General features: G+C 37.0%; 1 protein-coding gene across 5 annotated transcripts; it reads right to left on the bottom strand.

Annotated features, from left to right (window-relative positions):
- Nucleotides 1-23,129: 23,129 nt before the first annotated feature.
- LOC104906788 (light-mediated development protein DET1) lies at nt 23,130-42,645 on the bottom strand. Of its 5 annotated transcripts, XR_007272650.2 has the most exons (13): nt 42,031-42,645; nt 41,016-41,443; nt 40,841-40,871; nt 40,643-40,750; nt 34,308-34,481; nt 33,912-33,980; nt 33,762-33,818; nt 33,435-33,515; nt 33,167-33,331; nt 32,946-33,050; nt 24,786-25,333; nt 23,742-23,841; nt 23,625-23,644 (listed from the first exon to the last, which is right to left on the bottom strand). XR_007272650.2 is itself a non-coding variant. In XM_010695599.4 (11 exons), exons 1-11 carry the CDS (start codon nt 42,100-42,102, stop codon nt 23,505-23,507), a joined length of 1,620 nt encoding a protein of 539 aa, XP_010693901.1. In that variant the 5' UTR covers nt 42,103-42,625; the 3' UTR covers nt 23,130-23,504. The 5 variants fall into 5 exon arrangements, 2 of the variants coding, with proteins under 2 accessions (XP_010693901.1, XP_010693903.1); XR_007272648.2 differs by having other exon boundaries at nt 40,643-40,871; nt 42,031-42,643; XR_007272649.2 differs by having other exon boundaries at nt 32,946-33,041; nt 40,643-40,871; nt 42,031-42,643.
- Nucleotides 42,646-72,089: the final 29,444 nt, after the last annotated feature.

The following is a 72,089-nucleotide window of genomic DNA, read 5'->3' as shown; positions in this document are numbered from 1 at the left end:
TTCCTTGATTGGGAAAGGAATCTAAGAATTGTTCTTAGGTCCGAAGGTCGAGAGGATGTTCTTGAAACCCCGATCCAGTTTTAACTACTACCTCTACTGATGCTGAGAAAGAGGCCCATAAGGCCGTTGCAGAAAGGTCAGTAATTGTTACTTGCCTTATGCTAGCGGCTATGGAACCAAGCCTTCAAAAGAGGTTTGCAAGCTTGGATGCCTATAGCATTATCCGACAGTTGAAAACCATGTTTCAACAACAAGCTCGGATAGAGAGGTATGAAACTCACAAGGCTATTCTTGAGTGTTCGTTAGTTGAAGGCAAGCCGGTCGCCACTCATGTCTTCGAAATGATTGGTTATTTCGAAGCCATGGAGAGGTTGGGCTTTCCTTATAGCCAAGAGTTGGCTACTGACATCATTCTGCACTCACTTCATAAGGGGTTCAATACGTTTCGATTGAATTTCAATATGAACGGGTGTCGAAAACCCTTGCTGAGTTGCATGGGATGCTCATGACTGCCGAGCAAAACATCACTATTGCACCTAAGAAGGAAGTTCTTATGGTTCAAAAGGAAAAGGGTTTTAAGAAGGAATGGGCTGGCAAGAAAAAGCAAGATAAGGGCAAGCAAGTTGCCACTAAGACTGCTATTAAGCCACAGGCAAAGGCAAAGCCAAAGGTGGCCGCAAATGCCAAGTGCTTCTATTGTGATCAAATAGGTCATTGGAAGCGTAACTGCCCAAAGTACTTGAAGGATAAGAAGTCTGGGGCTTCTTCTTCAGGTATCTATGTCATTGACATTAATTTAGCAACCTCTACTTCTTGGGTATTTGATACCGGTTGTGTTTCTCACATTACTTCGAATGTGCAGGGACTAAGAAGGAGTAGAACCTTGGCTAAAGGAGAGGTGGAACTGCGAGTTGGAAATGGTGCAAGAGTTGCCGCCGTTGCAGTTGGGACTTATAGTCTACCTTTGCCTTCTGGATTAATATTAGAGCTTAATAATTGTTATTACGTTCCTGCTATTACCAAAAAATTATTTCTATTCCTGTTTTGGATAATGAAGGGTTTTCATTTACAATTGAGAAAGGTTGTTTCTCTGTTTATTTGAATTCAATGTTTTATGCCACTGCTAAGAGGTCTAATGGTCTATATTACCTAGACTTAGACAAAGATGTCCTTAACATAGACAGCAAAAAACATAGATCAAGCGATACTAATCCTACTTACTTATGGCATTGTCGTTTAGGACACATAAACGCGAAACGCATTCAGAAGTTATAAAGATGGACTTCTAACATCTTTTGACTTTGAGCCATTTGATGTGTGTGAATCAGTTTAATGGGTAAAATGACAAAGTCACCTTTTACTGGAAAGGGTGAAAGGCCAGTGATCTATTGGGCCTAATACATACTGATGTATGTGGACCAATGAGCACAAAAGCTAGGGGAGGGTTTGGATACTTCATTACTTTTACGGACGATTTAAGTAGATATGGATATGTCTATTTAATGAAGCATAAGTCGGAATCATTTGAAAATTCAAAGAATTCCAAATATGAAGTCCAAAACCAGCTTGGCAAAACAATCAAAGCACTGCGATCCGATCGTGGTGGTGAATATTTGAGCCAAGAGTTTAATGATCACTTGAAGAGTTGTGGAATTCTTTCACAACTCACTCCGCCTGGAACACCTCAGTTGAATGGTGTTTCGGAAAGGAGGAATCGAACTCTACTTGATATGGTTCGGTCTATGATGAGTTTTGCTGATCTTCCAATATCCTTCTGGGGATATGCTCTCGAAACTGCTACTTTCACACTTAATAGAACTCCATCAAAGGCAGTAGATAAGACACCATATGAGATATGGAGTGGAAAAGTTCCAAACTTGTCTTTTCTACGTATTTGGGGATGTGAGGTTTATGTAAAGCGTTTACTTTCAGATAAACTCGCCCCTAAATCAGATAAGTGTTTCTTTGTGGGTTATCCCAAGGAAACCAAGGGCTATTACTTCTACAATCGCACTGAGGGCAAAGTGTTTGTTGCTCGTCGTGGTGTCTTTTTGGAAAAAGATTTTATTTCCAAAAAGGCAAGTGGGAGTAATGTATTTCTCGAAGAAGTTCGAGAAGAGCAACAAATGGACATAGTTCATCCTATGTTAGAGACAACGACACAAGAGCCAGATGTTGGGCTTGAAGTAGTTCCTCCTTTGGAGGAATCTTCTCCCATAACTGACCAAGTGTTGGAGGACGTGCATCCCGTACACGAACCTCCTATTGTCCCACTCGAATCTAATTCGTGCGAAAATTCTCAAATTGTTGAGAAGAAAATTTCTCCTGTTGCAGCCCCTCGTAAGTCTAGTAGAACAAGAATACCAACCAAGAGGTTTGTTGATTTCTTGTTAACGAAAATTCTGAGATAATGATTTTAGAATTTGAGGAACCTACTACTTACAAGCAAGCTTTGATGAGTGAAGACTCCGAAAAATGGCTCGAAGCCATGAGGTCCGAAATGGCATCCATGTCTGAAAATCAAGTATGGGACTTGGTAGATTTGCCCGATGGGATCACACCTATTGGTTGCAAATGGGTTTTCAAAGTGAAAACAGACAAGGATGGTAATATTCAGGTTTACAAAGAAGGTTGGTTGCAAAAGGGTTCAAGCAAGTTCATGGTATAGACTATGACGAAACCTTTTCACCGGTAGCCATGCTTAAATCCGTTCGGATACTCCTAGCGATCGCCGCCTTCTATGATTACGAGATTTGGCAAATGGATGTCAAAACCGCTTTCTTGAATGGGTTCTTGAAAGAGGATGTGTATATGACACAGAGGGTTTTGTGGATCCAGAAAATCCTAGGAGGGTATGTAAGCTTCAAAAATCCATTTATGGATTGAAGCAAGCATCACGGAGTTGGAATCTTCGTTTTGATGGCAATCAAAGAGTTTGGTTTTCTTAAAAATGGAGAAGAGTCTTGTGTTTACAAGAAGGAAAGTGGGAGTAACATAGTCTTCTTGGTCTTGTATGTAGATGACATACTTCTCATAGGAAACAACATTCCCATGCTTGAGTCAGTCAAGGAATGGTTAAAAAGTTGTTTTTCTATGAAAGACCTCGGAAACGCGAGTATATTTTGGGGATCAAGATCTATAGGGATAGGTCTAAGAGGATGATCGGACTTAGCCAACGAACTTATATAGATAAGATCGTCACTAAGTTCAACATGGAAAACTCTAAGAGAGGCTTCCTACCCATGCAACATGGAGTGTCGCTTAGCAAGACTCAGTGTCCTTCTGGGCCTGATGAGATTAAGCGAATGAGTAATGTTCCTTATGCGTCAGCTATAGGGTCCATTATGTACTCCATGATTTGTACTCGCCCAGATGTTTCATATGCCTTGAGCATGTGTAGCAGATTCCAATCAAATCCAGGTGACGCACACTGGAGTGCAGCTAAGAATATCCTAAAGTACTTGAGAAGGACTAAGGATAATTTCTTAGTGTATGGAGGTGAAAGTAAGTTAATTGTTGAGGGTTACACAGATGCAAGTTTCCAAACTGACAAAGATGATTTCCGATCCCAATCTGGTTTCATCTTTTGTCTAAATGGAGGGCAGTGAGCTGGAAAAGTTCAAAGCAAAGCACTGTCGCTGATTCTACGACAGAAGCTGAGTATATTGCTGCAGCAGATGCAGCAAAGGAAGCCGTTTGGATGAAGAAGTTCATTCTGGAGCTAGGAGTAGTGCCTAGTGTTGGAGATGGTATTGTTTTACATTGTGATAACAATGGTGCCATAGCTCAGTCTAAGGAACCAAGATCACATCAAAGATGTAAACATGTACTTAGAAAGTTTCATCTCATTCGAGAAATCGTTGAGAGAAAGGATGTAATAGTTTGCAAGGTTCATACGGATAGCAATGTCGCTGATCCTTTGACTAAACCTTTGCCACAGCCCAAGCATGAGAGTCATACTAGGGCTATAGGGCTTAAGCATATAGGAGAGTGGGTTTAATTGTGTACTATTTACTTTTAATTAGTTCACAGTTATAATTACTCGCTTTGATATGTTATGTTTATGTTTATCAATAAAAGTTTTGTTCTTATTTAATCTTGGTTTATATTAAATAAAACGTTCAAAGTATTTTATAACGTTTGATAGAATTGTCAAATACGTGATTTGACAAATGGAACTCTATCCAGTGAACAGGAGTTATAATATACCTTAGTCCCTAGTTCGAATCATTAAGTTGAACGTAAATGATTCAATTTCATGGACTAGATTGCAAGTTAATTGATAGCGCAGTTTCATGGGCTATAGGGACATGGAGATGTCTAGTCATTTGCATAGGCTTGTATAGTTGATACACGCTGGGCAGACCTAGTGGGAGTTCTCTAAAAGGTTTATGAGACTCTTATTAATATATTTAGTGGATTCCTTTGACATGAGTATGAAACTGTTCTTACTTAAGGATTAGTATGTTCTTGACGCTGCAAAACGCCGTGCCGTAAAAGGAGGTCATAAAAGCAGCGATCGAACTGCTATGAATTTAGTGGGAGCTTTGGTCATACAAGATTGGATAAGTCCTCCTAAGAGTTAGGATTGGTGTCTTGGCCTCTTGAAGAGTGAGAACTGAAAATGCATGGCCGTGCTCAAATGGATTAAGAAGTTAATCATTTGTTTTTGACAGTTCGAACTCAATTTCAAGGAACGACTTGAATATTGGTATGATGAACATATGATGTTATCATATCATCAAGTTAGACATTAAGCGACCTTAAGGAGTTTGAAGTTACACACTTGTTCTTAGACAAGTGGGAGATCTGAAGGATTTTGTCCTCGATCAAGTGTAATAAACTAAAATAATATTAGGATAAGTTATGGAGATAATATATTCAATAATATTAGATGATCACAACGTTTTGCTAGAAGCTAATTGTGTGATGTGGACTAATATGATTAGGGCACAACTACTATAGATTTGGGTCCTATGAGGTCACACAAGTAATAACACTTGGATAATATCCAAACCCATTTGTAAAAAGGGTTGGACGGTTTTATGGTGGATGGAAAAGATGTGCAACTTATGAGTTTATTAGGCTCATAATGTATCACATTATGAGGCCAATAAAACCTCATGAAGTTCACTTGTAACCACTCCTATATATTTGTATCAGGAGATACATAGTTGATCATCTTTTGTGTGTCATCTTCTTAAGAGAAAAATCTGATTTTTCTCTCTAGTTTTCCTCCCCATATTTCGGCCCTCATACACCACCAAAAGCAAGTGAATTTGTCTCTCTTCCGTACTAGCATACGTGGTGATTCAAGTGTTGTTCGTGGACCAACATTAGAGGAACGGCGCTTGACGTTCTAAGGTGATCTCCACTAGAAGTTTGGTGGACAAGAGGAACATACGCATCAAAGGTATAATTCTATACTATTGTTTGATTCATACTAATTTATGCAATGATCTTGGGATAGATGTACAAGTATTTGATACTTGATTTTCCGCATTATGCATCTAAGTTCCTACAAAATGACCAAACTAAGATATGAATATCATATGATGTTAACTTTGTAGTTAAATGACAGGTTTCTAAGATAGATCTGTAGATGCATAATCGTGTCTCCCCATTTAGTACCCTATGAATTTAGGGATGGCAATGGGTCCTGGACCCGACCCAGACCCCCAAGGACCCGACCCATTTATAAGGGTCTGGGTCCAGAAATTTTAGACCCAATGGGTCCGTGTCGGTTCTGGGTCCCGAAGACCATGGGTCGGGTCTGGGTCCGGGTCCACATATGCTAGACCTAGACCCGCCCCGCGGACCCATTTACATATTAGAATTTTTTTTTCTCTAAACTCTAAAATTTTATGAGTTATGATTTTGTGAACTCGTTAGTGTTGTAACTCTCCTAAGACATGTAACTTTATAAGTTGTAACATTTTAATATTTTATGAGTTAATTCTTTAAATTTTATTTAGAAAATGCTTTAACCATGGATACAAGAACCTATAGATATTAGGGCGAAATTTTTTAATTACATATATTCACAAATGTGATGAAAACTTAAAACTAAGAAGGACCCATTTAGGACCCAGTAAGGACCCACGGACCCGCTAGACCCAACGGATCTGGGTCTGGGTCTAAAAAATCTAGACCCAACGGATCTGGGATGGGTTTGGGTCTGTGAAAAATAAACGGTTCTGGGTCTGGGTCCAGGTGGACCCGACCCAAACCCGCCTCATTGCCATCCCTACCTATGATGATTTATACCCCGCTGTAATTGGTCCATCGGCAAGAATAAGAATGAGTCTAAATTAGAAAGTTTTAAGCCAAAAGATTTTCTAACTATTTTTATCAACCCATTTTCAAAAACTTTTTTTAATAAATAGTTTGTTTAGATGATGGCCGCAATTTAATTAAGATAATTAATTAATTATATTGATTAGTTTTATTAATAATAATGTGTTATAAAAATAATCTTTCTCCAAAGTGTATTTCAAATATCTCTTACTAATTATTTTCTAAAATCTTCAAAGACCTACTATCTTTCGAAAACATATGGCATCTTAACTACCTAAACCTATCTACATATATTACCTCTGGATCCAAACACCAGATTACCTCCCTAAATATAACAACACATATCCTCTTACCATAATCCTACGGCTCAGCCATCACTCACAACCTCATGGCACAATAACATCTCACAACAAATGAAATCCACGGCTAATCCTACAAATTCACACGGCTTTATGATCACTACCCTCCTAATAATCTCACGGCCTAAATCTACTCTTCCCTCACAACACCAAATTTACCACCGCCTAACACACTCATCACTTGCGAGTTGCGGCCATCATCTAAACAAACCTATACTTTCGATCTTCACGCCGTACTCCCTGGCACCATAACTCCATAAGCATTATACAAACAGAATAGAATTCATTGTCGATCATCATCTCAAATCTCCATCTATCCTGATCATCATTCAACGCCACAAAATCCACTAATCTCCTTATACCGCCTCGTAAAAAACCCCACATCATTGTCACCAAATACCCATAATCATCACCACTTTCCTTCTTAGTTATACTTATTTTTTTAACAAAACCAAACAAATAGAAAGACAAAAGCTATGAGATTTATTTCACAGGATACAACTTTTTTAAGACTTGTTCAATATTCAATTTTCGATAATTTGTACAAATCAACGATCCTATATGGTAGTATAATTTCTTAAGCTCAATTAAATTAACCAACTTTTTTTTTATATTATTTTTATTGAAGTTACTAACATTCTATTCATGATGTAGGTTGTTATTCAAAGCATGGAGGGTGGACTGATACCACCATCCTATCACATAAACTTTTTTTGAAAAACAAAAATATAAACTGCTATTATTTATTATTTTTGGTTTTTGAAAACATTGATATTTTTTATTTTAGTTTGACGTATTATTGACACTAAATTTAAGAGGTACTAGATTAACTCACTTTGCCAAAAAAAAAAAAAACACCAATAATGATTGATTGTGAATTTCGAGATGATTCAGATTGTCGTTTTATAGCTTCGGATGACATTAACAATGACGAAGATATATTGGATGGAATCGACATAAAAGGAGAAGGTATTTTAATATTATTTCATTGATCTCATTTTTCCTATTTTTTGTTCTTATTTGTTATAGAAAAATAAATGTGTTGACGTAGAAGATGTAGTTTTGTTTGGTGTTTGTGTATGTTCTTTGAATATTTTGATACATTCAATGTTATTTTCTATGTAAATCTCAATTTTTTTCTGATCTGAACTTGTGTAAATAAGAATATAGGATGTAAAAAATAACATATGACTCATGGAATTATAGCACGTTAGTAACTTGTAAATCATCCAATAATAATATGAAGATCATATATATTGCCAATTCAATTATAACATTGTATCGACTTGTAAAAAATCATTATATAGTTGTTTGGTAAAAGGTACATATGAAACAATTATGAGAAAAAGAACGGATGACTCACGGAATTATAACATCATAGTAACTTAAAAAGAACATTTAATAATAATATAAAGAACATATTGCCAGTTGAATAAGAATATGGCATTGACTTGGGAAAAAAATTGTATAATTGATTGATAAAATGAAATATGAAACTATTATGAAAAAAAAAAAGAAAATATGACCATAGAAATAGAGCATGATAGTAATTTATAAAGAACATATAATAATAATAATATGAAAATCATATTGCCAGTTCAATTATAATATGGTATCGGCTTGTAGAAAATTATTATATAGTTGTTTTGTAAAAGGTACATATGAAACCATTATGAGAAAAAGAACGTATGACTCACGGAATTATAAAATCATAGTAACTTAAAATTAACATATAATAATAATATAGAGAACATATTGCCAGTTTAATTATAATATGTTGTTGACTTGGGAAAAAAATTGTATAATTGATTGATAAAATAAAATATGAAACCATTATGAAAAAAAAGAACGTATGACTCATGAAATTATAACATTATAGTAACTTTTAATGAGCATATAATAAGATTATAAAGAACAGATTGCAAGTTCAATTAGAATATGGTATTGACTTGGAAAAAAAATTCTATAATTGATTGATAAAATAAAATATGAAACCATTATGAAAAAAAGTACATATGACCATGGAAATAGATCATGATAGTAATTTATAAAGAACATATTAAAGTTTTATATGTTTGACATAATATGGCGTTGATCTTGTAGTGTTTTTCTTCGAGTAAATTGTTCATTCAGATAAGCTATCCGACGTATATTTACACCAGTCATATGAAGATATAGGAGTGATGTCAAAGGTAATACTAAGGAATCGATAAATTGGTTGGGTGTTTGAGTTAGACTTGATGCATGTGTTAACTACTAAAACCAAAAAGCTCCTCCTCCAATTGTCATCAAGATTAATGTCATGACTAAGAAGTTTCTCGGCTATGGCTTTCAGACTAGGCACCCCACCACCATGATATTGTTTCCAAATTTCCAACAATTTCGTCTTTTCCCTCGACAATGACTTTCCCTCCAAAAGGAATACCATACACGAGATGGACATCAATTACATCGACCTTGATTTGTGTAATGAGAAAAAAAGAAAAAAACAAACATTATAACAAAATACTATACAAAACACACAAAACGAAATGAACATGAAGGTATATAAATCAAAAAACACAAAACTATTTATCAAAGAACATTCAAATCTACGTCATGATTAAAAAAATGATAAGTGTATTATTTAACATTCAAATCTACGTTTGTGCAATGGATGAATATTTAGCATGTGTTTTTTAATGGTGTCTTAGTTTAAATTGTGATTTTTTATTTTTTGGATACTTAAAATGTTTAATGTTTTTAGGAAGAGATCATTAATACACATGGATGTATCTCTAGTGTCTAATTATAAGAACAAACAAACTACACGCAAAAAAAGGCACAAAATAAAAGGAAAGAACATGGTAAACACCAAAGAACACCATACTATTTTAAAAGGCACATTTGCAGATGAGATTTGAGATACCAATAATTATAGAGAATCACAAAAATTAATGATCATGGAAAAGAGCATGAAAGTGTAAAAAAAAGAACACCATAATTATTTAAAAAGAACATATTCATATAAGACTTGATACTACATATTAGTGATACTAAAAAATCACAAAAACGAAATGAACATGAAAGTATATAAAAAAAAACACAACACATACAATAAAAGAACATTCACATTAAAAACTTATAACACCATACTGATTGTCAGAATATGTACATACAAGAATTGACATAACTAAACTACAAAAAATAAAACAAACAGGGAAACTTCATAAAGGTACAAATCAAATAACATCATACTACTAAAAAAAGAACATTTACGAATATACTAAACTAATAAGAATAAAATACCTTAATGTCTTTGTTCCTATTTAAAAGTATGCACATCCCATAGGGGTCAAAATCCCTCATAAGTTTTGCCGCGAATATTGTGTCATTTCTTGGAAAATTAAGATGTATGAGGCCTCCGAATCTCATATCCCTTATCGCTCTTAGCTTATCATCTTGTCCCTCTAGACCTTTAATTAGTTGCATAAACTGTTGAACAGTATGCTTAGGATTTAGAGTGATTTCAACTTTATTTTTTCCTAATGTGCTAGCATTCTTCGAGCCCAACCCCCCTTTCTAAAGCGGCTCCCTCATAACCAATTGTTTTCTTTTCCTTTTCCTTCTAGCATCTTGCTCACGACGTCCATTAGGTGCATCCCTCTTTTTTACCCATTAGGAAAAAATAAAGTTGAAATAAGAAAATAATTGGTTATGAGGGAGCCGCTTCAGAAAGGGGGGATGGGCACAAAGAATGCTAACACATTAGAAAAAAATAAAGTTTTAATCACTCTAAATCCTAGGCATACTGTTCAACAGTTTATGCAACTAATTAAAGGTCTAGAGGGACAATATGATAAGCTAAGAGCGATAAGGGATATGGGATTCGGAGGCCTCATGCATCTTAACTTTCCAAGAAATGACACAATATTTCCGGCAAAACTTATGAGGGATTTTGACCCCTATGGGATGTGCATACTTTTAGATAGGAATAGAGACATTAAGGTATTTCATTTTTATTAGTTTAGTATATTCGTAAATGTTCTTTTTTTAGTAGTATGATGTTATTTGATTTGTACCTTTATGAAGTTTCCCTGTTTGTTTTATTGTTTGTAGTTTAGTTATGTCAATTCTTGTATGTACATATTCTGACAATCAGTATGGTGGTATAAGTTTTTAATGTGAATGTTCTTTTATTGTATGTGTTGTGTTCTTTTTATATACTTTCATGTTCATTTCGTTTTTGTGATTTTTTAGTATCACTAATATGTAGTATCAAGTCTTATATGAATATGTTCTTTTTAAATAATTATGATGTTCCTTTTTTTACACTTTCATGTTCTTTTCCATGATAATTAATTTTTGTGATTCTCTATAATTTTTGGTATCTCAAATCTCATCTGCAAATGTGCCTTTTCAAATAGTATGGTGCTCTTTGGTGTTTACCTTCATGTTCTTTCCTTTTTATTTTGTGCCTTTTTTTTGCGTGTAGTTTGTTTGTGCTTATAATTAGACACTAGAGATACATCCATGTGTATTAATGATCTCTTCCTAAAAACATTAAACATTTAAAATATCTAAAAAATAGAAAATCACAATTTAATCCAAGTCACCTTTAAAAAAAACATGCTAAATATTCATCCATTGCTCAAGCGTAGATTAGAATGTTAAATAATACACTTATCATTTTTTTTATCATGACATAGATTTGAATGTTCTATTATAAATAGTTTTGTGTTCTTTGATTTATATACCTTCATGTTCATTTGTTTCGTGTGTTTTGTATAGTATTTTGTTGTAATGTTTTTTTTTTCTCATAACACAAATCAAGGTCAATGCAAATGATGTCCATCTCGTGTATGGTATTCCTTTTGGAGCGAGGGGAAGTCATTGTCCAGGGAAAAGACGAGGATGAGAAGTTTTATAAATTGTTGGAAATTTGGAAACAGTATCATGGTGGTGGAGTGCCTAGTTTGAAAGCCATAGTCGAGAAACTTCTTAGTCATGACATTAATCTTGATGACAATGGGAGGAGGAGCTTTTTGGTTTTAGTAGTTAACACATGCATCAAGTCTAACTCAAACACCCAACCACTATATCGATTCCTTAGTACTACCTTTGACACCACTCGTATATCTTCATATGACTGGTGTAAATATACGTTGGATAGCTTATCTGAATGGGCAATTTACTGGAAGAAGAACACTACAAGGTCAACGCCATATTATGTCAAACATATAAAACTTTAATATGTTCTTTATAAATTACTATCATGATCTATTTCCATGGTCATATGTACTTTTTTTCATAATGGTTTCATATTTTATTTTTTCAATCAGTTATAGAATTTTTTTTCCAAGTCAATACCATATTCTAATTGAATTTGCAATATGTCTTTATAATCTTATTATATGTTCTTTATACTCTTATTATATGTTCTTTTAAAGTTACTATAATCTTATAATTTCATGAGTCATACGTTCTTTTATTTCATAATGGTTTCATATTTTATTTTATCAATCAATTATATAATTTTTTTCCCAAGTCAACGTCATATTCTAATTCAACCGGCAATATGTTCTTTATATTAGATTATATGTTCTTTTTAAGTTACTATGATGTTGTAATTCCGTGAGTCATACGTTCTTTTTCTCATAATGGTTTCATATGTACCTTTTACCAAACAACTATATAATGATTTGTTACAAGTCGATACCATATTATGATTGAACTGGCAATATGATCTTCATATTATTATTATATGTTCTTTATAAATTACTATCATGCTCTATTTCCATGGACATATTTTCTTTTTTTTTTCATAATGGTTTCATATTTTATTTTACCAATCAATTATACAATTTTTTTCCCAAGTCGACGCCATATTCTAATTCAATGGCAATATGTTCTTTAAATTATTATTATATGTTCTTTATAAGTTACTATGATGTTATAATACATGAGTCATACGTTCTTTTTCTCATAATGGTTTCATATGTACCTTTTACCAAACAACTATATAATGATTTTTTACAAGTCGATACGAAATTATAATTGAATTGGCGATATGATCTTCATATTATTATTGGATGATTTACAAGTTACTAATGTGCTATAATTCCATGAGTCATATGTTCTTTTTTACATCCTATATTCTTATTTACACAAGTTCAAATCAGAAAAAAATTGAGATTTACATAGAAAATAACATTGAATGTATCAAAATCGTCAAAGAACATACACAAACACCAAACAAAACTACATCTTCTACGTCAACACATTTATTTTTCTATAACAAATAAGAACAAAAAATAGGAAAAATGAGATCAATGAAATAATATTAAAATACCTTCTCCTTTTATGTCGATTCCATCCAATATATCTTCGTCATTGTTCATGTCATCCGCAGCTATAAAACGACAATCCGAATCATCTCGAAATTCACAATCAACCATTATTGACGTTTTTATATTTTTCTTTTTCAAAAAAATTTATGTGATATCAAATGAGAGAGAATCTGCAACTCATGGGGAGATATCAATGTTTGCATATACCAGTAAAATAATAAATGATAGTAGTTATTTTTTTTTTCAAATTTTTCTTTCGCTACTTTTCTTCAAAATTCCAACAGATCACAATTCTCAAAGCCTGGATATGTCATAGATATTTTGTAGTAGTACCTAGAATATTGAGGCGGTGGAGCGGTATTCGCGCAATTCGGGAGTTATCAGAGGGATTTTTAGGAGTTTACCATTTTTTTTTAATTAATTATTCCTATACTTCAAAATTGCGTTTTAATTTTAAAGTTATGTGTTTTAGGAGTCTCTGGTTCACAATCCAGGCTTTGATGAAAAACTACCTTACAAAAATAATTGTTACGAGAAACTATTTTTAAAACAAAAATTATTGTAAGAAGCTACCTTTCGCATGATTTCGGCATTATTCTGACATTACCATTTCTTTTCCTTCTTTCCCTCTTTTTTTCATTCATTTTTACCTAAAAACAACCACATGTACTATTGATTCTTAGAGCATATATAATGAAAACTTTTATTATGGATCGAACGGGAAGATAAAAAGTCAACACAAGAAAATAAAGTCAATGACTAGAATCCGAGAAAAGGTAGCTTTTACGGTTTTGTCACCAAATACCCCTGAAAAAAAATTTATTCACCAAATACCCCAACTTTTTTCAAAATTCACCAGATACCCCTAACTTTTAAAAAAATTCACCAGATACCCCAAATTTTGAAAAAAATGACAAATAATACCCTTAATGACTAACGGCGGTTAACTCCGTTAGTCATTGGTGTTAATTAACCCTAAAAAAGTCTAATTAATCCTAAAAATTCAAAAAACCTAACTAACCCTAACCCCTCTCTCTCCCCTAACCCACCACCCCCTAACAAACATATCCCCACCAGCCCCCCTCCCCCTCCACCTCCCACGCAACTCTCCCCCATTCTCCGACGCGTCGTCGCACCCCCCTCCCCCAGCTCGAAGCCACACCTCCTTCTCTCGTCTTCGGTGCGTCGTCGCATCCCCCCCTTCCCCAACCCGCAGCCGCGCCTTTCCCTCTCTCATCATTCCTCGCTCAGTCTCCGATTCGGCGCGTCGTCCAAATGGAGGAAGCCACCACCATCATCTTCTCTCGCGATTTCAAACTCGCCGGAAAATTTCGCGTTGATTACGTTTCTCGCCGTCGAATTTGGACAGATAACATCGATAAACTCGAAGTTTCCAGCGGTTAGGGTTCCGCCAGCAGAAGCGTCCCATTTTGTCTTGCAAATTTCGGCGTTATAGCCGATTTGACGAAGGTCGCCATTAAATTCCGGTTGGTGGCTGCCGGGGAGGGGTACGGATAGGGGTGGGTCTGATGTTGGTGGCTGCGGGGGAGGGGTAGGGGCGGGGTGTTCGGTGGCTGCAGGGGAAGGGTAGAGGGTGGGTCTGCTATTAGTGGCTGCGGGGAGGGTAGGGGTGGGGTTGGTGTCGGTGGCTGCGGGGGAAGGGTAGAGGGTGGGTCTGCTATTAGTGGCTGCGGGGGAGGGTAGGGGGTGGGGTTGGTGTCGGTGTGCTGGCTGCGGGGAGGGGGTTGGTGGTGTTGGTGTCGGTGGCTGCGGGGGAGGGGGCTGGTAGGGCTGGTGGTACTGGGGTTGGTGGGGGTGGTGGGTTGGGGGCTAGTAGGACTGGGGTTGTTAGGGGGTGGGGGGGTGGTGGGTTAGGGGAGAGTGAGGGTTAGGGTTAGGATTAGTTAGGGTTAATTAGGTTAACTTAGGTTAATTAGGTTGACTTAGGGTTCATTAGGTTCACTTAGGGCTAATTAGGTTGACTTAGGCAATGTTGTAAATAAACACTAACGGAGACTAACGTCCGTCAACTTTTGGGGTATCTGGTGAATTTTTTTACAAAAGTTAGGGGTATCTGGTGAATTTTGAAAAAAGTTGGGGTATCTGGTGAATAAATTTTTTTGTTAGGGGTATTTGGTGAAAAAATCGTAGCTTTTATGATATTTTGTGTTTAAAAGGTAGTTCATTCCAACATTTTTATTATACGGTAGTTTTTCAGACAAATTTGTTTTTGCACGTTAAAATTAAAACTTCCTATTTATATTAGTTAATTCTATTAAGTGGATTGTATACACCATGTTAGACCCCTCAAAAAGTATACTTTCTTTGTTTTTAATTTATTTGTACTGATCTGAATTGTTCTTTCCGATTGAAGTGAACCGAACCTAATTTAATTCATCTAAACTGAATTGAATTGAATAAAAACCGTGAGAGGAAACTAACTAAGCTAAATTAAACTGAATTTGTCTCAGTTGAACTAAACTAAATTTTCATTAACTCAGTTCAAAAGAATAGAGCCTTTCAACGTTTCTCATTTTAAGAAGTTTTTTATTACTTGCAACGTTGACAATTTTTTGGGCAATATATTGTCTTTTTTCTCTCTACTAGCACAAGAAAATTCCTTTACTACCACTCTCTTCTCCTTGTTCCTTGTTCACATTTTAATGTTGCTAGTAGGCTTCTAATCGAGTAAGAGGATCGCAAGTAGAGGTCTGTCCAATCAGGTTGAAACATGTGTAAACGCGTTTTTGAAAAGATAGAAAAGTAACCTGTGTCTCACACAGGACCTTCGTTAGACGCAGGACTCTATGTGAGTCACAAGTCCACATGCCAGGCGCGCTGTTCTGGCCAATGTGAAACGCGTACTTTTAAGATGCTATTTTATCCCTAAAAATTCGGGGATTTAATTTACGGGATGCAAAATCTTATTTATGCTCAAAGTATTTATTAAAGATAATAAAAGTATTTATGGAAATATTTATTACAATAATAGATATTTGATTGGGATCTTAAAGTGGACTTAGAACATTTTATGGATGGATTAATTTACAATTAATCAGCTTGAATAAATAATTGGGTTTTAGAATATTATTTCGAAACACAACATGGCCTGGTAATTCGGGTTGCTCTTCAATTAGGTTGCGCCAACTAATACCGTGGTATGTTTCATCATTGGACCCTTAAATGGGGAGACACGATTATGTGTGTACAAAAGCCCCCACTTTGACCGAGGTTCAGGAAACCGAAATTCAAAGTGTACGGTCGAAGAACGATTCTAAACGCTCTGCAATTTAGAACTGATCTATATATATGTCGGTCTCTACAAAACAAAGTTCGTATGGTTTTAAGGATGACTAGCTTCGCTAGGTCAAAGGTGTCGTTATGGTCTTAAGGTGACTAGCTTCTCTAGGTCAAAAATGTCGTTAAGGTCTTAAGGGTGACTAGCTTCGCTAAGTCAACGGGTGTCGTTATGGTCTTCAAGGGATGCTAGCTTCGCTATACTCAATGGTTTGGACTTCGTCCTATATGGGTTTGGAAATGGATTTGATTAGACTTGGGAAATGAGTAATGCCTTATATGGACCTAATTTTGGACTTAGTCCTATATTGATTTGAATTTAGACTTGAAAATGCACATGAGCTTGACATTAGAAATGGACTAGGATTGGACTAGAATAGACTTGGACTGGGCTTGAGATAGACTAGGGTTCACATAAAGATGCAAATGGGCCTAGATTTTAACATGGTCTAGACATATATGGGCCTAAGAAGGATTTTAATGCTAGCTGGCCTAATATGAATGCATGGACTCAAATTAGATGGCCCTAATATGATTGTAAAATGGACTCTAATGCATATATATGGGCCTAAAATGAATTCAAGTGAATTAAATTGGCTGGATTGAATTGGATAGAGGTGTTGAGAATGGGCTTAGAATTTTCGAAATTCTTTTTTGAAAGGAACCCCTTGCTTGTGTTTATCTTTTGTTAGGAAAAGATGATGTATTAATTTTGAAAATATATATTTTTGAATATCATGTAGGATGGTGTTAAGTAAATGCTTTTCGAGAAAGAGAAGAATAGAATATGGTGTAGGATTGATTTTGAAAAAAATGGTAAGGTTTGTTCTTGAAATTGATTGAATATGGTAGGGTAGGATTGATAACGAAGATTAGTTGAACACCAGGGAGAAAAGGAAGAGGTAGACATGCATGACAACTCTAACTCTACAATGACCACTTTAGATGCACTTTTTAGGACAGATTTGCCCTTGCATGAAAAGACTGATTTTTGGAATTAGGTGAGACTCCTAAAATGATAATTTTTTTAATGCGAATGCAGACAAACCGAACATAGGATCGACCACCACGACGAATAAATCAAAGAAAAGCATGTGATGCACAGACTGTGTGTCGCGCAGCATTGTTGTGTGCGGCGCGCAATCGTGCTTCTGGCGCGGGAATGGTGCGTCAGGCGTAACTTAATGCGCTTGGCGCACTACTCCCCCGATATGTTTTTCGGGGATTTAGGCTAAGTTTTGGTCGATTGACGATTTTATTTAGATGCAATTTTTAGGAACGACGCATAATAATGACAATTTGACAAGATAATAACAGGAAAAAATTGCAATCACAGGCAAATGTCATATAATATAGATGCAAAAGTTCCAACTTAATGTCCGACTCTATGTTTGAAACTATTGGTAAGATTTAGGTTCAGTCTAAAAGGGTCCATGACTAAGAGATTGATCCCACGATTCGTACCCCTACTAAAAGAGGTTGCTACGTGTAAGACGCACTGTAGTTCTCAAGTAAGGAACAAGAGAACAATGCCATGGTTGAATAGGTTTGCTTATAACTAAGATCCAACACTATTGCTGATGAAGCTTTTTGGAAGGACAAAGCGCAAATTAAACCCCCTAAGGGCTGACCAGACACATAGAACATGTGCTAATGAGGCAAGGTAGATTGTTCTTATAGTGGCTAAACAAAAGTCATGCATATGCAAAACAGTATATTATTCTAAGGCATAAAAGAAGAATAAATCGTATTTTTTAATTTTCACCCACTCATTTAAAAACTTAATTTATTAAAATCCTCCCCAGTGGAGTCGCTAAATTGTAGCCGTGAATTTTTACTTTTATGCCTACCGCGGTAAGGTGCGAGCGCGTTTATTTCACTACCCCATTGTTAAAGTTTTATTAAAAATATGTTTTTTTAAAGTCGCCAACAAGTCTTTCAAGGAAGACTCATAACCTAATTGGATATTGGGAAACTATAGGGACATCTCAAGGACTTATGCAATGTAGATTTCCCTGTCTAGACTCCATAGATGGCCAGGAACCGAAAATTGAGTTCGGGATTGAGGGTACAATGCATTTAAGAACTATATTTCTCATTGTTGGCCTCTACTAAATATCGATTCATTACAGATTTTCTGCAAAAGAATAACCAAATAATATTTTTATAATAATTAGTCTAGGTTGGTTCATGAAACACACAAAAATATTATATTATTTTTAGTGACAAGTTATTAAGCAATCATATTACAAGTTTCCCAGCAGGTTGTCCAAATTGTCTATATTTATTAGAATATTTATTTAGGTCTTGTTTAGCAATAATAACATGTGGGTGATAAAATCATGCGACTAGTGGAGAAAAACGGAAGGGCTGCGTTTTTGGCCAGCAACCCTTTCTGTAGCATCCCTTCTTTGTACAAAGGGTTGCGGTTTTGACCATAACTGCAGCCCTTTTGACCCAAAACAAAAAAAAAATTGGCAATTTTTTACTCCTAAATATATCAAGAAATTTACAACATGAAAAATCAAAAAACGAATCAACAAACAAACAAAACAAAATTATTTATTAACAATCAACAAGAACATCAAATTACAATTTATAGTAAAAATAAAAAACAATTTAAGGCATTAACTATTAAAAAACGAACAACAATAATAGTTGAAATTATATATCAACAAGAACGAACGAATGAAAATAGAAAAACGAAATTACATAACAACAAGAACAGTCGAAATTTATAGATATGAAAAAAAAATCATTGTCGAAATTTATAGATCTGAAAAAAAAAAACGAAATTACATAACAACCAGAAAAATGAACGAAAATGAAAAAAACAAAAATGAAAAAAATGAATGAAAATATAAAAACAAACGAAAATGAAAAAAAACAAACGAAAACAAAAAAAACCGACTACAATCACCGCAGCAACGGTTGAGGGTCGCCGGAATTCGGCGCAAATGGCGGCGAGAGACGAAGGAAGACATGAGATCCGAAAGAGACGAAGTGTGGTGGTCTGGTGGTGTGCGCAAATGTCGGCTAGAGACGAAGGAGGATAGGAGATCTGAGAACCGAGGTTGAGCGTCGCCGGAATTCGGCGGCTATAGTCGGCTCAATGAAGAAGTGGTGGTGGATAGCTTATGTGATGGTTTATGTGGCTAAGATGGTGTCGTGGTAATTTTCGTCCATGGGGGTGGTGGTTTCAGTGGGTGGGTGGTGGTTTTGGTAGATAGGGTGGTGGTTAGGGTGGAGGGAGAGGTGGTATCGATGGCTAGGGTAGTGGGTCGATGGTTAGGTGATGATTTGTTAGAGTGAGGAGAGAGAGAGATGAGAGAAAGATGACTGAAAAGATGCGGGAGTTTGTGGTCGGCTCAATGAAAATAATGCATGAGAGAGCTTCATTGATTATAATGCGCGGGGTGCATTCTTTTAACCTAAATCCATTAATTGTAAAAGGATGTGAGTTGGCCCAAAACCGCAGCCCTTCACTATTAAGGGTTGCGTTTTTCGAAAACCGCAGCCCTTCATTTTTTTTCCCTAGTGTGCATGGGACAAATAAGACGATCAGGAATATTATATACAAGAATAATAAAAATGATTAGAATTTACAAATAATTACGACTATCAATTAGAGATCTACATCATGACAAAAACTGTTAGTAACTTCAATACAATAAATATAATTGATTATTCAAGGATCCTCGGGATTATACCTATGTGGTTTAGATCGAAGAGCATAATGATCTTCAGGCATAGGAACCAAGAACGTAGAATGATCAGGAACTGGAAATTGATTTGCTGTATTGAAAGTGTTTTAAGTATATGGAGGTTCGTAATAGGATTCGTAAGTAGTACTCGTAAGTATTTTTTGTTTGTGAAATAATAATGAAAAGCCATGTTTTATTCGGGAAATAAACTCGTATTTATAGGCAAAGGAAAGATGCGCTGCACGCGCCTACTACGCCGGGCATAGTCCGACGTGGCAGGCGCACAGCCACACATCAGGCGCATATTGGCGCGTCTGACGTAACCTGCCTAATCAGATTTGAACATGTATAAACGCGTTTTTGAAAAGATAGATAAGTAACTTGCATCTCACACAGGACCTGCGTCAGGCGCAGAACTTTGTGTGAGTCACAAGTACACGTGCCAGGCGCTGACGCTTTCTGGCCAATGCGATGGACGCATGTGGCACGCTGAGCGCGGCCGCCGCGTTCTGTGCATATTCCACCATATTCGAATCGAGTGCTTTGAAGATGCTATTTCATCCCTTAAAATCCAAGGATTGAATTTACGGGATGCAAAATCTGATTTATGCTCAAAATATTTGTTAAATATAATAAAAGCATTTTTGAAAATCTTTGTTAAAATAATAAATATTTAATTCGGCTCTTAAAGTGGACTTAAAACGTTTTATGGGCTTAATTTACAATTAATAATCATGAATAATTAATTGGGCTTTAGAATATCATTTCAAAATACAACATGGTCTTGTTTTTCAAATTGCTCTTCTACTAGGTCATGCCAACTAATACGGCGGTATGATTCATCATTGCACCCTTAAATGGGGATACATGATTATGTGACTACACACCAAAATGTGTCCAATGGATAATGCAATGTGTCACAATAGTGTCCTACTCCATCATCATCAAAGTTGAGCCATATGACAAATTCAGGCCACTTGTGGCCTAAGACAGGGAGATACGTTATCCCCTAACTTGCTTGTTTTGGTCATGGAGCTCCTTTCCATAATGATCTCTAAAACTAAAAGTGAAGGCAGAATTCCTGGATTTAGAATTGCACAGAGAAGCCATGTGAGTGTCCCATCTATTTTTTTGCTGATAACTCTCTCATATTTAATAAAGCAACACCCCGACCGTGAGGCACAATTAAGGAAATTCTTCATGAGTTCAATTGCATCATAGGTGAGGTCAAAAATTACACTAAGTCTATGATGATGTTCAGTCCTAACACACTATCATGATTCAAAAGATTTATGAGGAGCATCACTGGGCCCCCATCTAGGGACAACCTAAGGAAGTATTTGGGATGCAATGTTGAAGTATATGGTAGAAGCACCAGTAAGTTTGCATCATATCCAGAGAAGGAACGCCGATAAGTGGGGACTAGAAGCATATGGATCGATCACATGCAGGGCGTGTTATGCTAATAAATGGGGTGCTTGCTTCTCTATGCCAACACACCTTGCCGGTTTTCCACCTTGCAAAAATGGTAGCGGACCAAATGAATGCAATGTTCTCTAGATTTTTCTAGAGAAATTCTAAGGCAACAAAACCAATTTATTGGAGAAGTAAACAACTTATAGGGACGCTCAAGACCGCGGGAGGTACAAGCATTATGAATGTTCAGCTATTTAATAAAGCACTATTATTAAAACAAGCAACTCGTATGCATAATAACCCCGATCTTCTTGTCTCAAAGGTAATGAAAGCAAAATACAAGGGATCCTGGTCACTTTAGGATTGAGTGGTAGGAAACTTGGTTCATCAACATGGGGATTTAGAGGACTATATCGTGCGGTAAAAGAGTGCATAGAAAGCTTCATGCGAACAACAGGAAATGGCCGCATCACAAGGATTCTTCGAGATAGGTGGGTTAAAGGGGAACCCTTGCAAGTGAAACATCTTATCAACCTAGATGAAGAAGGACTATTTTTTGTTCATCAGTTAATGTTGCCGGGGTAAAAGGTCTAGAACTCCATCCTTATGCGGGACAAACTCACCCTGCAATCAACACACAAAATCCGAGAAGTTCACATCCCCCAAGCTGATGTGGAGGACGAATATGTTTGGGGATAGAATAACTTGGCGTCTCTCACTACAAAAGAGGCATATCCCTTCCTCATACAGAAAACAATAAGAGCGAGTCCTACGACAAGCATGAGGAAATTTAGGATGAAGCTCTGGCTTGTGAAGGTTTGCTCTAAGTGGAAGATGTTTGTATGGAGATTTATACATAAAGCGCTAGCAACTAACATCAAGCTTTGGAAAAAAGAAGATTCTTATAGCGGAGAATTGTCACTTGGAGGGGAAGCGAAACTGAAAATCATTTGTTTAGGAATCGCGAAATCATCAAACGAATTTAGAAATGTTCAGAGTTTGGGATAAATGTTAAATTTGATGCGAATGTCCAAATAGTGGCATGGGTAGAGAACTTCCTTCGATATATGTGGACACGAAAGGCCAAGTTTATTGTAGTAGGAAGTTATTATAGCCACACTTTGAGCCATATGGTTATATCTAAATAAGATAGTTTTTTTAAAAAAAGCGGTGTGTCCGTCGAAAATTATCAACCTTGTTGGGGCTTTGATGGGTGAAGAAGGAAGGAGGGCACATCATCTTTAGTCCTAGCAGCAACTTCGCCAACAACCGGGACACAGAAAGTCCGTATTAAATACCCAACAGTCTAAAATAACGAATAACCACTTAACCAGAAATACAGTTGGATACAAGTGGATGGATTGGTGCATGGAATCTGAAAAATAGAGGATTATGTGTAGCTAGTATCGGGTGGAAATCCACAAGGGAGGACAACATGCTGTTTCAAGGTAAACACGGTTGCGACATCATATGCGCTCCAAACCAAGGCACACACACTTCTCCAAGGCAGAGGTGATTTAACTAAATAATAATGCAGACTGACTCAACTCAACTAGTACAAGCAACAAATGAAACGAGTCATATAGACATAATCACCATAGTGTTATGTGTTAATATATTAACACATAAGTTCCTAGACTGTGACATTAGTAGACAGTTGAAGTCCGACATGCACATGACTTGGCTACTAAGGCAAGAAATGGCATGTCGGCTTACTTGTACCATAATGAAAAACAATCTCAACATATGATTCATATCAAAACTAGATCCTAAATAGATCCATTTGTATATGTAAATTATTGATATAGTTAAGTAGCTAATACATTTTGAATTTTATAAACTTGGGGCATGGCATGCAAAGTAGTCTAACCAAACATGTACAAGTAGATGGTCGTACGACCCCTCATTCAGCAATATATCAGGAAAACTATGACAAAAATGAATACATACTTGCATCAATTAACTACTCGTCACACATTCCTTCCCTTATTAACTACTCGTCCCACATTTCTTCCCTTAAAATTGTAAATCGCTAAAGCATCTATACTCCCAAGTTGATAATAAAAAGAACAATTAGAGATGCAGGCAACAAGAACTATTGATCATTTCCGAAAGTGTATATTCACAACTGAGGACTGTAAGAACATAGTTTGTTGTACGGAAATGACAAGAGGTAGAATCGGATGGAACAGGAACGACGATATCTTCTTCGCGCGAGCATCTGAATTCCCAGCTTCTGGGCCTAAAACAAAATGCATCATACTGAGTCAAAATCATTATAGTACACCAGAATAAAGGAGATTCTGCTCGACTATTCAAAAATTATGCAAGATGCTTACCTGGTTTAATCTTGAATTTAGGAATTTTCGGTTGCCTCCTTGAGATAAATTTAATGGGATGGTCAGTAGATTGCCTGTGTCGTTCAGTTGCCGAAATCAGCTGGATCAGTAATAAATAGGTTAGAAAAGATTATGAGAGTCTCTAAGCAAAATGATTCTACAAGTCAAAAAGTTTATAATATATAATATATAATATATAATATATAATATATAATATATAATATATAATATATAATATATAATATATAATATATAATATATGATATATAATATATAATATATAATATATAATATATAATATATATACATAATACTTCCTCCGTTTCAAAATAAGTGCAACATTTGCATAGTGTTTACTATTCACAGTTTAAACTTTAATTAGCTTTGGTGATTTACATTTTAGGAAAAACATAGTCATGTGAGATCTTGTTAGATTCGTCTGAATGTGAATTTTTTTAATATCAACTTTTTATAATTTTTACTTATTGATAATTGAAGATATTAACGATTAAAATAATGCATTGGCAAACGTGAAAACAAGAAGTGTTGCACTTATTTAGAAACAGAGGAAGTATATGCTATGATATGCTATGCTATGCTATGCTATGCATATATATAATATATAATATACGCTACGCTCTTATGGTGAGAAACATGAGAAACACTTAAAATGAGAAAGAAATGTAAAATTAGAAAAACGTAAAATGAGCATAAAAATGTTAAATGAGAAAAAACATAAAATAAGCAAAACATAAAATAAGCAAAAACGTTATTAAATGAGCCAAATCTTCGTGAATGAGGAAAAATGAGTGGTTCTTACGATTGTCACCGTAAGAGTGGTTCTCAAATAAACTTAAACCTATATATATATATATATATATATATATATATATATATATATATATATACATTTTTATATATTAGCATACATGTGAATGGATACTGAGTGTTATAGATGAAAACAAGACTCTCATGTTGCTTAATATCCATACGGGTGGTTACGTGTATGTTTGCATTATGGCATTTCTACAATACTTGACTTACGAGTAATGTGCTTCTGGTCTTTCTACGCTTGAGTGTGAGCTGCTTTGGGGGATGAAATTCCATCTTATTGTGATAAGTTGATCATGTTTTGCTGTATTTTATACCTTAAAATTGTATATGAGATTTCCAACTTTCATAACTTCTGTTGCAAACGGAATGTGAGGTTTCACGGGATTGTCGGCATTTCAACTTTAAGGCACTTCATGTTCATATATTGGCAACTTCAGATCTTACTGCATTTTCATACTTGGATGTTGATCCACATGGGGATCGTTTGGTGAATATATGATCACATATGTAGGACGTTTTGAGTTATTGACGATGCTAATATTTGGAATCTTCAAGGGCAGCACAGTATACGACACAATACATGCGCATAGGCACAGGAGCACCACGGCATCATTGCCAGGAGCACAGAATTGCAGCAATTTTTGAGTAGATATGGCCCTGTGGCAGGCTATGAAATTACCTACGGCGTCTTCTGACCAACGACCATGTGGTGGCACTAAGATGTGCAGACAGCATGCAGCAGTATTTCTTCTGCCAATCTGTCCAATAGAGTACACGGCTTTAGCAGTGTCACATCATATGTCCGTGTGTTCCAGTTCATGCTTAGGCAAAATCATAACCACCATCCTGATGGACATCAAAAGAGCACAGGGGACGCAAGGAACAATCTCATAACCTATGTGAGGAGGGGTAAGGAAGGGATATCACCACTCCAGGACAAAAGCTGAAGCGAATGTCAGGCTTGGCAGAATATTCCTTGGGATTTATAACTAGCAATGATTACACATGATGAGGTGTCCTCTAGGAAATCGCTGTAAGGATGAGGGAAGTTTCCAGCACTCTCATTCAGTAGTATAAGTAGCAGCCCTTGTAATAAGTTTAGGCATAGAAGAATTTGAATGTTAACTGTGTATTGGGAGAGTGCTCACATCTCGAAAATTGAGCTATTTTGTATTGAGACCTGGGTTTAGTCCCCTAATCAGTCCTACTATCGTTTATTTTCCCCTATAAATTGTGTTTCCAGTTTCCATCAACTTGGTATCAGAGCCCAACCTTTCTCGGAGGTGAGCTGAGTTATTATCGGAAAAAAAAAAGAGAGAGAAGGGAAAGTTCAACACCACCTTGACCAAAGTTATGACCAACCAGCAGACACTAGGGGAGAAACTAGCGAACGAGATGGAGCAGATGGCCCAAAGGCTTGAAGGGAGGATTGATCGGAATAGAGAAACACGGGATGGTGTCATAAATGTGTTGAGGAATGAACACAGACTCTTCATGGAGGAAATGAGGGCCACGCTGTAAGCCCTAAGAAACAGGGAGCATGACTCCTCAGCCACCTTTAATGTACGCTAGCCTCAACCCCACCCTCAACTACAACCACAACCACAACCACAACCACAACCACAACCACAACCACAACCACAACCACAACCACAACCACAACCACTCATCTTTGAAGAAAACCATTCCCACAACACAACGAACCCACACCCGCCGGCGTTCTCGGAACTGGCATTTTAAGAAACTGAACCGACCCTTATTTGATGTCGTGAACCCGGATGGTAGGATTATGCGCATTGAGTGCTACTTTAAGTTCCACCGGTTGGAGGAAACGGACAAAGTGGGGGCGGCAGTTGTCGCGTTAGAGGGAGATGCCCTCCTGTGGTTTCAGCGGGAAAATGGGAGGAGAGAGGTGTAGAGTTGGAATGAGCTTAAAGGGCTAGTTTTGCGTCAGTTCCGGCCTACTGCCGCCGGCACCCTACACGAGCAATGGCTGGCTCACAAACAAAAAACAAAACCTGGATGGGGTGGCTGAATACCGTCACAGGTTCATTGAGCTTTCGGCTCCACTAGGGGAATTCCGAAAGAGGTTGCAAAAGGCGAGAGTTTATCTTTGGGCTGAATGATGACATTCAAGTCGAGGTCCGCCTTTTGGGCCCAGGACATGGCCATGGACTTAGCCATTAAGGCTGAGGATATAATCAAATGCTCTCATTCCTATAGAGGCCGAAGTTCCTCTAAAACCCATTATACCACCCACTCAACCTAAACCCACAAATACCCTTTTTTCGACCCAGTCACAAATCGGATCCACGGGGTCCACCACCCACCCACCAAAATACCACCCAAACTTTTCCCAATCTAACCCATTCCCAAGCCGATCCACCCAATCCTACACCTCACCCAAGGCTAGTGGCGAGATACAAAGATTGTTTGACCAAGAAATGAAAGCTAGGAGAGAAAAAGGTCTCTGCTTTCACTGTGATGAGAAGTGGCATATTGGCCACCGTTGTCAGAGGAAAGAACTTAACGTTCTAATAGGGAGCGAAGATCTGGGGACGAAGAAGTTCATGTCATTGAAGATTGAGGAGGTCGTGAGTAGCAACCGGGTACTGGAACCAGAAATTTCGCTGAATTCCATTTGGGGTTTTTCCACCCAAAAACAATGAAATTCGGGGTGAAGTACAAGGTCAAGGTGTCGTGGTAATGATTGAACCAGGGGCTACTCAGAATCTCGTGTCTACCACGTTGGTGGAGAAGCTCTCATCACCCATCACTCCGACAAAGAGGTTTGGTGTCACTCTTGGGACCAGAGAATTAGTGTAGGGCCAAGGTGAATGTAAGTCTCTCCTTAAATTACAAGACATGGAGATCATTGAAAATTTTATGCCTCTTGAAATAAGGAACTCTGACTTGATTTTGGGTATACAATGGTTTGAAAAATTGGAGACAATAACCAATAACTGGAAAACTCAAACCCTTAAGTTCAATGTAGGCCAAGAAACTATCAGTTTGAGAGGAGATCCATCCTGGGAGGAACCTTAATTTCCATCCGAGCTATGATGAATACCTTGGTGGAAGGAGGGCAGGGGGTCTTTAGTAGAGTTGAATGGACTAGAGGGTTTAGACAAATCACAAAACACCATCCCACCTTTCCTTGAACCATCCTAAACCACCACAAAATTTTCTCACTACCCAACCCCTTACCACCATCCAGGGGACACGAACATGCCATCACTTGAAAGAGGGCAAGGACCCCATACGACCTTTTCGATATCCCTACATACAAAAGGATGAGATAAAGAAGATTATACAAGACATGCTCAGCTGGTTTTATCAGGCCATTCTCTAGTCCTTTCTCGAGTCCCGTTTTGCTTATTAAGAAAAAAAATGGGAGTTTGGAGGTTTTGTGTTGATTATCGTGCCTTGAATAAGGCTACAGTGCTTGACAATAACCACATCCCCATAATTGATGAACTCTTGGATGATCTTAAGGGAGCAACTATTTTTTCCAAACTGGACCTTAAATCAAGGAACCACCAAATCAGAATGAGGGAGGGTGATGAACACAAAACCTCTTTTAGAACGCATCAAGGGCATTACGAGTTCATGGTAATGCCTTTTGGCCTCACAAATCCCCCTGCCACATTTCAATCCCTAATGAACGATATCTTCCAACCTTACCCGGGAAATTCATCCTTGTTTGCTTTGACGACATCCTAATTTACAGTACATTCCCCGAACTCCCCGAACTCTGCAAAGAACATTTGCACCTAGCCCTAACCTAACACAGTCCACCCATTATCACCTCTATATAAACTTTGCAAAGTGTGAATTCGGCAAAGAGGAGATAGCCTACTTAGGGCATGTGATCTTAGCCAAAGGTGTGTTAGTGGACCACACAAAGATTTCAGCCATGGTTGATTGGCTGTGCATAGTAACATAAAGGGGCTCAGCGGCTTCCTGGACAGGTTATTACCGCAAATTTGTCTGTGGGTATGCTCAAATTGCGACCCCTCTAACACAGCTCCTCAAGAAGGACAATCAATTTCTACTGGTCCCAGGCTTAGTATGCGTTTGAAGAGCTCAAACAGGCCATGACTACGTACCCACCCTAGCACTCCCAGATTTCACTAAAACATTTACACTTGAGACGGATGCGTCAAGCTATGGTTTGGGCGCATTCTTAATCAAGAAGGGCACCCCATAGCTTTTTTAGTCAGACGATTGGGCCAAGAGCCAAAATGAAGTCAATATATGAAAAGGAGATGATGGTTATTGTGCTTCGGTTTCGAAATGGAGGCACTATCTTAAAACATAAGTTCCTCATGTGTACCAACGTTGGGTCAGCAAGTTACTTGGTTACGCGTTTGATATCAGCTAAAGGTCGAGAGTGACCAAGACCGTAGCAGATATCCTTTCTAGGCAATCCACATGTGAGGTTGAGTTGAGCAACCTTAGCTTAGCAGCGTATGCTCTTTTGCGTAGGATAAATGGATACCTGCAATTGAGAGAGATCCCTTCATAGCACACATCATAGAGAAGGTATTAAAAGGGGAGAACCACCCTAAAGAGTTCACTCTTCATGCAGGGCAACTTATGTATAAAGGGAGGCTGGTTTTACCCAGTAAATGCCCTTTAGAATATCATGACAGTCCAAGAGGAGGGCATTCTTAACGTACCAAAGAATAGCATCAGAGTGGTATTGGTGAGGTATGATAATGGAAATAGCGAGGTATCTGCAGTCTTGTCACACGTGCCAACAAAGCAAACATTCCTCTCTCACACCCTCTGCCTATGCCTTCCCAAGTTTGGGAGGAGTTACCATGGATTTTGTGGAGGGCCTGCCCCATCTCAAGGGAAGGACGCTATAATGGTTGTAGTGGTTAGGCTTACGAAGTATGCTCACTTTGTAAGTTTAATAGACCCTTTCAGTGCACCTATTGCGAATGACATTTTCACAAGGGAAATCATCAGACTTCATGGTACCCCCCCTAAAGATTGTATGTGATAGGAACAAGATATTCCTCAAGGAAAGAAATCTTCAAACTCGAAGGCACTACCCTCCACTATAGCACAACGTATCTCTGATGGACGAACCGAGGTCATTAATATGTGTTTGGAGAGCTATTTGAGGTGCTTTATAGGAGGTAAACCCAAGTCATGGTGGAGATGACCGAGTATTGGTACAATAACAGCTGGCATTCCCACCTTGTGCACTCATTTCCAAGCTATTTATGGAACGAAACCCCCGCATCTAACCACTAGAGGCAAACGGTAGTATAATCGGTGGAAGAACAGCTGCTGGAACATGACTTCATTCTAGACGAGCTCAAGTTCAATCTCTTGAGGGCTCAACAACTGATGAAGGGGTGTATGTTGATAACAAAAGGAGGTTGATTTCTTTCCAAGTGGGGGATCTAGCCTACTTGAAACGTCAACCATACAGACAGAACTCTAAGTCATTGAATGACAAGCTGTCAGCTCACTATTATGGTCCTTGCAAGGTAATCCAACAAGTAGGCCCCGTGGCTTACAAACTACAGCTCCCTTCTAATGCAAAACTCCACCGTGTTACTTGTTTCGCAACTTAAACACTTAGTGGGTCCTCTCCCTGTTAATCCCAAAATTCCCCCAGTTACTTTGTGATGGAAACATAGCCCAAGGAGCTACCGAAAATCAGAGCTACACACCCAGGGTCCCTTAACCCGACTGAAGTTCTTATCAACTGGAAGGATCTGTCACCCTATGAAGCAACATGGGAAAATTTCTCCATGATGGCCTCTAGGTTTCCTTCCTTCCACCTTGAGGACAAGGTGGTTCTTTGGATTCAGGGTAATGATGGACATTGAACAATCTCATAACCTATGTGAGGAGGGGTAAGAAAGGGATATCACCACTCCAGGACAAAAGCTTAAGGGAATGTCAGGTTGTTCCTTGGGATTTACATCTAGCAATGATTAATTGATTACACATGATGAGGTGTCCTCTAGGAAATTGCAGAAAGGATGAGGGAAGCTTCCTCCACTCTCATTCAATAGTACAAGTAGTAGGCCTTGTAATAAGTTTAGGCATAAAAGAATTTGAATGCTAACTGTATATTGGGAGAATGGAATTAAAACTCAGCCGTTCCATTACAGAATGGCCGTTCTGTAACGGATTTTGGATTTACCGTTCCGCGAAATCCCTTTAAGGAACGCCATAATAAAAATCACATAATTCTCACCGCGTCGTCCGTTCCATAACCCGAACTCACCGCGTTAGAACGCTTTTATCGTGTTACATCCGTGCTTTTCCATCATTGGCCAAAAATATTTTATCATTTAATTATATAGCTGATGAAATATGATATTCTGATAGATTTGATTATATTATGTTGTTAATGCTTCATAAACTAAAATAATATAAATAAGGTTAGAACATATTAATGTGAATTTTTAAAAAAAATTCAAGCCGCGTCGACTACAAAACGTGCGAACGCGACCGCGTTTTTTTTTCTTGAATGAGAGTGCTCACATCTCGAAAGTTGCTATTTTGTATTGAGACCTGGGTTTAGTCCCCTAATCAATCGTACTATCCTTTATTTTCCCCTAAAAATTGTGTTTTTATTCCAGTTTCCATCCCTCCATCCCCGGTCACGAAACTCAAAACCCCTCACTCCACACTCTCCTCAACCACAAATCCTCTATCTCAACTCCTCCCTTCCCCATTTTGACAACCACCACCCACTACACATTATCAACGAAAGCCCAAGCTTCTCACCATCAATGTTTCCCTTGCCTTAAACTAGAATTCCAAGTTCCATGAGGCTGCGGTCCAGTTTCACTGCAATTGCAATGTTACTGGGACTCAGGTACGTGCTACTGAGTGTACACAACTATTTAATGACAATTTTCCATGTGTTACGTCCAAAGGGAAGTGTCAAGTAACCATGCCCATGTCAGTGTGTCAAAAAACCTTTGACATGTACTTGAGGTCAGAGGAAGCGTTTGAGTAGCATAAGCAACTCGTATAGGGGCCTTTGATGGAATTTAAAATATGAAGGGGTTGGAATCAATTCGATGCAAATTTTGGTGTGATTCAGTTTTGCAGCAATTGACTATGTTCCCTGGACATGAGTACTTGAGTCAGACACTATGTGCCCAAGTGTACTCTTAGACTATCACTAAAAATTTAATGTGAAGTGTCAAAGTAATCATACTCATGTCTAAGTACTCGAGGTGAAATGAAGAGTTCAAATAACATAAACAACTGGGGCCTTGACACAGTTTGAACTTTGGAGGGGCTAATGTTAATTGGAGGCACATTTCGGCGACGCAGTTCAGGCTTTCAAAAGAATTGGTTCAGAGTGCATGTTCCGTTATCCTAGCTTGGATTAAGAATTCTTGATGTCAGTCCCCAACTGAAGCAGTTCTAATACTACTTGGCATACCGATTCGCTTCAATAGGTAAATAAATTCCCATTAATATTTCTCTCTGGTTCCAAAACTGATTGGTTTAATATTAAATAGATGCTACATCAGGGGAAAATGTTGATTTTTGTCCAATTGACTGCAAAAATTGAACTACTTAAGAAACTTGTTATGGTTATGACGTTGATCATGGCTGTGAAACTTAATAAATCTGTTAATGGTGTAGAGTGTAGCTGCCAAATTTGATTATGTTGATAGCTTGTCAATCTTCGTGTTATGGCTTATGACATCGATCATGGCTGTTTCACTCCTCATGACACTCTCTGCCCCCCATATTGCAGACATTGAGTATTCTAAACTTGGGAGAGTGTACTAAACTAGGTCCTATGGTGATTCCATTTTGTTCATATATACTCTTGCGTTGGAAATATTATTTGTTACAAACATGGAACGCAGAATGTTTCGGAACGTGGTACGGAAACGGGAACGTAGAATGCAACCTCTAGAGTGAACCAGATGGACTCCTAGACCACGTACCAAGTTCCGTGTTCCGGGACGCGTACCCTGGAACGTGGCCACGTACCATGTTCCCGGTATCAATGAAATAGCTTATTAAATCATGGGATACTTCTCTTCCTTTAAACATGTGTTTCGCCAACCAGAATTAAAAACAAACTTAAAAAGTTAATTACCATATAGTTCTTTAGCATGTAAATTTCTCAGTCTGTGAAAGCATGCATTCAATTTATCTTCTATGTTCAGATTTCCATGTAGCAATCATAACGGTTGGAAGGTTTCAAGCAAGTTTCTAAAATTCAGTTGTCAAAGTATAGATTAACCAAACAATATTAGGCAGTAAGCACAACATGCAACTCCAGGAAAGATCATATCCAGTTTCCAACCGGTCTGGCATCATCTGAAATACTTGGTGGACAAATTTAAAGGGTAACAAACAAACCTTCTCATCAAACCGAAAGAGAGACTGATCAAAATAGGGTGATGGACTCTGAGACTGACAAGTGAAAGGTAAAGACACCAAAGTCTTCTTCACAAACTGCAATAACTGGTCAAATGTTAAAATGAATTAAGTTTTTTTAAAAAAATAGTGAATTCATAACTATATAGCCAATACAAACCCAGATAAATTGGTAAATTAGAAATAAAAAATTAAATCCTTGCCTGAGATAAGCTGCCAGACTTATTTTTCAGGAAGTTTAATTGCTCAAAAGCATGAAGGTTATTCGAATGAGATGAGATGAAATTCATATGTAATGAATTGTTTGGAGGTGTGTGGAAATGGTCAGCAAACTTCTCAAGCAAAAAATAAAGCTCATCTGCTGAATTCTGCAACACATTACAAGTCATCAGTAAGTAAAATCATGTTACAGGTATGTCAGCTGCAGAAAGTTCTAAACTTGTTTGTAGTTAGCAGTGACAAGGCAAAAACCTGGTAAAATGCAACAAATTCTGCAGCCTCCATGTCATATATAGCAAAGAAAGCAGGATGGTGGTCAGCGTTTCGAGAGACCTGGAATAAGATTTCAATCAACAACTCACATCCTACCAAAAACTTCTTTCGCAAACCTCTATAAGGGGAGCAATGACTATCAAGATTATCCCACATAATCAGAACAAACCCCCTGTCCTCATCCTAACCCTCCAAAAGCAAACAAATATAGAGAAAATAAAGAAAAAACACCAGGGGGAGGTCCATGACGTGAACGGTGGCACAGACAAGTTTGCTTATGTGAGAAAACAGAGAAGATTGACTTACCCCTCCATCCACACTACCAAATTTGATCAATAAGTGATGTCTGTCCAGGAATTGAACCTATGTATGGAAGAGTTTGGTTAGAAGTTAGATTTTGCAATTTCAGATTGATCAGAACAACATAGAATATCCTTTTGACATGTTAAATCTTACCTTCCATATTATCAAATCAACATAATCTTGGAAGTGAAAATAGAACTTCTTCTTCAATGAATGGACCCTCTGACATACAACATCGCAAAGAGAATGAACAAATTACTTAAAAGAAAGAGATAAACAAGGTAACATATAATAGCAATATAAAGGAGCGAAGAACTAATGCCCAACATTGCGTAAAATTACAGTTTATTAAACAGAAAATCACACAAGATTCTAAAATTGCATTTCACACTAATCTTAGGCTAACAAAAAGTTGAACAAATATACCTATACTTTACCACAATAATTGAATATCATATCATCTTATAGCATAAGTGATTTCATAGTTCATCACTTTAATCTATTCTGAAACATTAATTATGAGCAATGTAGACAAGCAAAAAGACTAACTTGTGTTTCATCAGCTTCTTCATTCCATATCCCTCGAAATATGAATGAAAGTAACCGTTGTTTGATACCACTGAGAAAAACATTTTGTGCCGCAGAATGATTGTTGTTGGGAATACCTTCATTATTATTCACAAGGGCTTCCATCTGTATAGTACTATCATCTATTGTTCCACACTGCACGAAGCAACTTTTGGGGGTTAGTTAATAAACTCAATTGCACAAGCTGTTGACTCATGGACCGCCCATCCCCAAAATCTCAGAAGTTAGATGGAAATACTCAGCTGCAATGGAAGATGGAATTAATGATACAATATAGTCTAATGCATCGAAACGTAAAGATCATTTGTATTCATAGTCTTTGTTGTAAGATCACATTTAGATGCATCAGGCAAATCCACTCTTCTCATAGTTTATCCAACCACTTTTTTCCTAGTGAGTCTTGTCGTGTTTATATTGTAGATTACCCCTACAGCTTGTTTTAACTACCAACTTTCTTCTACGGATGACATAAAGACTCCAGGCTGAAAGACGTAAGAATTTAATTGTATATCAGAAAGATTTCTCCAGTAGGAAACAGAGAATTCCTGCTTCCAGAGTATTATGTTTTCTGAGGATTATGGGCAGAATGTTTCAGATCCTTATTAAATGTTAATTACGTGCATTAGCCTTCTAAGGTGGACGGATCTAACAAATGCATGGTGGACGTCGGTGAACACCTGTTCAGCACTACAGGTGCTACACAATTTTGAGGATCAGTTGCATTGCTGAAATAATTATGAGTAAAGATAAAAAGGGAGATCTCCATTCCACAAAAAAAAAAGATATGAAGGGAAACAAATGCTCATCGTCATTCTCATGGCAGACTAATAGCCGGTGCAACGAGGACAGTCCCAAAAATTTCAGGCCAATCTATATAATCTAACAGTTAAATGTAGTAAACTAGAGGTTTTTCACTCTACCAAAAGATGTCCCTTCGATTCTTCCATCTTGGCAAGATAATTCCAACCTTCATGGAATTAAATTGCCAAATTGGCATCACTTACTCAATTCATCTCTCTGTCAAATTATATATATATATACTCCCTTTATTTCTTTTTTATTCTACCCGCTTTTCCGTTTTTCTGTGTTCTTTTTCATTCCACTTTTATTTTATTCGTAATCCGGAAATCATACTCCCAAATAAAACAATCTTTCTCCACCTATTTCTTGCACAAACCACACATACAACACTCACTCTCCACCTTATTCTTACACAAACTTCATATGCAGTACATTCTCTCCACCTTTTTCTTACACAAATACCACACACAACACCCTTTCTCCTAACCACCAGACACAAGTTTAAAGCACAAGAGAGAGATAAAGAGAAATAAAAAGAGGGATCCTTGTGATGTCAGGAGAGATAGAGAGAACATATTACCAGATAGTGTAATGTTGCGACTGATCTGGAACTTCCTCTAAAAAGGAAGTGTTACAACTAACTTAGAACAGAGAGTAATATCTTACATATTGAATTTCATTCTATATACAAGTACAAAATTTAAATACTAACCGCCATTTCTAAATTAGTGCAACAATTTGACTTCCACACTTGCCAGCGCACAACTTTGACCATTAATATCTCTAGCTATGTATTTGTAGAAGTCATAAAAAGTTGATATTATGAAGATATTCATTGAAATAAGTCCAACAATATTTTATATGATCATTTTTGTTTTTATATATTAGTAAAAAAAAAAAGTCAAAGTGAGGTTTGTGAGTAGTGCAAAAGTCAAAGTGTTCTAAAAAATAAGCACAAGACGTATATGAATACTTTAGTGCATAACTCCAAGTATTGCAAATAATAAAAATTGGAGGCCAGTATATGAAAAGTCCAAATTAGAGTTGCATTGTCAAGAGGAATGTTGTCCGTAGTTTGATGTTTAATAAGGTACTACTAGAGTCATGCTTGATTTTCTTGATCTCTATTATAAGAGCTAAGGGGAGCTATGATGTCCCCTATGAAAAGACTTATATATCCTTAATCTCACAAAAATATAAAAAACAAAAAAATTTCTTAATTCTTTCCTCATTTACAAGTATGGGTAATAAGAAAAGTTCAACATTATCAAAAAAGAATTACAAAAAAATGTGTAAAATGAGGAAACTCGCAATTAAAATACAAACTGATGACTAAATCAATTTTCAAACAATTATAAAAGCAGAGATTTGCAGATATGTTTACTATCTAAATTCTCAGTTGCAATAACAATTTCAAATAACATGCATTAACAAACCATAAAAGAATTAAGAAACTTGGAGAAAATTCATTTTTTTTATTTTTTGGGCTCACAATCATTTAGGATAATAAATAATTAACGATATAAACATACATCATCAAATAATATTAATTTGTAATTATCTTATTGAAACACTACTCACAATAGTATGCCTAAAAACCTTAAATACCCATTGAAATTAGATTGAACTACTACTCATAAAATACACCTATAAAATAAATGCATTTTTAAATAAATAAAAAACATCACCTAGACCATTGTTTAAAAGCAGAGTTGTTGAATTATCTACCAAATATAAGATAACATATCCTACCTCGACATAATTTTTTATAGAAAATATTAAGCTTTACACTAGAGCAAAGCAAATAAAAAACAACAATAATCATCAATATTCACCATAAATATTACACTCTTAAGTAAGTTTTTTAACCCTTTTTGATGTTACTATTAATATTAATGTATTGTCGCACGCATCACGTGCACTATGGAATAAGGGATGAGTTAGTTGATATATATATTCATTTAAAGATAGAAAAATTAATAACAAAATCATCCCATAAACACAAAGCATATTTCCAATGTGGTCATATTAATAAATGCCCAATTAAAAAACACTCATATTTACATCTGTAATTCAATCTCTTCACTTTCGGTTAGGATGGAAATTTCCTGGAGAAAACTTATTTTTTAGCTTGTGTTGTAGGATATTACTCCATCCATTTCGTTTTAGTTTGCTCAACTTCACTTTGAGGGAGAAACAAGGAGGAAGCACAAAAGTAATAGAGGGAAACTGAAAAGTGAGAGGGAGAAACTAACAAGTGGATGACATGGGGGAAAAAGAGGAGAAAATAGATGGGACATGTTACCAAGAATGGAAAAGGCAACAGTTTGTAGATCAAAAAGAAACAGACCAAAAGGAAAGTGTGTAAATTAAAAAGAAACGAAGGGAGTACATAGATAGATACTCTGAAGAAACTTTTGGTGCTTCATAAGGTTAGAAAGAATACAATATGATTGTATTATGAAATTAATTCTTCTATTTTGAAAAATGTATCATTTATTCAAGGGGTTTAATCTAAGATTAGCACGAGGCCCCAAAAAGAGATGGCTCCGTTAATTTTCAATCATAACTTTAGCTCTTGTCAAAATATTTTTCATGAACTATGTTATATAGTATTTTATGCGCAGATAGTGGCAAAGCCTCATTATGCGTGGTTGGATTTCAGTAATTTACTATAATTACATTAAGGTTAATAATAAGAAAGGTATGTTATTCAATGGTTACAAAGAAGAATATTGCTACAAATAATACATTTAGACAAATTGCTAATTACCTGAAACTAAAAGGCAATAGATTTAGACAAGTTGCAAATCGTGATGCTAAATTAGAAAAGAATCAAGTCTCTTTAACTAGCTAACCCCCTTAACATTATGCTACAGAATTATCAAGCTACAACCCAGCGCCGAATCACTCTTGCAAATTGTTGGATATGTAAAATTACAACTGTCAAGAAAAGACCTTAGATGGCATATCCAGGATGCTTAATCAATTGAATTTTGTTACATACTTCAGCTTTTTGTTAAAGATGAGAGCAACTTTAGTAAGTATCATTTCTAATCAACCATGAGATAAAGACCAATTAGCTCAGATTATTCGTCCAGAAGTCATAGTGCATATTATTCAAATTTTGATGCCTCTAACATATAGAACATTTTCGGTGGCTACATCCCATGGTAGTTTTAATAAGGTTAGCTCAGGATTACATCACTCCCTAAGATAAATCCGTATCTTATTGAAGGCTAGCAACAATGGATCAGCTTGTAAGGAAAAAGTGACTAGAATTAATATAGAGGGCGTTTAGTTTGCAAATTATAGGTATGATGTATGGGTTTGGAATGGGGTAAACCCATACCAAGTGTTCGGTTAGTGAAATTATCTTTATTAAACCAATACCATAAACCCATGAAGTATGGGTCTTATAAACCTTTGAGGGGAGGTGGGTTTGGCTTATACAAATTTTTTAAAAAGAAAAAAAAAAAAGAGAAACATATTGTTGGAAGAAAAAAAAACTAGTGTAGTCCCTGTTTTCTTTTATATTTCTTCAAAAATAAATTTATATATGTTTTTAATTGTTGTAGTGCTTGACCATTGTTGCGTTGATGTTTGCAACTCTATCTTCTCCATTATTTTCTCCAGCATCATTTAGCAAACAATTTATTTTTTTAAGAATTTTTCTATTTGTGTTTGATTCGTTGGATCATTAACCATTGTTGTGTTGATCTTTTGCAATTCCATCTTCTTCATTGTTTTCTTCGGCATCGGTTTTTCTTTCGCGATTCTATTTCTTTCAATCTTGTTTTTTAATTGTTATACTTGCCACTCGTATGGATGGCCATAATTATTGCTATACTTGATCCCAAAAAAAAATACAAAGAAGAAAATAACAATAGAATAACACTCCGGTATTACAGGTGATCCGTTAACAAAATACAAAAAACATAATACTTTTGTTTTGATTCCCGATTCCAACAAGATTCAAACCAAACACTAGGTATTACACTAGGTATTAGGAATCAAGTTCTAACCCTATACGACCTTGGTTGATTCCTTATTCCAAACCTATACCACCTTCGAACCAGACGCCCCCATAGGAATACCCCAAAATTGCATTTTTTGTTGTCAACAGAATTTGGCCGGAATCTTTTAGAATGTCCCCGTTTTCCGATCGCATTCAAATAACCAATTAGAAATTCCAAGAGAACATTCCTCTATTCCAGGTACCACTAAATCAGGAACAATGTAGGCGTTAAATGCTTTAAGAAAGTTATTTGTATATATTAGATGAGATGATTTGTTAAAAGCAAGATGATCATTATTGAGGAAAGTATTTTGCATGATAATATAAGTTGGTTAAACAGCAAACCATACAAGGGATGGTCTTAATCTAGATTTATTGATAATGTCAACCCTTCGATGGATGCATCCTTCGAGTCATACAAATGATCATGATACTATTAAAGAGACTCATATTGCACGGAAAAGACTCTCTTCAGACTTCCATACATTGATCTTGATGGGTACCGATGTTCAAATGGTAAAAATGCAACTGCTTTGTAATAAGAAACCAGGAGGGAAAGTTAGCCATGGCAGGTGCTAAAGTAATTCACTTGAAGCACTTGGCAAAGTGGATAGTCTAACGACTTAAGCACTAGGGGGTTGAAGTAATGCCATTGAGGGAGGCTATTAATGTAGCTAATCTTATAGAAATTAATTGTCAGAGGAAAACAGTCCTAGTGTTTGAAGGGCTTTCAAATAATTTGGAAAGTCTCATGGTCACATGGCAAATTTGAAATATTATTGATGATTTTCTTCCATACCTTCAGAACTTCGATGGTTTATCAAGTATCTATGGCTATATGGAAATCAAGATTGCCAATGATTAATGGTCAATAGTAAGCAAAACTGCCCATCTTTGCTTGTCATCCACAACCAGAAGAATGTGTTAGGTCGGTCCTATGCAAGTTGGCTGACCTAGGTTTCTTAAACTTCTTTCTTAAGAGGGGAGGTGGATGGGAATTCTTAGACTGCAAAAGCTATTTCTCATAGGAGCTACATAGGGTAACATATAACTACAATTCCCACATACTTCCTCCGTTTCATAATAGATGCCACATCGTACATTTTTGGGTGTTTCAAAATAGATGCAACAATGTTTTTTTTTTCCTTATTTAGTAACTTTTGCCTAATACTTTTACCATTTTACCCTTACTAACTTGTTTTAAGTACACTAATCTACTTCACTTTATATGTGGTCCCCAACAGTTTTTTTTTCCCTCTTTTTCACATGGGACCACTACAAGTAATCTACTTCACTTTATACTACTTAAACATGCTTGGGAAATTTTGCCTAGGAGTCCGTTTTAACAACAATGTGGCATCTATTATGAAACGGAGGAAGTATAACAATTGTGTCAATACACATTATCTTAGAGAAGTTGTTATCAATAAATCTTGATCAAGAGATAAACCTTTCAAGTTTCATGAGAATGACTTACCTGAGCACTTGAATACAGGAAGAGTTCGTCATCTTCTCGACAGTATTCTCCAATGGCTCGCACATCAACAATGTTCCCAGATTCTCTTATTTGGAGTATATGTATTGTCTGATAGCGAAGAGACACAACAGCGAGCAAATCATCATATAGATACACACCCATGTTATGTGCCAAGTTAATAAAATCATTGTGAAAGACCTTCTTGTCCAATATAATGCCGTCTTCCAATCTAAAAGATTAAATAAATGATAGATAAATGGTTAGCACATGGTAGGCACGGCGAAGGAAAATTATTTGGTCAATATGAATGTCATACTAACTTACTAACCAATAAAGACCAAAGTATTGAAAAACCGAAGATCAAACTGCACACCTCAGTAGGTGAAAGGTTATTTTTTCTATAGATGGAACGCCGTGTACTGCACCTCCTGTGGCTGGAGCATCATGAACTTGTGCCGTAGAAGTTGCGAAGAGTCCAAATCGGTTGTTCTCCATATAAACAAAAAAGTCCTTGCAAATAAGCTCATTGCTTGATGCAAGTGATACACAGTATAACTGAGTGAAGAAGCTATCAAACTTGTTTGCTCTAGAAGGCAGATCATGAGAATCACACTCCTCTCCGCAACATGAAAATGATAACCATGCTGGTCTATAAACAATGAGCTCCTGGTAATTTCTACTGAAGCTTATCAGGTACTGACCATCTTCAGTAAACTTGCGAAAAGAATGGTCTGGGCAATCAACGTCATATAAGGTATAACTTGGCACAAGATTCTCATAAAAATGCCTAGCACGATGAATCTGGATGAGAACAATCACAATGAGATTCATTAAAAACAAGAATCCTAAAGGTTTAGTATCACAAAATTGCAGCCAAAGCGGGATAAAACAGCTATTTCCCTCGAATTTTGCAACAAGACTCAAATACAGGGGTGAAATAAAATATGAGACTAGGCTATCCCAAAGAACTCCAACCATTCATCCACCTCAAAGCAAAAGAACTCCTATCATTCCTAGACTCCTGGTCTAAAAACAAAGTGTCACATGCTCACACAAAATCCAGGTATGAAAAGTTGACACTTGAATTCTGAACAGGACCCGTCTCGGATTCTCAACATTTCCATACAGGATACAGCCAAATATGGACAATTGACACCTGATTTCGAACCTAAAACATGCGAACTTCGGCTTAATGCCGACTTCAAGACCCAGGCAGTCACATATCCAACTGCCCAGAACTAATATCAGTACCATCAATTTAAAAGCTAAAAATTGAAATTGAAAAACTACCTAAGCAATTCCAACAAAACCCATGAAAAGGAACAATTCTAGCAGTTGAATCAAACTGTAGAAGATAAGTAAGATAAGGAAAAAGAAGAAATACATACATTAGTGCCAGGAGTAGAACGATGAGTCTGGCGTTCAAATAATCTAGCAACAAGATTGTTGCTTTTAAACATGAGAGCTACGAGCTAGAAATAAAGGCAAACTCCAATGGTGGAATTATTTTGTTGCTGCCAAATTCCCAGAAAAATGGTACAAGTTAGTGATAAATATTGCAACTTTTTATGTCCAAAATTATTCCCTAAATAAATTCCAATTTTCTTCAAGCTTTTCCACTAAAATCAATCCCATCTCTCTGCGTAACAAGTTCATATTTCCATAATAAGAAAAGGCCAATTATTTGTGTTTTCTTTACAAGAAAAATACTGGGTAAATCACTAAATTGTGAAACTGGAAATTGGAAAATTGGAAATTTGGCTTATTTAAGCGGTGGCGGTCCAAGATGGAGTAGCAGTTGCTCTTGTTGGAGGTGCAGGTGGTTGAAGATATGGGTAGCTGTGCTTTCTCTTTTTCTTTCTTTCGTTAGCTATGGCCTATGTGGAAAACGTCCCAGATTTTCAGTTCAAGATAGGAAAATTTGTAGAAACTAGTGCCTCGGCTCGTCAGGGTGAAAAAGTTGACCGCAACGATGCCAATTGTGGCTTGAGTCCAATGAACAGCACGACATTTTTTTATTTTTTTTTTTGGTGAACTTTTTTTTTTTTTGGTGAACAGCACGACATTAATAAGGGGTGTAAACGAGCTGAATTGAGACCGAATATGTCCAGGCTCGGCTCGGCTCGGCTCGAAAAGGTTTGAGTTTGAGTTCGGCTCGAGCTCGAAGCTCGTTGAGCCTAAAAATCTAGGCTTGGCTCGAGTTCGAAAGGCGCAAACCCAAACTCGGCTCGAAAACAAAATCTTTCAAATATTAAAAAAAAGTTCAGCAAAAAATTTATTCAGTAGACTTTTGATAAAAATATAGCCCAACATACTTTTGCCAAAATTAAACTAATATGAAAGTCAGGTCATGCCCATTTAATAAATAGGCCCAACTTCCATTGAAGTTTGTCACTCTTTATCCGCATGCCCTTTTAATGCAAAATATTCACTCTTTTCTTTTCTTCCTTACCAATTTGGGACTTCAAGAATTTCATATAACAAAGCTTGCAATCACACGCTGCACTTCACCGATGTGGGACACTTGAAATTTCGTGTGCAGTAGGTTGTAGCTAGAGGTGATCATGGGCCGGTGATAGTAGGTTGAAGCATGGATGAAAATTCATGGACTAACACTTTCCTCAAAGGCACGATTATCTCATGATTTAAATATGCCTAATCTAACAAAGTTTGATGGGACCGGTATCCCCACCGATTTCCTGCAAATGTATGTTGGGGCAATGAGTCCATGTGGAGCGGAAGAGTCTTTGATGGCCCAACTCTTTCAACAGTACTTCTATGGTGCGGCAACACATTGGTTCCTCGGTCTGGAGAACACACATAAATCCACTTGAGCTAATATAGTTAGAGAATTCTCAAACCAGTACAAGTATAATGAAGAAATTGATGTACTAGAAGGGATCTAGAGACAACCTCCCAAAACCTTAATGAGACATTATCTTCATTCATCACTCGGTGGAGAAACAAAGCCTCCAAAATGATGAGTAGGCCTATTGAAGAGGAACAACTACAAATGGTTGTGAAGAATCTTTTTCTTGTATACCAGAAACATATGACATATATTTCCCAACCTTCAAAGCATTGATTGCTACGGGAACTCTAGTAGAGGATGCTATGAAAAGTGGAGACATTAAGAAGGATGAACCTACTGGTGACGCTACTTATAATGCAAAGTTTGGAAATAACAAAAGTGCCCCAAACAACGACTCAACAGCTCCTAAAACAACTAATGCGATTAATGCATCTTCTGCACTCCAGTTGCGACCCCAAAGGAACTTCACTCCTTTAAACATGACTTATTCCCAAGCTCTCACCAAGTTAAAAAAGGCAAATCTCATCAACCCTTGAATCCGCGCCCACCTCCTAAGAATCCTTACCCTAGTTATGACCCAAACCAAAATTGTGAATATCACCAAATCCCGAGGCTTATCACTGAAATTTGGACGACTCTAAAGCATCAGATTCAAAATCTTGTGGATGATGGACAGCTCTCCTTAGGATGCACTTCCGCTAAACCAAACGACTCTCAACCCCACATCACAAAAAAAAACCCTTCCTAATCATAAACCGTCATTGCGATTAATGCAATCTCTTTTGTGAAAGATGGATGCGATCCAATCCAGCTAATTTTCAAGATAATCCCTCAGATGTATGAAATGCCAATAGCCACACGATATATTTGCCTTGTTTACGACTGTTCCACTCAAGAGAAGGTTAAAATGATGCCTTGTAAAGACCCCAATTTCACTCTCAACAAGGATCCATTCTCGGACATGTGTGGAACCTTGGATTATGACGGTGCGTTCTTCATTTTGGACTCTGATGTCGGTGAAGATGCCTCTTCAGCTTTGACTATTATGGAGAAAAACACTGCAGCACATTTCACTACTCCAAATACATACCGGCGCCCTGTCTGCCTCGATGATCTTAGTAATGAGAAATACATAGATATATCTCATTTAACTAGAGCATGTCGCCATTTTAAATCATCCCATTTGGAGGATGAAAATCCTTCGGAGGTATTGAGAAGGCAAGAAAAGGGCAAGCAGCGAATGCAAGAGGATAGTAACAAAGAAGATGATGCTATCAAGCACATGAAAGAAGTAAATGCGAACTATTAATGTGAACTATTAATGCGAACTATTAAGCCATTTTGAACCATCCATCTAAAAATTATTAATGTTTTTCCAGCCTCATAGGGTAGCTGTTGTAAAGCATCTCAATGAAGCCTCGATAAGCTCTTCCATAACACCGGACCAAATGGTGGAGCTCATTCGCGGTGTAAATCAAACTCTCATGTTCACATACTATGATCTCCATGACAATATCAACCACAACAATTCGCTACACATTACTATATATTGCAATGGATTGGAGATACATAGGGTATTGATCGACAACAGCTCTGCGATCAATGTTTGCCCTCTACGTGTGCTAACAAGACTCGCTTATTTAAAATAAGATCTAGTGCCATCCAACCAGGTGGTCAGAGCATATGATAATGCCAAGAGATAAGTATTGGGTTTAATCAGCCTCCTCATTGAATGTGGTCCCGTGGCAAGGAAGGTGGAATTCATGGTCGTTGATATTCAAGCAGGTTTCAACCTTTTATTAGGAAGGTCGTGGCTGCATGAAATTAGAGAAGTAGCCTCTACTCTGCATCAAAAAGTAAAGCTTCCCACATATCAGGGTACTGTGATTATTAATGGTGATCCAAAAATTATGTCCGTCTCCGAAACCCGGAAGTATGTATTTTATCTAAACGAAGTAGAGGGCATTAGGTTGGATGGTTACACTAGTAGAAAAAAGTCAATTTACGTCGGACCCTGGACCCCTATTTGCTTCAGACCTGGGTCCGATGGCACAGGTCTCGACGCAGATGACCTAAAACGGATCTGCGTCGTATGCAAAAACGACGTAGATTGTTAAGCTACTGCGTCGCACGTTGTATATGGTGCGACGCAGATGGCTCTGCATAGGCCATCAAAGAAGCCTCATTTGCGTCGCTCACAGCCCATGGTGCGATGCAAATCATTCATCTGCGTCGCACATAGATTAACATGCGACGCAGATGAACACAACTGCCAGCACTTCAGACCCATTTGCGTCGCACTTTGTCTAACATCCGATGCAAATGGGGTAATTTTTGTTAAAAAATTATAATTTACGTATACATCTGAATCTACACAAAATTAATCCTAAAAATGACAAAAACGCATACATAATTAAAATGAAATTCGTGAATGGAAGGCAGAAGAATAAAGCATAACAGTGATACATAAATAGTTGCTTTACAATGGAGAACTTCCTTCGCTAAAAATCGCAAGATCTGAAGTGTGAATATAGATTTGAATCAACTTCCTTCGCTAAAAATAAAATTCAACAAAACTAATAAAAATATAGAAACAAAATCAACAAAAGCAATCAACCATAATCTATACAAAATTAAAAAATTAAAAAACGAAATTAAAAAATTAAATATTCAGATCTAACATACAAAAAACGAAATTAAAAAAATGAACCTAAAAAAACAAAATCAGATCTAACATACAAGAATGAAATTGCACTAAGTATATTTAAGAAAAACCTAAATCACCAAAATCAGAGCGAACTTCGTTCTTTCTTCAAATCTCGTTCTTCTTGAATATTCGTTCTTGAATTTGAGAAAACAATAGCGAGAAAATCGCTCTTCAATTTGGGGAAAAAATCGATGAAAAATACCATGTTAGCAGCGAGGAATTCGGACTCGACAGGGAAAAAAAGGATGAAAAATCGTCGTCATTGGTATTGTCGGGTCTTCGATGCTGAAGATTCACTCGCCGAAAATGGTGTTGTCGTTGTTGTGAAGAAGAAGATGGTCTATTTGAAAAGAAACCAGAGAGATGATGATGAGAGTTGATGCGAGGAATTACTGTTGAGTGAGGGAGAGGGAGAGGGAGAGAGAGAGAGAGAGAGAAATGATGATGAAACGATTGAAGTTGATGTGAGGAATTAGGGTTGAGTGAGGGAGAGGGAGAGGGAGAGGGAGAGGGAGAGAGAGAGAAAGATGATGATGATGAAACGGCTGAAGTTGATGTGAGGAACTAGGGTTGAGTGAGGGAGAGGGATAGGAGAATAGATTGATGCGGCGTTACCTCGTGGTTTTTGAAATAAAAAGGAAGTGGGCCTCGTGGCCTTGGTATCTGCGTCACACGTTGAATACGGTGCGACGCAAATTGGGTTGGGTATCTGCGTCGCACGTTGATTGAGGTGCGACGCAAATTGATCTTTTGCAAAGTATCTAAAGCATGTGCGACGCATATAGCTCGTATCTGGTACTTATGTATCCATGTTATGCTTCACACTTCACTTTACGTGCGACGCAAATTACTTTATTGCGTCGTTTTGCCTTTCAGGCGACGCAAATGGGGCGACGCATATGGGGCGACGCAAATCGTCCTTTTTCTACTAGTGTGACACTATCCGCTGTATTATACTAGGGACTGGAAATTCATGGGCAAGTGAGATCCAAGTAGCCACACCGGATGTAAGTGCTGAAGAAACAGAGCCGGAGTATAATGAATATGACGAGGAAGAAGTAGAAGCTCCAAGCAAGGACACTCATGATACGTTAATTGAAGCACCGGAGGAATCTTGTGTCGGCAACCCTGAATATGATGACAATGACTCAGAGAAGCAATATAGGATTGATGATTTTGACTTGGACATTAATGTAGTCGGTCCTAGTTTAGAAGATCACACTGAATCACTGATTCTCTTTCCAGGATATCAACACGAGGATTGTTATTTAGAGATACCATAGTTCTGAAATTTTGACGGGAATGGTGATCCCTTTCTCTACATAGTTAGATTTGTGAAAGCCTTGCACCCATGGGGAATACTACTTTTGACTTGTACTACTCTTTGAATTATGTTGATAGATCGAGCTAGTTGGGAAAACACTAGCCAAGCCTTCCTTGATTGAGCTCTCGAGTATAAACAGTCTGATGTCAAGAAGCTGAAGCTAATCACTTTGCGTCAAAGCGCCTTAGAAACTTTCTCACACTTTTTTTCGAGATGCACTCATATCCGCACATAGCTTCTTTTCCCTATTACTGATCGAGAGTTCATGCTCATATTGCTATGGAACCTGAACTGTTTTCTATTATCGTTACATGGTTACTATAAAGTATACCTCCCTCAGCCACATGGAACAACATGGCTTCGACATCCATGCTCTGAAATTGCAAGAAAAATAACCTCGGGAAGATCTTGAAACTCCCAGCACAAATCCTAAGGTATACGCTAAGATGGACGAACCATTGAGTACGGTGTATGATCGCCTTTGGAGCCAAGGTGTAATTCAAGCCTCAATGTATGTGCACTTTTTACCCCTTCCTGGAAAAGACATGAGCAAACATTGCGCTTATTGTCACCAATTTGGGCACAAAACATATCGATGCCATGATCTTTACTACAAGGTTCAAAACCTGGTTGATCGAGGCATCATTAGTCCAACCCATAAGAAAGTACTCGCAAGGAAAGTGTCGTCCCGCCCTCAACCGCGATCACAAGTGGATATTTTCCGCAAATTAGTCGAGCAAGGTTGAATTCATCCACTTCCTAAAGGCCTAGGGGCAAGTCGTGTAGGATCAAATCTCCACAAATACTACCATTATCATTAATTGCATGGTCACGACACAAACCAACATTATGCTATCAGCTATCAAATTAAGCAAATCACCAACATAGCTGTCGTCTACCACAAAGCTCTTTAATTGTTTCATGCCTATCAGATGACAAGGAAACTTCGGTAAACGTCCTGTATGGGGTTAGCCCATTAATAAAACAAAAAAAATCTCCAGTTATTAGTATCAGAGAACTACGTGCAGCTTGAATGCCCATTATCACCAACACTTGCACTGTGAGATCACTCCACCAATACAACACCTGGGGTACGTGGGTAGCTCAATATGAGTGCAGCTTCTTTATTAAATAAAAAACTTTAGTTTTTTAAAATAACGAACTACGCTGATTCCGATTCCCTTAAGTTGCACCTGGAGCCATAAGGATATGTAGGTAGCCTTCAGATTCGACTCAAATAAATCATTGTATTTTAGCTGATGTGATCACAATTCAAGGTGCCAGTCATCATATGAACAATTTTAGAATATTGAATTGAAACATGAATAGAGATACAAGCCTTATTTAAGTTCTATATTCTTCATCATTGTTCTAATCCAAAAGCAGGGAATGTAAGAATGTTAAAAAAGACGCATTTTGTTATTAACCCCAATGTTAGTAAAAATCACTTTAAAGAGTCAAAACATAATAAAAACGAAAACAATAAAGGGGATTCCAATCAAAGTATGGCAAAATCGTTTTCAAAACAATATTTATTATGCAATGCATTCTGCAATATGTGGCTTTCTTCTCTTTTGTTTACCTTTAGGACAAAGAAGAAGAACTTTGTCCCTTCTTTAAGGATGGCCAATTGCCATAAAAAAATAAAATCCTCTGCCATATCCACAAATGCGGTTAAAGAGATGGTAGAATTTGACATGCAACCTCTATCCAAAGGACTTCAAATCATGATGAAGATGAGTTATACTCAATGAACTGGATTAGGGCCTGATAGTAGGCGGATAAAGCAACCAATCCCCATAATAGACAAGCAAAACCGATACAGATTAGGATATGATTCGCGCAACACTTCTTACAAAGGAGTCTTCTCTTACCCTCAACGGCCAGTTCATCCTGCAAGGGGATACTAAGCTGTACTACGAATTTCCAAAACCATGGCTTAGCAGGAGGGAGCATAAAATTTTACCGAGATTGGAGATATTCTATAATGTAGATTTGAATTTGGACTTAATCAAAAGTTGGTTTGTCCAGGAACAAGGAATTATTGTGTGGATAGTCTGGAACCTGAGGTTCTTAGGAAACTTTTCACTTTCGAGTCTTTCGAAGAAGGGGATTTTAATCCAATATCTTTCATGATACCTTCTGGCAAAAGCGTTGAACATAAATTGGAGTATTGAGTGTCATGCAGAAGACGAGTGTATAGAATCTAAAATGTTTTTGGGAAACCACCCTCCACATCCATATCATAAAACTACCTTTTTACCCTTTTTAGATGGCTATCATACTAATAGCACATAATCCGACCAATCTATCTAGTATACTCAGTCAGAAGATTCTGATAGTGAGGAAATTGAATGTGAACCTTTATCTAAATACATTTGCATGCAAGACACTATTTTTGACAGTGAATATAATAGTGATGAATCACTTAATACAACCGAAACATATATAAAACCCATGCAAAAGTCCATTGTAATTAATATTGTTACAAAAAATGCTGTAAAAGAAGTGAAAATAAGTTTATCCCTCTCCTCAACTAAACAATATGTGTTTATTGCATTGTTAAAAGAGTATGTAGACGTGTTTGCAAGGTCATATGCTGGTATAACTGGTGTTAATAGAGGAATTGCGCAACATCGCATTCGGTCACATCCTGAAAGCCAGCGTAAGCAGCAAAAGCTCCGCCGAATAAAACCAGAGGTTATTCTGAAAGTAAAAGAAGAAATCCATAAACAACTTGATGTCAAATTTATCCACGCAGTAAAACATCCGATCTGGCTCGCCAACACAGTGGTTGTACCTAAAGAGGATGGAAGAGTTCGGGTGTGCATCGATTTTTGTGATTTGAATGCTACATCACCAAAAGATTGCTTTCCTCTACCCTATATCGATGTACTTGTGGATAGTACGACTGGTCATGCAATGTTTTCCTCCAAGGGTATAATCAAATACTCATGTCCCAAGAAGACATGACAAAGACGTCTTTCATCACTATGTGGGCGCACTTTTCTGCTATCGAGTTATGCCTTTTAGTCTTAATAGTACCAGAGCCACATATCAAAGGGCTGCAACCACTATCTTCCATGACCTCATCCACGACATCATTGAGGTCCATGTAGGTGACATGATTGTGAAAAGTGAAGATCGGGACGGGTAAATTCTCGCACTAAGGTCCTTCTTCGAAAGAATCAAGAAGTACAATCTAAGGCTAGATCCTCAAAAGTGCGTGTTTGGTGTCACTTCGGGGAAGTTGTTGGGATTCATCGTCAGTCAAGACGGCATCATAGTGGACTCTGAAAAGGTGGAAGCCATTCAAGAATTGCCGCCTCCAAAAAAACAGAATTCAATATACCAGCAGGTTCATCTCACAACTCACGATGAGATGTGAACCTATATTTAAGCTGCTCAAAAAAGGGGTATCCCATGAGTGAAACGAGGAATGTCAGGAATCTTTTGATTCCATGAAATAGTATCTTTGCACCTGTTGTAATGCCACCTAGACCAGGATAACCTCTGATTTTGTACCTCACTATCATAGAAACGACTATGGCAGCTCTTTTAGCCCAATATCAAGGAGCAACCAAGAAGGAATTCGCGATATATTATCTTAATAAGAAATTCCAAGAGTATGAGACATGATATACCCCCACTAGGAAAATCATGTGTCTCCTTAGTCTATGCCACAAAGAAGTTGAGGCATCACCTTCAAGCTCATACCACCTATCTAATCTCAAGACTTGATCCAATCAAGTATTTGTTTAAGAAACACATTCTTAGTGAAATATTGGTGAGATGGCATGCTATTGTTTTCGAGTTTGATATTTACTGTGTCAGACATAAATCAATTAAAGGAAGAGCCATATCTAAAACCTTAGCAGAAAGATCAATCTCAGGAGATGAGTATGATGATGCATTCTCTAATGAGTATTTATGCTTCATTGACAATCCATAATGGTGCGTGTATTTTGATGGAGCTTTTAATAGGAGAGGTAATGGAGCAGGGGTTTTGTTAATAGATCCCAAAGGAGATCCATTTGCTTACAATCCATTTGCTGCCAAATTGTACTTTCCAACAACAAACAATACAACTGACTATGAAGCATGTATATACGAAGTAAAAGCTTATTTGGTAGCAGGAACAAGACATCTCACTGTATATGGAGATTTAATCTTATCGTATCTCAAAAATAGTTTTATGGATACTTTAGCCAATCTCGCTATTAATATAAAATCGAAAGATGGTACAAGGATCCAGTCAGTATTAATTGAAGAAAGAAATGGGCCTACAGTGACGGTGGCACAAATTGTCTTCATGCTGGCTCAACAAGAGGATGATGATATATGGTACAAGGATATCAAGACTTCTCTAGAAACTATGCAGTATCTAGAGGGAAGTGACAATAAAGATCGTATAGCTATCCAAAGATTAGATGCTCATTTTCTCATACTAAAAGGCAAACTATATCACAAAGGGTTTGATGGTACTCTACAACTCTGCGTGAATGATAGTGAGAAGCAAGCCATCATGGAAGAAGTTCATGGGGGTGAATGTGGACCCCATATTCATGGAAGGATGTTGGCTGCTAAAATTTTGCAAACAGGTTTCTATTGGAGTACTCTAGAAGGTGATTACATTAGCTTTGTTCGCGCCTGTAAGCAACGTCAGATATTTGCTAACCTTAATCATATGCCGCATGTGTCACTACATAATATGACCTCTCCTTGGCCATTATTTGAGTTGGGACATAGATACAATCAGACAAATTTCTCCGAAGGCTTCAAATGGGCATCAACATATTGTTATACCAATCGATTACTTTTCAAAGAGCGATGAAGCTGTGTCACTTTCAGAGCTAGGGGTAAAACAAGTCTCGAAATTTGTGATTAACAACATTATCTGCTGATATGGCATACCTTTTGAAATCATCTCTAATAATGGATCACAATTTGAGGGTCATCTGAAGGCAACTCTCGCAAAATATGCAATCAAGCATCATCAGTCCTCACCTTATCGTCACCAAACAAATGGTGTGGTGGAAGTAACCAATAAGACAATCAAGAATGTTGTTGCCAAGATGACGGAGAAGACTAGGTAATGGCATGAAAAATTACCATATTCCCTTTGGGGATATAAGATATCGAACTCCAACAGGAACAACCCTGTACTCTTTGGTTTTTGGGATGGAGCCAGTCCTACCAGTTGAGTTAGAGATACAATCTTTAAGGGTCATAGTAGAAAGGCAAATTTCAGAAGACCAATGGTACAAAACTCATTATGATGAGCTTGTATTTCCAAATGAGCACCGACTGCAAGCTTTGCATAATATCCAACTCTATCAATCGAGAATTTCTCCTGCATTTAACAAAAAGGTTCGATATAGAGGCATTCAATAATGTGATATAGTCTTAAAGGAAAATAGAGCTCCATTGCACAATCCTCAGGGAAAATTCAAGCCTAACTGATTTGGGTCATTCCTAGTCAAGCATGTCACCACAGCTGAAGCAGTAAAGATAATGAATTTTGGTGGGAATGAATTCACCCATTTCATTAATCTTGATCAGTTGAAGAAATATTACGCTTATGCATCAAAGTAAACATGACATTTCCCACAAGCCTCTATATCCTACCAAACTTATATAAAAAATAAAAAAACAACAACATATAAAATAAACATGACATTTCTCTCAAACTCTTTTCCTCTTCATGGTAGGCCCGTTTGAACCATTGCCTTGACCAATATCATGCAGGAGCCATCAAATGTAATCATCATTAATCGTCACAGAGGGAGGTTTCAGTAGTGCTGATATAGTTTTAGCCCCCTGTCATAGTAGGCATTCACTAAACACCACTCATGTCAGCCTCATAAGTGGTAAATGCTCGAAGAGTTTAGAGGGCAGGAATGTGTTGTTGCTTCCAAACAATTTGCCTTATAAACCTTCATGAAAGGTAGAAACTGACTTGGCAAAGCCCGGGTAATTGTACACCTATGTCACCGGAATTGCAATATAAAATTGCACTAATGTCCATGGTGGCTTGTAATCCACTTTATGTCTTATTGCAGAAACAAATCCTCCCACCACCATTTTTGCTATGTTGATAGAAGAAACGAAGAAGACCTATCTCCCGGACATGATTATATTTGTAAAATTCTTGTGGCCTTTTATGAGAGAATTTTTTTCCAATAACCATAAATGAAGGGCTAATGGACATCCCTTCACAAAACTTTGGGGCTCTTTTTTAAGTTCATCTAAGCCAAGAAACATTTCCCCCAAAATAAGTGGTCCAAGACGACCCCAAGAAATAATTTGAAGAATAAGTGAAAGACACCGAACATGGCATGCGTTTAAAGAACATTTAGTGAGTGATCTTCCCAAAATTATAAGAATTCAAGCATTTTCTCTAGCAACCCTATAGTTGGCATTATTAGAGAAATACCTCACCATATTGTAGGTAGTTGTCATGAAGGTTTTCAGGAAGATATAAAATTGTTGATAAATCTCCTGAGATTCTTGTACAAGATCTAGGTGTAATAACTAGACCATTGGATGGTAAGCCTGGCAAAGCCTCGACCTCTTCAACGAGAGGCACAATATCCCGGTCCCTCAAGCAGAAGACATAACGAGTTTCATCCTAAAATTGGGAAGCATCATGAATCATTTCATAACAGATAGAAAGTGAAAGCAAAGGCATACGAGCCTCAGTGAAGCGGGAAGAAGAAGAATTTTGCCTTGGTTGCTCTAAATTTTTTGTGACCCCTGAGCGTTGTTTTTTCTCATGAATTCCTTTCATTAGCTTCTACATAATTAGGAGCCATTTTTTTTTGAAAGAACAAAAGTTACAAGAGAGATTGGATTAGTGAAGATGGTACATTTAAAAATGAAGAACCATGCCCCTTTTATAGATGGAAAACGGGATCATCCATGATTCATGTCATGGATAATAGGTTTGAGTATTGTCAATCCCCTTTCCTAATTATCATCCAAAATAATGACCTTGATCAATCTATTTTATATAGTGATTGTCATTTTCTGGTAAAGCAAATAAGCATTATGCATGAAAAATTGGTTGAAAGATTTTCAAAACAAAAAAGTGAAATTTTGTCATATGATGGTTGATCCGCCATAGTTCATCAAGAGGGTAATAAGTTTTGGTCAACCCTTTTAGGTGACATGATTTAATAATGCATCACTTTAAGGTGACATGACCTGACATGTCTTAGTTTAAGATGACAGGACCTGACAATGTCTTAATTTAAGGTGACATGATAACACATGAAGACACAAAAAGGGAATGTTGTTGATTTGATAATTTGTTTGTCATAAAGGCCATGAGAAACTATATATAAAAAATCTGGAGTCAACCTGTTAAGTGCCAGATTCTCTCACGTTAATAAAAGACTAATTCCTACGAAAAAACAATTTAAGATGACAATAAAGTCGCATTTAAAATCTTAAGAAATTTGATTGGAATTCTCTACTTAAGATGACAATAAAGTTGCATTATTTTCAATTTTAGAAAATTAATTGGGATTTTCTATGCACGACGACGTCAAAGTCGCATTTTAAAATCTTAGAGAATTGAATGAGATTATTCAGAATTCAATTCTCTAAGATTTTAAAATGGTTGTGAAAAATTGATTTCGACCATTACCTAATAAGCTTGTTCTTTCAATGAAGTTTAAACTAAGCTCATTTAGGTTATACTAATAAAAAACTAAACTCATTTAGGTAAAAGTAAAAATATGAACTTTAAAGTAGACATCAATAGCTTTTCAAGAACATAAAACCATGTTCATAGGAATTTGATACAATTTTATCTCATTTTACAAAACCGTTCATACCAATCACTAAATTCCAGAAAACTGATTTTTTCTTTAGTTAATAAATAAAATAAAAAAGGTTCTTTCAAAAATCCAATTTAAGTGAATTTTTAGTGTCTAGTCCTTCAATGTTTCTGAAATATTAATACCAAAATTTACTTCAAACCAAGTTTAATAAGTTAGGTTTCAAAGAATAAATTAGATAAAGATCCTGTTTTGACCGGTTTTAGTATACAAATCACTATAATTTGATTTGTCACTAAAAACTTGTCAAATATCGACAAAACATAAAGAACTCACTACATTATCCATAGGTGTATCATATGTTCAATTTCACTTTGTGTACAGAACATTATGATTTTTTTAAGTCTGTACAAGAACAAACGTGCAATCTGTAAAATGAAATAAAGTGATCAACTCAAGTTTCATACAAAAAAAAATTCTTTTCACGCACAAAAATGTTAATTAAAAGTCATTAAATTTTTTGTTTCTCTTAAGATGACTTATTTTGATTTAGTAAATGAAAATCAATAAAAATTGTCATAAAAAATCAAAATCAAAGAGGTTAACTAATCTTTAACTTTCAAAAGTTTACAAATAAACATGAATTTCAAAGCCCATTAAAGGAGATGAAGATCAAGGAGTATCATGGTGAAGATCAAGTTTGAATATTTGTATAGATCATAGAATTTGACCATATTTTTGTAATAATAGTTTTTTTGTAAATAATTATTACATCACTCAATTGATGCAAAAATATGGATATGTTTATGCTTAATCATCGTAAACAAATGCACAATTCTTTTTGAATAAAATGAGCAACCAATGTTACAAATATTGCATGTTGGACCCCATATATTATATTATATGAATAAAATGACCCAATCACAATTAATAGGGAAAATTACAAATCTAACTAAGTTAAATTGTATGATGATCCATCTTACATTTTCAAAATTGTTCTCCATAATCTTCAAATGGATCATAATTTGACATAGTTAGAAATGTAATTATGACCTCCGAATTGATTTTAGGCCATTTCACGTGTCTCAATTTAAATGGCCAAATTCCAATTAGCCAAACACAATTTCAAATTCCATCTCAAATTGATCATCTTGTTAAAAAGGACTTAATAATCTTCAATTAAAGAATTTACTCCATTACAAATCACAAGAAAATAAGAGATAACTCTGCTGGCGTAGGGTAAAGTGCTCTGCTATCGTGCGCATCTGCGCTTAAATGGGACAGAAAAAGAAGGCAACGACGTCGGCGGTTGGCTCTCCAACACCGAAATCGTTTTCACGTAACAATAATAGTCCTTCTAGAGATAGAGAATCGAGTAATGGGAACCAAGCGAATTGAATAGTAACTACTTCCCATAAGAGTATGGGTTCATGGCCGATGACTGAAGTTTCTTCTCATGTTGTTCGGCCACCTGATACTTAGCATCTTGAAGCGGCTAACCAGAAGGGGAAGGGTTTTACTGGACAAAATCGAAAAGGATCGAAAGGTATGGGTTTAAGCTTTGTTACTCCAGTTTTAGTTGATGGTGTATGTTATGGGACAAAACTCTACTATTAATGCGATGAATGCTTATATGAAGTCACAATGGAGCCTAACTGTTGATCCTGTTATATATAAGCATTAATAAGGTTATTTCATAGCTAAAATAGGGTGCCAAGAGAAGAGATTCTATCATATATGTTGGACCTCATCAGATTTTTGGGAAACCTTTGATTATCAAATTGTTGACTGCTAGCTTTGATTTTCATAAAGAGGTGCTGAAAGTGATCCCAATCTGGGTTAGATTGCCTAACCTTCCACTTAATTGCTAGAGTGATAACTCTCTTACTAGGATTAGAAGCTTGTTGGGTGTGCCAATATATGCTGATGAGTGCACTACTTAGGTGCTTAGAGTTTGTTTTGCCAGGATTATGATAGTATTGGATGTTACATATGAAATAGCTAGAGAGCTGAATATAGAGGATCCTAATGGAAAGGTGTTTTAACATAAATTATTTTATGACTAGCTACCTGCTTATTGTAACAAATGTTAACTTCTTGTTCATAATTGTGATAGAATTGTGCCTAAAAAGCCTGTTAAAAAGTGCAAAAATGAGTTCAAAAGGTCTCAGTCCCTCCTCCTTCCACAACTAAGGTGGTCACTGCTAATATTGGTGCTCATCCTCTAGTAGCAGATGCTAGTTCATATGGTGGTCCTACTAGGGAAGTAGAGCTAAGTATTGCAGAGACTCCAATAACTACGCTAGTTACTACTTCTGAACCTGCTTAGGGATAAGTGGAAGGGGAACCTTAGGAGGTGGTCACTAGGTAGTCAAAAGATAAACAGGTGTCTTTCCATTCATCTAGAATGGTCACTTTTACTTAAGACCCAGGCAAAACTGGGGTGCTAGGGGGCCTAATCCTTATTTGTCCTAATGAATCTAGTTGCTTGGAATGTGAGGGGTCTTAATGACCTTATTAAAATAAAAGAAACCAAGATTTTATTACAACATCATTAAGCAGAGGTTTCTGCTCTATTTGAGACTAGAGTGAAATTGCACAGAGCTCTTACTCTGTAGAAGAAGTTTGGTAGCAGCTTTAGTTGGGAGTGTAACTATGACTTCGCTCCTGAGGTGAATTTGGATAGGATGGAAGCATGGGGTTGTCAAAACAACTGTGATTAAGAAGACAGAACAATGTGTTGTGGTGGGAGTTGCAAATCAGGCTAATGCTCAAGCCTATACTCTTATTGCTGTGTATTACACACTATAGTAGATATGAGGCAACTTTGGGTGGATTAGAGGAGTATTGTGGATAATGCAATGTTCCCATATATTAGAATTTAAGATTTTAATGCTATTAATCAAGTTTCTGACAAGATTAATGGGGTTCTACTAAATGAAGCTGAAACTGTAGATTTCTCAGATTTCATTATGGATGTGGGAGTGATGGAAGCTCCTTGTAATGGAGCTTACTATTCTTGGAACAACAAAGGCACCGGTGACAACTGAATCTCTAGTAGGATTGATAAGGGTTTTATTAATGATCTTTCTCTTCACAAGCATCCTGATGTAATGGTTGAGTACCTTACAGAGGGTATTTCAGATCCTACTCCGCTAGTGGTATCTTGTTGTACAACTCAAAAGGAAGGTGGCACCTTTAAGGTTTAACAATATATTCGCCGAGGATTTTAACTTTTTAGCCATTGTGAGAATGGTTTGGTCATGTACTGGTGATCATTTTAAGCTTAAGAGTATTTGGCTTAAGCTTAAAGTTGTGAAGGGTGCTAGGAACAAGCTTGTTGATGTTCAAACAAGGCTTGTAAGTAGTAAGGAAGAGGAGTTGCAGCTAGCTAAGAAAGAGTATAAGGACAAGTTAAGACACTGGTCAGGTATTGAAGACAACATTTAAAGACAAAAAGCTAGAATCAGCTGCATCACTCGCTGATTCTAACACAAAATTTTTCTTTAATGTGTGAAAGTGAGGAAAGCTAAAAATGCTATTAAAGTGCTAAAATTGCTAATATGGTGATATTTTAAATAAAAGAGAAGATATACAGGCTGAACTTCTAATTTAAAGAGAAGATCTAATTTAGTTCTCAAGAGCTGATGTTATTGTTGTCACCATTAAAATGGCTGCCTTCAATAAATTTTTAAGCTTCAGGTCTGGTGGCTAATTTAGAGAAGAGCAATATCTACATTACTACGGTTAGCGACCAAGAGGCTAACCTCCTATCCTATTCGGTAATTACCTTTCAAGTATATAGGGGTCCCTCTTTCTTCCAAGAAGCTGAACTTCTCTCAGTGCAAAATCCTGATTGATAAAATTACAGAGAGAGCCCAATGGTGGATAGCTAAGTCTTTTTCTTATGCTGGTAGATTGCTGCTGGTGAGGAGTATTTTGAGCACAATGCAAAGAAGATTATAAGGGTTGTGGAGTCTATGTGTTGGAAGTTTTTATGGATTGGAAATACCTTGGATTCAAAGAAAGCTCCCATATCTTGGAATAATTTTTACAACCCAAGAGTTGCTGGCAGATGGAATCTGATAAATATGGAAGTTTGAACAAAGCTGCTGTCCTAAAGCTGCTTTGCGCTCTTGCTTTCAAACCTAATAAGCTTTAGGTACAGTGGATAAATGCTTATTATATGAGAAGATCTTATGTGTTTAACGTTGCTATTAGTAACAACATGGCTTGGCAATTGAGGAAAATTATAAAGTCCAGAGATAAACTTCAGGACATTGGAGGGTGGAATGCAGTTATGCACAATATGGTAAGTATATCATTAAAAAGAATTAGCAAGTGGAATATTGCATGTTCTATAACCTGTAAGTTGTGTGATGCTGAGGATGAGTCAGTTCAACATTTGTTCTTTAAGTGTGCCTATGCTGCTGTAGTTTGGCAGGAGATTCATGACAAGCGAAACTTAAATTATCATGTGTTGCCTTTCTGTGAAGAAGTGAGGAAAGCTAAAATGAAAGCTCATGGGAAAAGTAGACAAGTTATGCTCTATGTTATGCTGTTTACTAAGATAATTTATTTTGTTTGGCTTCAAAGGAACAACAAAATCTTTAATGATGTGCTTGTTCCTCCTCAGGTACTGGTGGAAGAGATTATTTTTAGAGTCTCTTGTTACTGTAAGGATGAAGAGTAGGGAGACTGTTAGTTTTCTAGGCTTGCTGGCAGTGTAAGCGATCTTATGTTTGGTTGGGCTTTGTTGTTTGCCTCTGCGTAGGCTTTTTGGGTGTGGTTTCCTTGTAAACTATTTTTTTCGTTATCAATAATAACTTTGAATTGCTAAAAACAAAAAAATCTTCAATTAAGATTATTTCTCATCCATCCAAAAACCTTCAATTAGGAAGCAAATCTTATTTTTTAAGACCACTCTTAAAAGATCCTAAGTTTAATCACTAGTTAAGGTGATTATTTCAAAATCCGATTTAGTTAATAATTAAGGTGGTTACTCTTTTGTGTTTAATAACTAATTAAGGTGATTAGCTTAAAACTTGATTAATGTCCAATGGGGTTGATTACCTTAACTTTTCTTGAATTTTAATCACTAATTAATGTGATTATCTTAAATATTATTAAGGAAAATTTGCACAAAACCACCTTAGGTTTTCACTTATTTAGAAACTCCTACCTTTATGTTTTTTTCCCCTAAATTTCCACCTAAACTTTACAAAATCTTTATAAACTCCCACCACTTAACAGATTTTGCCAAACTATGTCAGTGGTGGGACCCACATCATTTATGTCTTTTGTTTCCAAACAACTCACTCCCCCCTTTCCCTCCAACACAAGCAACAAAGGGGGCAAACCTCCTTCTGATAAGATGTGGGTGAAGGATCAAAGGTGAAAAGGGAAATTTTCTTATATAAGAAGGGGGAAGTGAGTTGTTTGGAGGGAAAAACAAAAGAAATAACTGACGTGGTCCCACCACTTACGGAGTTTGGCAAAATCCGTTAAGTGGTGGGAGTTTATAAAGGTTTTGTAAAGTTTAGGTGGAAATTTAGGAAAAAAAACATAAAGGTGGGAGTTTCTAAATAAGTGAAAACTTAAGGTGGTTTTGTGCAAATGATCCTATTATTAATCACTAATTAAGGTGATTATCTTTAGCCTTTCCTATTTAATCACTAATTATGGTGATTATCTTGAACCTAAAAAAATCATTAATTAGGGTGATTATTTCCTAACCTTCATTTTGGTCACTAATTAAGGTGATTATCATCCCTTCCTTTAATCACTAATTAAGGCGATTATCTTAACCCTTCATTTTAATCACTCATTAGGGTGTTTATTTGAACCCTATTTCAATCACTAATTGGAGTGATTACATCATCTTCAATAGATTTGTTTAATTTTAAATATGAGTTATACATAATAATCTTCCTTTTCTTCCCTAATGGAATTGATCATTTAGGGTGAGACATAGATCGAACTACGATGGTTTTGATCCATGAATAGATTCCGATCCCGTAATGATTGGTACGTAGTGGAACTTCGTTGCTCAAACCTACAATGTGCAAATGTTATATTGGTCCTAAAAAAACAAAAAAAATTGTTGATGTGTATATGTGCAAACTATGCGATTTTTTTTTTGCAATAGTCATGATTACTTTAAAATGGAAATTAACGTATTTAGTAAGAGCATTTTCTTTAGAACGGAAGAGGAGATGAGTTCCAGACGTTTTCACCTCTTAACAACAACAACAACAACCCTAACAACAACAATAACAACAACCCTGTCAAAAAAAAAAAAAACAACAACCCTAACAACAACAACAACAACAACAACAATAACCCTAACAACAACAACAACAACAACAACCCTTACAACAACAACAACAACAAAAACCCTAACAACAAAAACCCTAACAACAACAACAACCCTAACAACAACAACAATAACAACAACCCTAACAACAACAACAACAACAATAACAACAACAACAACAATAACAACAACAACAACAAAAACCCTAACAACAACAACAACAACAACATTAACAACAACAACAACAACAACAACAACAACACCACCAACAACATTACCAACAATAATAATAACAATAACACCACCAACACCACCACCACCACCACCACCACCACCACCACCACCAACAACAACAACAACAGCAACAGTAACAACAACAACACCACCACCACCACCACCACCAATAACAACAACACCAACAATAACAACAACACCAACACCAATAACAACAACACCACCAACACCACCAACACCAAAAACAACAAAAACAACAACACCAACAACAACAACACCAACAACAACAAAAACAACACCAACAATAACAACAACATCGATAACAACAACAATAACACCACCAACAACAACAACAACACCAGCGCCACCACCACCACCACCAACAACAACAACAACGACAACACCAACACCACCAACAACAACACCACCAACACCAAAAACAACAAAAATACCAACAACAACAACACCAACAATAACACCGCCAACAACAACAAAACAACACCAACAATAACAACAACAATTACCACCACCAGCAACAACAACAACAACAACACCAACAACACTAACAACAACAACACTCAAAATTCCAATCTATATTAGCCATGAATCTTCCCACATACTTGACTTGTCCAAGGAACCTTTGCAGTTTCTTCTTGTTAGAAGGTGGCTTTGCTACCAATACTGCTTTGCCTTATTCAGGTTAATTTCCATTCCATTTTTATGGATAAGAAATCCTAAAAAATTACTAGCTTTAACGTTATTAATGTTAACTTCAAACCAAACTTAAATAATATATTCCTACTAAAAACGATAACTTAACCAATTTGCTACACAAGCCCTCAATTCCCCAATCCCCGTGATACAACATCTGAAAAATTTAGATGTCAATGTTCTAAAGAAGTTGCTCACCATAATGGGTCATCACAGGATCAATAAGGCAAAGTTATGATCAATATACACAAACAAAGCACGTAGTCAGCAAAGCAGAGTACTACATAATAATAATAAACATTCCTAACATGATACTAATAAATAATAAACAGCGATAAATAAGAATATGACAATCTAACATTCTGCAGATAACTTTTATTGTACTAAACTTTAGCCATCTTTTTATTACTTAAATGGAATAGTTATTAGATCGAGTTGTCTAACTAAAACCTGCCTTCACATAGGAAGATGAAATAAGGGCACCACTCCGTATTCCATAATGACTTGTGATATCGAGGAACCTTTGAATAAAAATAGGAACGCTAATCAATCTAATTCCCAGAAAAAGCCATGGCACGCTCACCATGTACCCCAACTCCTCAATTGTAGAGTCTATCTTTGGTAGCAAGTCTGCCATGAAGAGATAGTCAAACAATAAATATAGCTTTAGGGCTAGTTTTATTGTTACATATAACTCCCTTCCATCTAACAGGTTCATGCTCACCACACATCTTATTATAAAGTCTACTAATAGAAAAGCAAGGAGCATTAAGCATTTGTAGATAGTGGAACTCTTCAAAAATTTGCCTACTTTTCGAGAATCTTCTTCATTGCCCAGGATAGTCTATTAAGGATGCTCATAGTGACGATGTTATGATGCTTGATAGTAAGCATGAATCAATTGAATCCATAACCTATCTTGCTTTTGAGAAACAACCCAAATATAATTTGCAACAACTGCTTTGTCGCATAGAGCAAGGTTTTTAATATTTCAAGCCACCACATGTCTTAGGCAAACATAAAGTTTCCCAAGCAATAGGAGCTTTCTTTAAATAGGACTCTTGACTATTCCACAGAAACATTCTACAAATGCTCAGAATCTGCTTCATGAGCTTGTTAGGGAGCACAAAAATTTGACATCAATAGAGTTAGAAGCCATAAAGAATAGAAGTAACAAGCTTAAGCCTGTTTGCATGAGAGAGCTTCTTAACTGACCAAGCTCTCAATCTTGTCATAGTCTTATCAATCAAAGGCTTGCATTCATGGTGAAAGAGCTTCCTAGTTGTAAGAGTTACATCCTAAGTACTTAAATGGAAAAGTACCCAATGGCATATTCACAACAGATTGAAGCATATTTCTCCGATCCATACTAACCCCTCCAATATAGGCATGACTCTTGTCCGAATTTGTATCAAACCTAGAAGCTTGGGAGAATTTGTTAACAACATCAAACATAAGTTGCAAGGAGCTGGGGTCAACTCCTTGCAAACATCAGTAGATCCTCAGCAAACATCAAATAAGTAATACAGAGTGTTTTACACCTAGGATGAAAATTAAAGTCACCATTATACTTTAACTAAGCCAAGCAACGAGACAAGTATTCATTTTCATATCAAAAAGAAAAGGAGACATAGGATCTCCTTTTCTCAAACCTTTTTGAGCAGAAAAAGGTTTGAATGGAACTCCATTGAGAATAGAGAAGGTGACATAAGTAACATAAGCCATAATCCACTTCACAAACTCATTAGGGAAGCCTAACTCACTCATAACAGCCTCAAGGAATGGTCACTCAATAGAGTCATAGGCCTTCTTCAAATCTATCTTCAACATACATCTAGGAGAAATTTTCTTAGTAGTATAACCCTTGATAAGTTCAGTGGCAAGGAGTATGTTGTCTGATATAGTCCTCCCATGCATGAACCCGCCTTGGGCAAGGTCAATAACACTTCCAATCATGGACTGCATCCTTGTAGTCAAGATCTTAGCAATAATCTTATATAAGACAGTACAAAAGGCAATGGGTCTACAATCCTTCACAAGAGAAGGATTATGAACTTTAGGCACTAGAGTGACAAGAGTACAATTATTATCAGATAGCAAAATACCAGATTCAAATTGAAGTATTGCATCATAAGTATCATTATTAATATACTGCCAGGCTTTTTTTGAAGAAATGACTATTAAAGGCATCTATACCTGGGGTTTTGCCATCATCAATAGCCCATAAAGCTTCATCAATTTCATGCCTAGTCACTTGCCTCACTAACATGGCAACATCATCCACCTTAAATTGAGCACCATTCGAAAGAATTCTAATACCCACAATAGGAAGAGGAAGAGCAGCTGACCCAAGTAACTTGTGATAAAAACCAATCACCTCATTTTCAATATCCACAGTTGTAGTGAGCTTATCACGAGTAGTATTATATAGCATATCAATGTTATTATGCATAAATCATTCTTCATAGCATGAAAGAAAAATTGAGAATTAGAATCACCATGCTTCAACCATAAAATCCTTGATTTGTGCCTCAAAGTAGATTCCTCAATATTCAAGAATTTATGAAGTATCTGAGTGCATATTCTTTCATTTTGAGTTAGAGCAGGACAATTAGGGGAGCTCTAAAGTTGAAACTGTACACTCTAGAGGTCAGCTCTAGGTTGATCAATCCTAGCTTCCATATTTACAAATTCAGCTTCATGCAAAGTTTTTAGCTTAGACTTCACATTTTCAAGCTTCAGCCAAACATACTTCATCATACACTGCCTGCCAGTACAAGTATGCCATTGATCTATCACCAGGGAAGAAAATTGATCATGAGCAGCCATGTGGTTGAAATATTTTAAAGGCTTACCTCTACCACCAACCCTCTAACTACACTGAAGCAGTAGAGTGGAATGGTCTAAAAGCCTGGGATTCATATACTCAACCATCATGTTAGGAAACTTAGTTAACCAATAGGAGTTAACCAGGGATTTATCAATTCTACTACTAATTTTAGCATCACAATTGCCTTTGTTAAGACCAAGAATAAAAACGACCACATGATTTATACTCACTAAGGTCAGTCGTATTAAACAAGTGAATCAAGTCTTGAGTTTCATAAGAAGAAACTAGGACCCATTAATCATATCTTCAGCAGCTAGGACATCATTAAAGTCACCCACAATGCACCAAAGTTCAGCATTACTCTTGTCAAAATCACTAAGCTGCATCCACATATTTCTTCTACCTCCATAGTTGCAAACCATACACCATAGTAAACATCCATTGATATCTAGATTATTTATAACCCACACAACAGTGAATAATTAAAGCAGACTTGTGTATAATTCGAAGAGTGACAGTAGCCGAATTCCAAGCAATCCAAATCTCATGCATCACTAATTGCTTGCACATCCCCTGCATCAGTAGATTGAACAGCCCCTGCAACAGAATCTGAATTGGCAACCGTACCCTTTCCCTGATTGTTAACCTCAGCTATTGTCACTTCGATAGTATTAGGTTTTTATTTAGTGACTTTAGGCACCCAATTCTGAGTAACTTTAGTCACCTCTTTCTCCTTACTCATCTGATACTCTCCTTTTTTTTTTTTGCAAAATCATGCCCTATGGTAGCACATTTTAGATAATCACAAGGAGCCCACTCATAATGCACTTTTTGCTCAATAGCTCTCCTTGAATCATCCTCAACACAAATACTCTTAGGAAGTTCCTTAGTAACATCAACTTCCACCAACATTCAAGCAAAGGTAACTCTTTGTTGTTGTGTATTACAATCATCTGCAAAAAAAATTGAACTCCAACTATACTCCCGTATCTACTCAGAGATGGCAAGTTATACAACCTAATCCAAAGACAAATCACCATTAAAACTTCAGCTTGGAAATCTTAATCTGAAGTCCATGCCTTAAGAACCATAGGCCTACTACTAATCATACGAGGGAAGTTTCACCAACAACACATAGGATAATAGCAGTGGATTAACTTTCCGAAAGCTTATCTACCTCAGCATGATCAAGCTTAATAATTTTCTTACCTTCTTTCAGCAGAGGAGGAACAAATTTTAGTGCAAGTCGCTTAGCCATAAGGGTTTTGCCAGCGACAACATATTCCCATTTCGGAGGGTGTGACATCTGCAATCTCCTAACAACACCATTTCCACCTGCCTTCTGAGTTATATCAGCTTTGTTATTCTCATCTTTTGGCCTTACAGTCTCAATCGCATCATTCTCCTCAAATTGTGGCCTGACATTTTCACCCCCATTCTTCCCCTAAGTTGTATCTTCAGTAGGAATACGTTATTCCTCGTTAAGCTTCTTAGGTGATTTGAGAATGACTTCAGGAGTCGAAATGGTGCTCACAATAGGCGTTATCACATGTAATGTACTTGATTTATGAGCTCTAAAGGCTTCATTAATAGCATATATCGTAGCTTGAATAGTAAGGGAAGTATGGCCATGCATCTCCTAGGTTACTCTTATATTGAGTCGCAAATTCTTTGGATTTGAAACTTTATTGTTTAGGTTATGTGATTGGTTATTCTTAACTTATTCAGATTGTGGAGAAAGCTGAGGCTTTTTCTGGCGACCCATCGGTGCCAGACAACGACTAACTTAATCCCTAAGCAATTGCCCTTTCACCGTGGAGAGAAAACCTTAGCTTTTCAAGTGTGATTACTTACTAATTACTAATTACTTGTCTAACTTTTTCAGTTAAATGTTTATTAAGTATCAAAAAATTTTAAATTTTATCAAATATGAATTAAGCTATGTTTATGAAACATTTAGCATCCCTGGTACATTTACAATTATTGAGAACAATTAAAAATACGGATACCCATGCTAACATGGTAATTAATTCTGCCATAAAATACTGTTATTCAGATGTGGCCTTGGTTCGAATTCTCTTACAAGGTAGAAAACTATGATTGTTTTAGCTATAACTCTAAAGTTGTCATATGTATACAAATCAGATTAATATTAAATTAATAATCAAAAGCATATTTTAGGAACTGTTTTTGTCTCGAAATTAAGGAGGTTAAGGTTTGCTGATTAAGAATGAGTCCCGATATCATTGTCTTAAGTCAATTATCCGCACACCGGAATCCTGTAAAAATAATGTTAGATTGCCCGGGCTTGTTCCGGGATCGCCTCTCCGATGCTCAAGCGAGTTGATGCTCAAGGTAGAGAGAGAAAGTCTAGAGAGAGATGCTCTGGTTTGTTAGGTGAGAATTCAATACATGTTCATGATGAGGCAACGGGTATTTATAGTGCTTAGAAATCTCCAACTAGGGAGCATTTATTTGGGGTGGGCTTTCCTGAAACAGATGACAAAGTCACCTGTTTGGGCCACCAACCTTATAATTAGGTTCCCTTGATGGTGGGGCCCACCATTGACACCTAGCCTAGACATTAGAAGAGAGGCCTTTCCTGCCTTAATTTGGCTCTTGCTTAATTGAGCCCAAACAATTAGCCCCATGCCAGGGGTGAAGGAACATGGAGGTTCGGCTAGATGTCCCCATCTGTGGCAGAACAACGATTAGCCTAAGACCCTTTGGTTCGAAGAGTGAAGGGAAGGATGACCAAAGGGTGATCGACCCAATAATAGGCGCCAACCGGGTCACTTATGCATGTTGAAAGAGAGTGATCGGGTGTCCCTAGGTGCCGACCCGGTCATTGGTGGATCAAGAGGGAGAGAGGCCAACCAGGTGACTTAGTTCACCGACCTGATCCTTGGAGAGTATGATGTGAGGCACCGACTGGATCATCCTCACCATGAGGAGGGTTGATCGACCAGGTCACTTGGGTTGGTTGAAAGAGTGCCGACCGGATGACATAAAGGGCCGACCCGATACTCTTGGGTTGTAAGGGGAGGTGTTGGCTGGGTAACTCTTCTCATGGGGAGGATAGGTGACCGACCGGGTGTTCTTCACTAGTTAAGGGCATGCTGGTCGGGTGACCTAAGGGGCTAATCTGATCTTCTTAGGTTTAAAGGAGAGGTGCGGGCTTGGTCACTCTACTCATGGGGAGGAGAGGTGACCAACCAGGTCTCCTCTGCAAATTGAGGACATGCTGACCCGTGACCTAAAGGGTCGACCCGGTCTTCGCGGCCTATCATGAAAGCGGCTCGACTCGATTAGGACGCCACTCGGATGGAGGACCAATGAGTTCCAAGCTGTCAGAGTGGGTGCCTCTAATACTTAGTGTTTTTTTACTAAGGGAGCGGCTTAGCGAAGGAGAGGGAGATCTCCCTTGGCCGAGTGGGTAGGAAGCCACTCGGATGAGACGCTAATGAGCCCCAAGCTGTCCGAGTGTGTACCTTTGATACTTAGTCATTTTTTACTATATAAGTGGCTAGGCAAAGGAGAGGGAGATCTCCCTTGGCCGAATGGGTAGGACCCCACTCAGATGAGGGGCTGATGAGCCCCAAGCTGTCCGAGTGGGTGACTTTGATACTTAGTCATTTTTTATTAAGGAAGCGGCTCGGCAAAGAGGAGGGAGATCTCCCTTGGCTGAGCGGGTAGGACGCCAATCGGATGAGGGGCTAATAAGCCCCAAATTATCCAAGTAGGTGCCTTTAATGCTAGCTTTAGGTTGATTAACTGGACAGATGTTCAGACTGTCATAAGTGCCACTTAACTGCAGATTCTTGGATATGTCGTTCGGGACGATTCAACTTCTAAGAGGTTGGAGGCGACTTGTGACGCTCCGACTTCTTTTTATCTTGACGTTTAGACCAAATAGGTCCATTTGGGCCGCTTACGAAGGGCCCATTAGGCGACACGGAGAGGTTTTTATTGCACAATCCCCAAGGTCGCCTATATATATGAGAGAGGGGGAGGTTTTGTGATCATTTCTCCTCCAGAGCTTCTCTCTCTAAAATCTCCTTTTTCTCTGTCTACTCTCAAGGCTCCCTCTCTCTATAGTTCCGAGTCCAATCCTCATCTGACCAGGTATGCCCTTGTTTTGATTTTGTTTAAGTGCTTTTTACTTTCCTTTTAATAAAATTTGATCGACCCCATCTTTTCATAAATGATGGGTTGTACGTCAGAGTCAGGGACCCCCTCTATCCATAAATAATGGGTTGTAGGTCAAATGAATGGGAATAGTGCTGGTGTTAACTTTAATAAGTTGCCCAGATCCCTTGGTCGTGCCCGATGCGGTCTCTCTCCCGAGCTCTCCATTGCAGGTAGAAGAGGAGGCTGAGGGCATTATTCCCTACCCTTAGGAGGTGTCTATGGCCTATCCTTCTTCAAGGAGTTACTTAAACCTATATTTGTCTCATTGTGTAGTTAGGGTAACTATGCCGGGAGATGAAGGTGAAGCGTCTACATCGGGCCGACTAGAGTACCCCGACTTGAATCCGAAGGGGGAGTTAAATTTCCCTCCCTTCGTTAATAAAATCACTTCTGGAGGACCCTCTAGGCCAGGCAGCGAGTTTCCAAATAAAATATGCATATCACTTGGTCTGACCGGAGGCATTTCACACAATTTTGACCCCCCCCTCCGGGATGTATGATGGACTATTATAAGGCCATGGAAATGGGCCTCAGGATCCCCCTCACTCCCTTCGTTAAGGACATCATGAACACATGCAACTTGTCACTAAGCAAATATCTCCTAACTCTTGGGGGGTATTTTAGCCGTTCATCCTATCTGCGAGATAATTGGGGTCGAGCAGAGTGTGACGTTATGGCGTCAAATGTACAAGTTGGTAGAGATGATGGCCGACGAGCATGGATAGGGTTGGTGGTCTTTCCAGGGTCAGAGGGGTTATCAATGAGGTTGTAGCTCTGAGCTGGACTTCGGAGGAAGATGATGATGAAGGATCTAATGCTTCTATTGATATGAATGCTTCGATGATGGATTGTGCTCATTTTGAAGCTGCGAGGAATCAAGTTTCAAACTGGATAGCGTCAATTTGTGTTATTTCACTAGGAACACTACAAGAGGGGGGGTGAATTGTAGTGTGGAACTTATTGCCCAAATAATGCGGAATTTAAAACATAAGCAATAAGGAACTGAAAGTGCAAGAGAGATTTTTACGTGGAAACTTCTTGTCTCAATACAAGAAGAAAAACCACGACCTACTCAGGATTTAAACTCTTCACTATAATAGGAAATCTCCTATGATTCAACCTATTACATACTCAAGTTCCACTCGGAACTCCAACTCTCTCACAATCTCCACTCTATACTCTAGACTTAACTCTAAGTCTTTCAAGAGTTCCCACAACTCTTTACAAAAGGTTTACTCAAACCCTTCACCCCTAGATAGACTTCACCCTAAGTCTACGCATACACAACAAGAACTTACTCAAGTTCCTAACTCGAACTTACTCAAGTTCCTAACTCGAACTTGATACAAGAATTCACTCAAACCCTTTACCAAGTTCCCATTACAAGAGTTCACTCAAACCCTTTAACCCCAAACTCAAATACAGACGCTTGATAATTTGGTTTAACTCTAGTATATAGAAACTGAATAACTGTAAAGGAACATGGCACTCGTAGGAACTTGAAACTCAAAGGAACTGACTCAAACAAGGAATAAAAAATATAATTCTTTTGTAACGCTATTCCTTAAGCCAAACTTATGGAATGACATAAGCCTAACACTATGGATAGACACCAGTCAGACAATTTGAAACTTAATTGAACTTGTATATTTATAGCAGTCTTATAGAATGAACGTGGGATTAATCATGTGTTAGTGGTTAAACCATTTTCCCATGATGTTCCTTACTCGAGGAACACGTTCCTTAAACATCCCATGATCTCCATGATCACTGTTAAACGTGGGAGAGAATAAATTACTGCTCCTTAATTTTAGCAACCACTTTAAGCATTAATTTGAAAATCTGATTTAATTAAAAACATATTAATTATTAAATCTGAAATTAAATCATTTTAATAAAAATATTATCTTTAAATTTCTTCCGTAAAAACCGAATAATATTTTTATTATTTTTTGAAAAATAAAATCTTTTCCTTAAAAAGATTTTCCATAAAATCAGATTTTTCCTTAAATAAAACGGTTACCTAAATCTAGGCATAATTTACTCAACTGACATAACTGTATCCGTGTAATGCCCATCCTAAGTCTAGTTCCTTTTAATAGTTAGTTCCTTTAACTTAGATTAATAGACTACCACGTCTGTTCCTTTAGAGAGGAACAGACAGACAATTTCTTTAACAAACTCATTATACGTATTTAAATCTAGGCTTTTTATTTTCCAAAAACTGAAAAGATAAAAATTAAAATTAAAATCAGATTCCAAAGAAACGATTTATTAAAACTATCTTTTATTTAAACTAAAACTTATCTTTTATTTAATAAAACTTATTTTTATTTTAAAACTAAAACTTATTTTTATTTTAAAACTAAAACTTATCTTAAAACAACTAATGCATATTATTTATAAATGATTAACCACGTAGAGATTTATTAAGAAATAAACTCTAAATAAATTCTTATAGATTAAGATAATAATATGCATCAGATTTATTGACTCTTAAATACTTTTGACTCTAAGTTCCACGAGTTCCTTTGACCT

Source organism: Beta vulgaris, chromosome 3, assembly GCF_026745355.1.
Source record: "Beta vulgaris subsp. vulgaris cultivar EL10 chromosome 3, EL10.2, whole genome shotgun sequence".
NCBI lineage: Eukaryota > Viridiplantae > Streptophyta > Magnoliopsida > Caryophyllales > Amaranthaceae > Beta > Beta vulgaris.
This window is presented reverse-complemented; position numbering and strand designations above follow the sequence as displayed.

Coding starts and splice junctions, on each gene's coding strand:
- LOC104906788 (XM_010695599.4), bottom strand. CDS start 42,102: ATGTTTAAAAGCAACAATCTTGTTGCTAGATTATTTGAACGCCAGACT. Junction 34,482..40,642: donor TCCTGTATTCAAGTGCTCAG/GTAAGTCATTCT, acceptor TGCTTCGTGCAG/TGTGGAACAATAGATGATAG. Junction 33,819..33,911: donor TTGATTTGATAATATGGAAG/GTAAGATTTAAC, acceptor TTCCATACATAG/GTTCAATTCCTGGACAGACA.